This window comes from Opisthorchis viverrini (assembly GCF_000715545.1).
Source record: "Opisthorchis viverrini unplaced genomic scaffold opera_v5_250, whole genome shotgun sequence".
NCBI classification, from domain to species: Eukaryota; Metazoa; Platyhelminthes; class Trematoda; order Opisthorchiida; family Opisthorchiidae; genus Opisthorchis; species Opisthorchis viverrini.
The window spans coordinates 269,630-341,718 of NW_008751905.1; the positions used below are offsets into that span (position 1 = coordinate 269,630).

The window sequence follows — 72,089 nt, forward strand, 5'->3', positions numbered from 1 at the left end:
CATTTTCAAGCTGGCCCTGTGTCTCCCATTTTTGTAGCTGTTTGTCGTTTCGTTGGTGGTTGTCGCCTGAGCAGTGAATCGCTTGGCTAAAATTGCCTGCAATCCTTTTACGGAAGGCTGACTGTAGATTACAGTCAGTGGTATTAATTGCAGTTCTACTTCGGGATAAACCAAACTCAAATGGTGGTTCTGTATATCTACCTTGAAACTTGAAGAAAGCCCTGGGACTGAGACAATGTCCAACTGTCCAAGTCTGGGTCGGAGTAATGAGAACAGCCACGGCTTTATGTGAGGCCAGATCTTTGGTTAACAGTTTCACATCTCAACAGCTGAGTTCATTTTAAAAAAATCATTGCTAGCCCCACGCTAAGAGCGTATCCGTTTCCTTGTGGTTTTTAAGCTTCTGAGCAGTTTGCTTGTTTATCGTTTAGTTTTGTATTCTGAGCATGCGAATCCTTCCAAGTAGCTGCAAGCACAATCGTCAGCGGTGAATATGTTATGTCAGAGTGTTTACTTTGATTCCGAATGTTGATTTGGTTAGGCCCTCAGTCGGCCCGTTTGCGGAGTAAATTGAAACAAGAAAGAAACACGCAAAGGGGATTTTCAGCCTCATTCACTCGGTGAATGTAAACATTCACAGCACGAATATTGTGGTAAAAAAAGCCCGGCTAAATTAGAAATTTTATGCGTCAGTCTCTGCCAATTTCAATTTTATCCTTCGCGTTTTCTGTTTGTTGAAATCTTTCAGGCATACCGTAGCATCCAAAGAACCTGAAGTGAGCTGAAGCAATCAAAGAGTAAAATATAAATTTCCTTTGAAAGTAGCTCCATTAGATAATACGGTATTGCGTGTATCACATCCACAAAAGAGATGAAGAACACACAAGGCGTTTCAGGACAGTTTGCGGTGCCTATTTGGGCCATCGTTTTCACAAGATTAACTCAAGTATACTGGCTTAAATGTGTATAAATATGTGGTATTTTTACGGATACTGCGCAAAATGAGCTTTAATACGAACGAAACAGCATTTTTACTGTGTTCCACTACTGAGACACAACAATGTTGTGCGGTCATCAACAGCACTTATTCGCTTGTACTAAGGACTGACGGGCATTTGGTCATATTTTGACTATTGCTGAATGTTGATGAACTCACTGGTTCCAGTTAGTTTAAAACAGCGGCTAAAAACAATGAGAAAACCAAAATGGGATAACTACAAACCTGGTTTATGCAGTGAAGTATCTTGGTGTCACTGCTCATTTTAGCCGGCCTTCGGTTCATCATTCTTCGTGAATCTGCCTCATTGTAATCGCACTGTTGGATCACATAATCCTATTTGCGTTGCCAAATCCCTTCAGGAAACGACACTCATGAAACCACCATGACACGGCATCAAGATCCCGTTTGCTCTCGCAGTGCACAGGCCTTCTGATCGCATACTTTGACCGGTGGTGCCGGAATAAGTCAAGTCTAGTTTGCCCGGCGGAAAAACCATACGTTTTGTGGAAGGGTCCATCAGTTTCGTTTAAAAAATTGACTGAAACTACGGGGCTATGGCAAAAAACATATTGCATGGCTTGCGCTCCACCTGCTTAGACCTTAGAAGAACCCTTTTGAGATTTTTAGCGAGGCGATTTTCCGTGCATCGTTAATGTACTTCACGCTGACGAAGGGGCTTTCGTTCAGTTTTATCCCCTCCAGCTATTAGTCTGATCGTTTTATTCCGATGCCCTTTTGGCTAAGCAGACCATAAGAGTTAGTCAATTTGTTTCTGTCCCAGTGGTACGTTTGGCCGCTAGGGTTCGCTCAACACACCAACTAAAGTTCACACGTGGATTTTGGAAGTTCTGAACATTAAAAATCTATCAAAAACATCACACCAAAAACTCTACGTATGACAGTTCATAAAGTTCTTATTTATGGTGTCTCGCACGCAGACCTATTCTAAAATAGCCTGATGAATAACTTGAGGAAATAACGAAGTTCTCCGTCATATTTGCTCATAGGTTATGTTGATTCTTGTCTAATTTAAACCTGACCGCTGAAAGCAATTGAAATCTAACTTCGCCAAGATGCTCGAAAGAGAGTGGGACACTTTTAAACCTGTACAGTCATAAGTTAGAGACGGGTCTGGAGGTATCAGCATTAAATTTTCTAGATACCACTTCTTTGGTAAATTCATTCCTCTGCGCAATTTTTTCAGATTAGTCCCACAGTTAAAATTTGTCACTTGATGTCGTCGCTGCTATACCCTCTTTAGCCCTTTTTCGACCCGATCTAATTCGCATGGTGAACGAACACTCTTGGCTAAGTTCTGAATTGTTTACGGTCGGCATAGCCTATTAAGTACTAATCATTCAAATAGCACCTTGACTTCTGGCCGCGTGTTGTTGATATGAAATTGATAGGTTGAATTTGCCTAAAGAAGTTGATGCAGGAAACACTGTATGGCAGGACATAACTGGGCGGATACAGGCCATGATACGCTGTAGCTAGTTTTAATACCAGCGATAACTGTGCGGCCATACGTCTGAATCTGACGAGTTATAACACCACATTAGCCTATATGCAAGTACCTAGAATGGGCAGAAAATTCAGGAGAATAGCAATTCTTAGTCCACTGCATCGACACGAACGAGCAAGCCTTCAAGAGTACAAATTCTTCGAGCATAACACTGTTTCTGTTACCCAAAAGATGATACACATGACAGACCTCGGTGATTACTTATATATGCATGTATACACATAATACGCACATATGTATTTACAAATAGTAACATGCATACAAGCAAGTACATGCTCACAAAATAACTAACTATTTGAAAGGGCTATTTAGCAGCTCTCCAATTGTGAGAAATATTACCTCCATTTTTTGTGATTTCGTTATTAAATACCCTTAGGAAGCAGGAGAACCCTTGGCTACAACAGCCGGTGTAAATGATATGTAGTGTGGATATTTTTTTTACAAAAATTGACTAATGATCAATATTTCCTGAGTAGACAGAGAAAACCTCGCTGGATAACTTAACAAAAAATTACAACTTATCCGGAAGCTTTCCCAGCTGACTTTCTCTGAGCAGAAGCAATGATTGCATCTGACCTCCTTTCTACGGGTTGCACCGATTCAGTCTATTTCAACGGTGAATAAATAAACTCTGTCGCTTACAGTACACTTTTGTTTTCGAACACTTGATAAATTGTATTTATTTTGATGTCAGTGTTGCTTGAATAAATGCGGCTTAAAATCCATCCTGTATGAGCGATCTACAAAGACGTGTATACTCCCCGTTACTTGACAAGCTGATACTGAGCAGTGGTCAACTACTATAAGGTAAAATGACATGAAAGGACCTCCTACTGGTGTCAAAGCTATAAGTTTAGCTTGCTAGTACAAAGAAGTTAATCGTACAATGCAATGGACCAACCACATCTCAAACCCTCTATTACGGCAAATGTCAACATTACATAATATATGCACTCAACCGGTGAAACATATAAAAATACATAGATTTAGCGTGAAATTGACAGAGAAATCATGCGAACAACTTTTCAAACACTGTTGAGCATATTAGAACTGTTGATGGTGGAAAAAATTCAAGGTAAATTGTGAAGGGAATGTACGAGCTCTAGTCGCCAGATTTACTCGAATAATTCAGCTGTCTGAATGGACCGAACTTGCAATCGTAGCTTCTTATTTTAAACTTCATATTCTAGAAGCAAACCAGCCACGGTAGCGACAAATAAGGTGAACAAAATCCTTTAGTTCACGGCATTGCCTGTCTAGAACACCATAGCGCTACCCAAGTTTGGTAGTTAAAGCCAACGCCAAACGCTCTGCGTGCAGACTGCCTTGGATCGGCAAACCCATGTTAAAGCTTGCTAGATGAACGTATTTTGATAGTCAGGCTCTAGATTCTGAGGGGAGTGGCGCCATTAGAGAATAAGTCGGGTGATTTTGGGAGCCAGGAAGCTAAAGTCAGGACCGTCATATAAACATTCCAAAAAAGGGTACTCCAGAGTCAAATTTTAAGGAATTGTTCAGCATTTGACTTCCAAAACATTGATCTGAAAATTAAACTAATGGTGAGACTGACCTTAAGATAACTGAAACTACGTTCTTGCAGATACCTCACTCAAAATGTTCCCATATACACCCCGTATCTCTAGGGTCTCCACCTTTTCTGGCAATAACTCTCTTAACTAGTTAGTGTGGAGCAGTAGCCTATCTCAGCGGCAGATCGGCAAGAGTCAGCTGACATATACTTGTCGGTCGATAAGTCGATAAGTTCAGACAATCGTCGAGGCTAACACAGGCAAACCAGTCAATCGCAACATTCCGGGTTTCTAGTTATCCAGACTAACTTTTCCTGGTAACATGGTAACTCGATCCAATGTGACGGAATATGAACTCAGCCCGTATGAGACGAGTCTCAATGGATTGCCTCCACGGCACACAGCTCGCTTGTTTAATACACATGGTTCGGGGACAATGTCAGATCTGGTCGACTTCAAAAAACAAGCCCGAAAAGTACGTGAGTACAATGAAAAACGACGTTTGAACCCTCTGATTCCTGCTCAGGAGGAACTGCTCTCCCAACTTTATCAAGACCAAGTTGACTTCACCAGAAGATTGGGAAAGTATGTAGCCGCCCATAATCATGCGGTGCAAGCGGCTTTCGCAAAAATGCAGAATTAGAAATTGACAGAACTGTCTTTTCTGACTGATAACGCCTTAATTTCAGTAAAAAAAACATTCATTTACTGAATTTCCGAGGACGCGTTGTTATTTACATTAAAATTCAGTTGAAAAACTATCTTTTTTCCGGGGATCAAAACTGGGTTATCTTTAGCATCGCAGTATTACAAACAGACCAAAATAGAAGATAAGGAACTTCGATTTAGTTCACAATCCAAGCAGCAAGATTTACTGCGCAAGTTTGGGCTCGTAAACCTTTTCTCGTGAGGAGGCAACCATTCACAGAAATCACTTTCGGCTGAATCTTTCAATGAATCTAAGTTTAAGATCCCAGGGAGATCACCTCTTTTTCTTAAACCCATGATTACTCCGTTATGTCGATCAGTATGACCATCGGTTCTTCTTCAATATTTGCCTTACAATAAACAGGGCAAGCTTATGCTCACACGGGTAGAAAGCGGGGGCAAATTCATTTGCTAGTATGTTCAAAAACTAACCGCAGTTTGATTTTAAACGCAGTACTGCATTCTTCTTAGATGAATCTATTTTTGCTCTACAAACTGTGGGAAACATTTTCGGGAAGTTTTAAGGAGCGTTGTACGGGAATTCACATGCTTTCAATTCATCCTGCCAAAAGCTGAACGAAAAATTACAGACATGTATGAGGGCCTCATAAATCTTTCTATACTAATATAGTGGTACTTGCTCAGGTGGCCGTTGATCTGTCCGCCAATCTTGGCAACTGATTTGCAGATGTCTTCTCACCACACGAGGAGACGTTTTCGGTTCGCTGTTGGGTGTAGCTATCCACTGAAAATGGCAGGCCAACAGCACAGTATGATGAATAAGATGATGGGAAATGTAGAATCTTGCTTTCCAGGTTGTTAGTATATAAGGTAAAAATCCTTTATTAAAAAGAACCCAAACCAAAAATTTTTCGGAAGGGTTTGAACTACAGGTCCGTGTCACAGCAGAAAAGATGTTAACAACAAGATGTTCCGCGTGCTCGGGGCACTGAATTTTCGTTCATTGTGCTTGACACATTATACGCAAATCAAACTTTAAAATCATACAATTCCACTCAGTGGATACTGATGGTTTCCGCTGAATCGCAACACTATGCCTTCATTAGCGTCCTTCAAGTGCACAATTTTTTGTAGTCTAAGTTCTATCTTATATCTTTTTTTCCAGCAGAGATTACGTGGCTTCTGGTCAGTAAGGCAGTTGTGTAATAAAAAGTAGGTTGGTCCCATGTTGACTCAGGCACCTTCAAATTAAGGATGCTCGGTCGGTGGAGCAGAATGCACCCTCTTTGGTTCATAAGGTTGACTCGAAAATTATTTGGTCCAACTCTCACACTTTTTGAATTTGTGTTATACGGGTAAACTACAATAGCGAAAGTAGTCCTTCAAAAATTGTTAATCAAACTAATGTATATCATTTGAAGCTCTCATTCATGGCCTCTAAAGTCGAGAATAGGCCTATGGAGCCAGCACCCTTACCGGGATGCTGGAAGGCCAAATTCCCAGGCTAGCCATTTCTAAATGTTTATCGTAATTTGCTTGCTATATCTGCAGAATGACGACCATTTGAGTATCCGCTCATTCTTCTTAGAATTTTGTCAAGCACTAGAAGAACAATCAAGCGATTACGTTAACTTTTCTAAAAAGCTTCATGCACATTGGTCACCATTTTTGTTTTCATTAGGAAAAGGCGAAAAAATTTCCTGTAATGACTAATGGGAACACTGGGACATAGCAAGTCACCTGCATTCCCCGAACACATGTTGGTGCAATGGGTATGGGCACATCACAAGCACTTATGTTGTTCCATTGGTTCAGTCGGTGAGCTCAGTTTCACAATAAGACTTTTGAATAAATCATGGCTGTACGGCAGTGAAGCACCGGTGCTGAACACTGATGTCATGCGTTCGATGATGATGATGGTGATGATGATGATGATGATGAGATGATGATGATGACGATGGTGATGAAACATACACGTGTATACTTAGAAACATGTACAGCTGTCTTACTGTCGAAGTCTTCTGCTCCAATGGGCATTCCATAACACGTTGAAGTGCGATCAGTGAATTATCTACATGTTTTGTTGATGCGTGTTTCTCCATGACTAGGAACAAAACAAGATCATTGCATTTTGAGTAGGCAAACTGACAAAGAGCAATAAAAGCAGCTTATTCTGTCCACAGCTGCAAATTGTAAGAAGCTAACTGGGGTGACAACCCTGTGCAGTAAAGTGTCTTGCCTGTGAATACAGGAGGACGGCATTCTCTGTCTGAAGAAACCATTAGGTGATGCGAAACAAGAGTAATGCATTATGCACAATGTGGACTTTCTATCGGAACGTGCCTAACGGACCCAACAGAAAGTGACCCCTTTTGAGAACAGACCATTCGAAATGATCTGCATGTTGTTTGACGCCTCTGTTTTTTTTTCGAAAAATGTACAGGAGTCGCATGTAGACAGTCAATTTTGTCGCTATGCTTTTTAGTTTATCAGCCATCATTAAAATAGGGCAATTCGATTTCTCGAAAACGACCGAACGAAAAACTCTTTCGTGAAAAGAAAAGCGAAAGAAAAGCGAAACAAGAGCAGTTGACCCACTCTGTAGAAGAACCATTCTTGCCGTTTGTCTAGTGAAACCACTTCTCATGACTGAACCTCCCACGAAGTGCAACTTATAGCAAGAATACCAGGTTTGGTGAGTCCCTATGGCTTTTAGCCACAGCTTTTAGGCCCGTCCAAGAGGGGGGCGTATTCAAACTGATACACATTCCATAAACTGCTCATACAAAGTTTCTTGCGATTGTCACATAAAACTGAAGACGATCTCACAAATGCCTTCCAGAAAAGAACTTTCTCGCTAGCCTCGGTATACTGTAGCCAGTACGTACATAATTTTAGTGGATGTAATTCCAAGCTCAGTGATCGACTTTACGTTTGCTGTGCGGATATACATGACTTCCAGTCCTTTATTTTACCTGTAAGAATTCCAAAGCATATACCTATCAACTCACTGTTCCTACAAGGCTTCACAGTACGAGGACCTGTAACAAGATGCCTCTGTAGCGGCCACTCACTAAATCACGCGTCACAAATACTCAACTCAAGTAACAATTCCTGTCCCACTAGCCACCTCAGCCGACAACACGTACACTACTATTTTCCATCCAGTTTTCTGTTTACGTAGCTAACATCTGCGTCACGCGCCAGACTTACGACCTTCAACCACATCAGGTCGAGTTGTGTTTATGGCATGCAACTCGGCCCAACACACATACACGCGCTCGCACAGGACAGGAATTTAGCCGAGCTCCACAAGTTGCAATCGCAACTACGGAACACGTGTAGCAGCTGTTCTACAGAAAAGATACGTCCCGCGTGAGGAATTTTAATCAGGAACTCGCAAAAGTTGCCCTCGAAAGATAAGTCACTTTTTGGCTTATCCTCGTCTTGCATCGTATTTATTTTTACCAAGTGAATATAATTTTTGTAATCATCATCACTTTGGTATAACCGACATTTGTTAGTAATAATCAGCCTGAGTACTTTACAACCAGATCACTCACCCTTCCGAAATGCTCCAATTACCAGGTGGGATGTCTTTACCTCGGCAAGCAGCGGTGATGTTTTCAAAGTGATTTCCAGGCATTGAGTTTCTGCGTGAGAAACTTTCCACTACCTTTTTTTCACAAAAGAAACTACTCACAAGGTTGCTGAAAACCCTTCGCCAGCCCTCGACCGGTTTCGCCCTTTTTGGGGCCCTTCTTGAGTCTCCCGTGAAAACCAAATTGATTTGCAAATGAGTGTATTTCTCTCCACTACCTGTTTTGCAGCACATTGAAGTTTTTAACATTTCTGTTCATATCTGTTCATTAACCCTCGACATTAAACTGTTGCAGTACCGAGTGACTCCGGTAGTTTCTTTCATTTACAAACAACAGAGACTTAATTTTTGAAGGCAAGGGATTACATCCTTTTATTGTTTTCCGGACGAGCGCAAACTTCGAACTTCCAGCTGATCCCGCACCTGGTCACTCACTCCCCGATGTTAGCCAAGAGCATTTTCTGAGATTTGTGCTGCAAACTGTAGCCCACCGTGTTTCAGTTTTCAATTTTTTTTAACGTTCCCAGTTTAATTCTAAGGAGGGTATTGGATGTGAACCGTGGAAATCTGAACGCTAAAATGAAGAAACGCCTCTGGAACAAGCAGCTTGTAAGGAGTAAGCTGACTGCTTGAATCGAAAATGATAGCGACTGTTAAGAATGGGTAGCTTTGGAGGAATAGAAAACAAATCGGGGTCTGGGACCTGGGCGTATCTGTAATGGAGAGAAATAAAACCACTTGTCTCCAAAAGTGTTATGAAACTGAGCTAGACTAAGGCATTAGCTTCCATTTTGTAGAAAACAAGCAAATTGTTTGTAAACCGGGAGGATATCATGAATGAAAACTGAAGAACGGTAGACATTTTGGGGTAAGAGTTTGTCGAGATACCACAATGCCTCATCTCAATGGACGTATTCACTACATCAGAGAGAGGGAAACTTAAATCATGAACGGGTCATGGTTAGAATATTTTCCATGTTTGCGAATAAGGAGCAAGACAGTAAAACAGTTGTGAGCGCGCGGGCAAATATTGAGGGGACATATGCATGCGAGCCAGGCTAGGCACAGCAGCGCCATACCATCATTGGACTGTCGTAATTGGGTCCCTGTGTAGTCCCGTAATGGACTGCGTTTGAAGTGGTATGGCACAAGCGTTGAGGAAGGGACCAACCTAAAAAGTTAGTCAAAGGGCTGGGCACGTTGATGTTCTGGTCGATGGAGAGTCGCAGAAGTTGGAGAGAGCCGCGGAGACGAAAAGCGGGAATCGGGCAACCGACAGTTCAAGGCAAAGTCAATGACAGTGCCCCAAGATGGAGGTTGGAAGATAGCTGATTTGTACGGTTGTTGGTTTTTACAAATGGACGGGAACCCTTTTTTAAATTCCCAGAGAGAAGCAGAAGCACGGTTAGGAATCTTAAAGCATACTTTCGACAGACTGATGCTGGTGCAAAAAACCCTTCTATTTATTCGATCAATTAAGCTGCAAGCCACCATCTTCTCTGTTAGTCATGGATTTATGTCAGTTGTAAGTGCGACGTCACCTTCTCCTTTGTACGCTATTTATAAGCTCTCAGGTTCTTTTCTTTCTCTTAGCATAATTACCTCAACTGGATGAATTGGCTGTGGTTTTTTAGTGGGATTAAGCAACACTTTTTCGTTAAACGTTTGGAGGTTTTCAGACTCAGTGATGTCAGGAAGTAACCAACACAATTAACAACGCATTATAGAAGCTGTTCTAAGGCTTCTTATAGCTTTTCTTCTTCCCGTCGTTACCCGGATACTGAATTGATCTACTCATCTGAATGTATCCGCTGAAGTTCGAAAACGTCCATCATTGCGGGGCATAGCAGAAAAGAATAATTCCTTGCTACTCTGTTTAGTTTTTGGTAGAGTACAGGGCTACGATGGAAGCTGCTCTACAGCATTTCGTAGTTTATAAGTACATGCAGATGGTAGTAGGATGATTGTGCAGTCTATGTCACCTAGTTCATGCCAAACAGGCGCGGTGGCAGCATACAGCACTTTTTCCTGAAAAGTCATTTGACCGTCAGCTGATCCTTCGTAGGATACCAAGCGATCCACCAGCATGACAGCTTATACTTCGAGGAAATAAACGACTCTTCGAAGATTAGTTTCGTAAGAGAAAGCTGGGGATCATATTGAGATTACCGACCAAAACCAAGAGGTTTATCACACCCAGAATTGAGTCATGATAGGGTTAATGAAGGTTGCATGGGATTTTTTGACCATAACTATTTTATCTGCAGCGTCCCACAGACGCAACATCTGGTTTGTAGGGTTGTCATTTAAAACAACAGTGGCCAGCTTCCTCAACAGAGTATGTTCATATGGATTAGTACATCAAAGCAACAAGCGTCTACGTCTGCTGCTTTGGCTGCATCTGAGGAACAAGATTCGATCGATATCGATTTCTCGCATACAAACAAATGCGGTCGAGTCAAAAACAAATCATGCTCCTCCACTAATCATCGGAACGTTCCGCTACGGTGTACACCGAACACAGAATAGAGGTTAATTTGTTTTGCCTGCCGTGAAAAGGTTTGTCCCAGTTTCTTTATGAATCCAGCTTCATCCAAATGGCTAGATTTGGTACGACTAACTTTGACAATGAACAAATTTTCTGGTTCTGTCCTTGAGGTGGTCTCTCGGGCTTGTCGGATCTTATATGGACGTGATCCGATGACCGACACCCGTTATGCGTGATAAAGTTTCGGTAAGAAGGCTTCAAGCTAAGTCCGCTAAAAACCTGTCAAGAGGATACAGGCTTTGAAACATGTAAAGTGGAAAGGTCGATGTAGCCCAGGAGTGCAAACACATTTCATTGCATCTACTTTCATGAGTCATCTGGCGACGACGAAAAGAGACTGATGGCTGTGCTAAAGACGCTTAGATTTTTATGAATTTAGCTAAGTGATAAAACGTGGTTGAATAAAACGAGATTATAGGGCTGCGGTGCTGAATAAAGTAGTCAACGCGAACAAAAATAGAGCTCATATGGATACAAACTTTAAGTCCCCTTCAAATTTATTTCCAAAAGTTTGTGATCTCTGGAGAAAAACTAGTTGCGAAGCAACCAGTACAAAAAACAAAGTACCTTTTCGTGCAGCACTAAAAACAGGCCGCACAGTCAGTACTGTTGCACTGAGTATGACACCACAAATGACCTTCACAACTGGCAAAGAAGGCCATGTTCTTGGCCTTTGCAGTAGAACTTACCAAAAGGCAAAGGATAGCCTACTACTTCATGGGCAAAATATATTTGCTGGCCGCACTGTTTGACTCAGACAAACAATATTTAGTTGATGTTGTTTTGTCCGCACTATTCTCGCTGGCTGAACTGCGGTTCGGCACCAGTGAAGCGTGCCTGAATTTGGAAGCGGTTCTCTTGGAGGTGGCCAGTATCAAAGTTTGCATAAAAATCTTGTCTATTCTGTCGCGTGCTGTTCCACAAACTTAACTTATTAACTTTTGTGGTCAACACCGCCTAAATGCATTGGTAGCATTGTCAAAAAGCTGCATTCTTTTGAGAAATTCAAGCCTTTAGCTCAACCGCAACTTATCATCGCCGTATCCATCAGCCTGACGAACCTCAGCGGAACTCACGCTTTCGTGGCAGAAGCGGCTCTCAATTTTACCCTCCACCTTAGTGCACTAACCATGGTGTTTAAGCCTTGTAGTTCTGTCGAAAATGTAGCTGAGCTTTAAGAACACTCTTCCCTATGAAAATGCTTTCCACTCGTATTTGAAACAAGAATCTGCAAAACCTGTGTTTGAATTAAGTATCCTTGATATATCATGTTGGTACTGCACATTCCATTGGAGCGCTGCTTCATTTCTTCATATCTCGTTTCCTTTCCCCATCACTGAAAACTCCCTCATGCATACTTGCTGTTGCCTTGTTTGTGTTGGTCCATATTTTGTTCCCATTAATGAACTGCATATCGACCTGCTTGTCGATGCAACGTGCATTTGTGTCCCCACCAACTCGAGGCTCATTCTCACTTCTTTGCTTCATTTTTAGTACGGTGTTGGACATTTTTTACCGTTTTTTTTATGACGTGTTCATTGGCCGGTGATTGTAGTCACCCGGAGTGCTTGTTAATTTGAGTTTTATTGCACGAGCAGAATCAGTACTCCCATTTGTCTCCACATGAGTCATTTCAAGCCCGTCCCATGTTTATTGTAATGGCCCTTACTTACCCTCCCACACTATGCATTCGGTTCCCATTTTTGTCTCGTTCAAGGTGCATCATAGTTCTAGGCTGTGTTCAGTATCAGCACCACTCTTTGCACTCATCCAGCATAACGTCTTCCTAAAACAACGGAGAGAAGCGCGAGTTTACCACTCTTATTCCAATCTAAACATATGCCAGCTGGTTTTAAACCCGCAGTTTCGAAAAGCACTCTTATTGAACGACTTCGTAAACAATCCTTAACTCGAGCGCCTTTCCAGTAATTGTGTCAGTAACATGAGCATTACCATCGAGCTTACAGAGATTCATCCCTACTTCATCCCGCTTGATATTCTGTTTACAGTCGTGGCTGCCACAAAAAACATCGGCATCTAATTCGTCTCCTGATATTATGAGTAACAGTCACATCAGCTGCGCGAAAACACCGAGTGAAACTAAAGTTTATTGATCATACTTTGCCAGTTTAGATGTGCTATCACGTCATGAAAATTGCCTTCTGAAAACGCTATTCTCACTGACGATTTCAATGCAGACTCCTTAAATCGTCTAACAAATTCTTGAAGCTAATGACGCTCATCGTTATTCCTTAGTACAGCAGCTTTAAAATCCCAGCCTTGCCATCAAGGCTGCTTAAATGGCCCAGTGTGCGCTTTGCTCCTCAGATGACGTTCTCGAACAAAAGAAATTATTTAGAAACTCTACGGGCTCTTTATCCGGTTTTGCCTATGCATGTATCACTCATCGCCATTGGCGCTGGGTTTGATTGCTAATAATGGTTGTTTTGCGATGCGTACTTCCAGAAGGAGAAATATGCCGACAGGTATTTGAATCCGGCGTTGGAATTAAGCTGGAATGAGAGCTACTTACACACAACTGGTTGATTCAGATTTTACAACTGCGTCTCATCAGAAGCCCAGGACTCATTAGACAACCATCAAAGACTCCAACAAAGTTTTCCACAGCAAACTTTTACCCATCATTGTGTTATCTACCGGTGATTTGAAATAAGCATTTCACACAGACCACATTTTTATGTGGACATTCGAAACAAAGTTGAAAACAAACGTGTCCCCCCTCGCAACGACTTGTCATGAGTTTCTAATGAATTAGTTCTGAAACAGGAAAACCTGTTTGAATCCATCAAGATCTATTGACTGTACGGTTGAGACACTATTTCAAGGTGCAGTTTTCTAGATTTTTATCCCAAGAGTGATGTTAACGATCACACCTGATTGCTATGTATGCTTTATTCGCTCAGCGGATGTCCCACCACAAGTAATATTTGCACCCCTGTGGACATACGGTCTGATCATTCTGGTGTACGTAAGATGAATCTGCACCATTAGACTTCCTGATGATCACCAGCCAATGATGTTATCATGCTGTACACCCAGCGCCATGCAAACTTCTTGCATGTGTTACAGATCTCAGATGGAGCCGTTTAACCAGCGTCCCACAAGGCGCAGACCAAAGTTTACTCTCCAATATTCTTATTGGTGGTTGAAAACGCTCATGGCTACAGCCATAAAGTCAGGTTCAAAGTTTGTGTGATAACGTTCAATCTAACGGCATGTTGACCGAGGTCCGACCCACTTAATGACCGCAAAAATATACAAATCTATAACGCTTAATTACAGTCACAATTTGCATTCGTATCCGGCCGATGATTTCCGACAGTTTTCAAGTGAGACAGAGTTGTTCCATCAGTCAGCTCGTAAAAATAATAGGGCGTATTTTATGGACGGAACTGGGTCAGACAATGTGTGTCCAGATGAATCAATCTAACTGAAAGGTTCTATAGGACGCGAAATAATTTTCCGTATCCAAAGCTATAACTGCTTGATAAAATCGCCAGCTTAGCCTATACTTTTGCGAAACAGATGCTCCAGCCAATTTGCACCCCATCTTTGGAACAACCAAAGCAAGCTATTTGACAAAACCTGACCAGTGTGTTACGGACAAAACTTAATACTCCTGATCTCAAGGATGTAAGCTGGTCCGAAATGAAAATGCTTTTAAATTACGACTGCGTTTAGACGTACAAAATAGTTTGACGTATAGCTAGTTAAATGTCAATATGAATGCATCTAAAGCACAAGTGTAAGCTCTGACCTAACTCGATTAACATTTTGAGTAAACTTCGACCAATATTAGGACAGTTATAAGGACAAGTTCTACTGCATTCCAGGTGGCCCGGTGCTTCGAAGCATAAGTTTGGACGCTCTAGACTCCAGTTGTTTCGGATATTTAGGTGTGCTGTCATTCAGTAGTAATTAAGCGCTGCTGAAAACCTGTGACCTATAGTTCAACCGGAGCATCTACTTGACAAACAAAACACCTGTTGTAGAGCTAAATTCTACCACCCAACTTTACTCCTGAGATCTTTTCTGCTCCTCAATACTGGCTCCCATGTCCTGCGGTACCCGATGCAGTATCTGATACACACTATCTTTGCATTATACTAATACAAAAATCGCGGTCGCTTTCCCATGGAAAACAAACAAAAGAAGACAATGAACAAGAGATTCAGCTGGGTGCTGGGTGAGTCTTCCATCAAGACCAAACTGATATGAAAATGAGTGTATTTACGGAACAAAAAATAAGTTACCAACACGCCTTTGCCTACTTAATAATATCGGCTGAACTTTTGTTCAGTGAGGCTCATCCTCTGAACATTTGTTTCCACATCGGACATTCAAGTGACGAACCCATAGTGGATCAACGCCTACCCTCCCAAAACATCCAATTCTTTCGCAAATCATTCCGGAGCAGGTTCTGGGGCATTGGATAAGGCTCATTGTCATAAGGCTACAGCAGTACGCGAAGTTGTCCTTGACACGGTCATTTTGACCGCCATTATATTCTTATCCTAAACAGCGGCAGAACTCAAGTCATTCCAAACTAATTGCTTTGCACATTTAAGATTTAACTATATACTTTTAAAGTTAATCTCGTATTTCATCAGATTGCTGTACAAAAATTATCTGCCCTTGGCACTGCCATCTACCGCATAAAAAGAAATCTTATCCCGGGACTGTCACGAAGGGACTAGACCTCACCGTGGTGTGACAGTTTGCGATCCAGTTGGCTATACTGGGGACTGTCCCCATGACACTCAGAGTCTCCCATACCAGGTTTGTCAGTGGTTAGAGGTCTGACAAACACAGTCTGCTGACCCTCCAGGTTGGGTGTTCGAACATGTGGCGACTTGTTCCGTAGAAATGGTAATGCGCTTGCATTTTCTGCCAAACACTGCTGCATTTCCGTTAGGCTTTTGAGTCAAAGGCTTCGGTTGAGGACCCTAATCGTCCTCCTGTCTATGTGTGGGTTCCCTGGCAGTATCCCAGCCCTCGTACAACCATGACATTCACAACTAATACGACAGTGAAGCATCGGTGTTGAACACTGATGTCATGCTGTCGATAATGATGGTGACTTAACCCGGGATCACCATTTTGACGTGGCAGTCATGGGTAATCTGCTGAAAACACATTCCAGTACCCAGTTTGTTGCCTACGTCTTTATTCAGTTTTATGCAATCTGTTTCAAGGGCCCCAAGGACATGAACAAACTCAAAAGCCCTTTGTTGTTTTAACATAGCATTTCAAACCTTTCATTCTGTTTTAATCAAGCTGGAGGCCTCTGGAGAAACTACTGGTTGATTTACACTGTTGGTATTGCCGCAGTGACTCCACTATCAGATGTTTAAATTTTCGGAGACAAAATGAATTTACAGTTGTCATCCAGCGCTCCATTCAAGTAGTGGGACTAGTCGACCGTCAAATCCGGCTAATTTAAGCCCCCAAGCCTTCTCAAGGAGTTCAACAGACCAACTATTAGGTATTCTTTTGTCCAAAGCATATTGGTGACAAGTTCAATGTAGTTATGTGACCTATATACGAAAAAGCAACCTAAATCGCAAAACTTCCGTTGATATTTTTCGGAAGCGAAATAGTGTCACCACCCAGATAAATAGGAAGCCTGCTACTGCATGTCATCTCAAATAACTGGGTTGTCTGTCGAGATGTGTCCGCTACACAATCCTTGTCAGCCGCCGTCTATGGAGAACTACAGGAGACGTACCTAACATGTTGGAAGCATCACTGAGAGAACTACACAAAAACATTGCCAGGTGTCAACTATGGTGCGCAAATATTAAACCGGGAAAGTGAAGCCGGAATGACCGTTATTCCTCCACCGCGCACTCCACAGCATCCTACTATACACGCAAGATGCGACCCAAAACACTTCCGAATGCCCACAAATATCCGCCCTGAAAAAGATTTAACCGGGCTCTGCTGATGCAACCAAATTTTTCATATTTCCGTTTTACAATTCGAGTGATATTAAATTTATCTTTTGTTGTTGGTTTTTTCCGAAACACGTTATGTGTCCGTGGCCCACCTGATGGCTAGAGGCTACAGACACCTGTCCAACGGTAGACTACCTTCCTTACCTCAGCCTACAAGACCCCACGCTGACCTCGCCATCACAGACCAACTGAATATTGAGGAATGAAGGCTGAACTAACTCAACAAATCCAGGCCATTACTGAACGTTTCTTATGTTTACGTGTACTTTGATTTCTGCTCTGGATCTCTGGAAATTATTCCATCGGTTAGGACTTGTGCCGAGCTAAATAATTTTCGGTTTCAGTGAAATAGTTGCATAGTATGTATTAGGCTTCGGCGTCCTTCATCGTTTGCTAAATATTTTCAATGTCTCTTGGCGTTTCCATCGGCCGGCCTTTATCCGCACAAAGTGCGCCATAAAAGGTATTTGTGTAATGTAAGCTGTTCAGTCCCAGGTGAGCATTCCATATCAATAGTTAGACGATGATCTCACAGTTTTTCTCACGATAAAACGTAGTGCGAATCGTGACGTTCATTGCCACGCATTTTGTTCGAGGATGACGCCCGTTGTCTTGCGTGAATCCATCCAAGTTTGAGTGTGAGTCTGAGTAGTAAACGCCCGGGATGACATTTACACCAAAATAATGAAGAATAATTCAAGGGCTGACAACTAACACGCACAAAGCTCTTAAGCACTTATTCGTTGGATGCACTGGTTTCACAACCACTGAACCAATGGTACGGTACTGAGATGTACCAGTATGTTCCCTATAGTTGCGTTTCCCATTCTCAAAATAATATTTTGAAAACATGAACAGTCAGACGGACATGATTTTTTATTGATGAACTCTGTGTTTTTTGACACCTCCCCGCACTTGCCAGGCTCTACTGCTCTCATTCTTTTTCCGAGCACTGTAATATTCGATGTTTAGCATCAGCTGTCCCAAATACTTTTCTGGACTTCATCCATTCGGTCTGGTCCCCAAATTGCATTTACGTGAATGTTTAATCAGACCGAAATAGTATATTGAAAGCATAACCTTCACCTGAAATCTTTGCCATGATGTCTGTCGAGACTTTTATACGCCATACTCCTAAAACGTTATGTGCACCTTATCCCACCATGTATATTTCCACCTAGTCATCCCCACCCTCACTTTTTGTGACTTGGATCATTAACTCCACAGCCTTAATTCACTTATAATTATCGATCAGATCGATCAGATCGATCAGGTCAACCAGCTTCAACACGAAACTGCTCTTAATTTTTCTTGCTTTTTTGCGATTTATGATTAATCACCCTGTGTTAAGCATAACCTCTCTGTGTTGCCCCCCTTTTCCTGATGCTCTTAGTGCCACGTTCGAGGTGTAATGACCCACTCATGCTTCCAATGGTTTACTCCCCACATGTTGGGAACGGCATCACGTTTCTTTGAACACCGTAGCCCAAGAAGTTAATACCTTTAAGGAAAATGACAGGGAAATGGCACAGAACGGTTGGCTATGTCAGAAACTGGTCACTTGTGCTTTTTGCAGACGCAACGTCTCCTAACAAAGAAGGCCATTGTGTCAAACGTGTCCGAAACTTCAGATTTTGAGGGAATGGAGGACTGCAATCAAAGGCGACTACAGGACATGGAACTTAGTTAACTCTTTCATAACTTAGTTAATTCATGATATGTAAAACTTTCTGGAGGTGTGGTGAGCATAAAAAAGTTGCTTCGTTAAAATTCAGTTTATGGCAAAAGCTTGGAGGTCCCTCGAGTTGCGACCATGTCTGCATCCACAGCAGATCGTCAAGGCTATATCCCCATTCCAGAATGCTTTAGATTCAGCGCTAGCGCAACGAGTTTTTCCCTGTCTAAATTACGTACGACCGCAGTATACAAAGACCGCGCTAGGAGGATATTCCACTGTAACTTGCGATCTCTCTTGTCACAACCCTCAACCACCACATCATTCACTGGGTATCAAATATATTCATCTCGTCGTATCATGCACAGCGTCGTTTCTGTCCCCAGTTTGCCTTTTGTCCCTATATCCTTTCCTTTTCCCCACTAAGTGTATAGCAATCTTTGACCTACGCAGCGCGCGCCCGGTTCGGTACAACTAAGTAAACCCCTTCGTCATTACCTCACTCTGCAGAAGTCGATGTGCCTCAGTGACTTATGGTTGACTCGAAGTCACCACGTTATTATTGCATCCATAGTACTACATTTTTGATAAATCTCTATCTAAGCGGCTACACTATTAAGGCATTGCTCGTAATTCAGCTGAAATTAGCTGAAGGTCAAAACATCCAACGTTAAGTGATTCCGTTCAACAGACCGAAACCTGCGATTATTGCTCCTAACCGCGCAAAAGGGTACCCAAATTTTTTGTATGCCGGAAAGTCAAATGATAATTCTTTGGCTTCTAGTTTATTTTAAAGTGCACCACTTCACTCAGAACAGTCAGAAAGACTGTTTGAAGACAGTTACCTGCTTTTGAGACGCCTCCTGCTCTTTCTCGCCAAATAGCAATAGGGGTTTATGTATTTACTCGAAAGCTTTTAGGCAAAGGAGCCTGAAGATAAAACTAGAGTGTGCCTGGAACGAGAGAAAAGGTTTGTATCCATGACTTCGTAAGCCCGTAAGCTAAACATGGGATGCCCGTCAAAAGATAAAGTTGGGCGCGTAGTTAACAACACTCCTCATTTCACGTAGACAAACGCATCTATGATTGGATGTCTGTCAATGACATTTCGAGGAAATTATAAACCGTTCTAAGCCCTGAGCTTGGCTGCTTAAAGGTGCTCTATAGCACGCCAATGATAACACCATAGTTGGACCAAATCACTTGGAAGACAACGCTGTCAGGCCAGCTGAGCAAATGCTTCACTGCGCACGGCTGAAGGCCACAAAGCAGTGTTAGCAAGTCTATCCTTATTGCTCCATTGCAGTGAGCTACCTGGTCGGGGTGGGCTTCAACATTACTGGTGAGGCAAAGCCTTCTATAATCTAGAGTAGTCGGGGATATAGGCTGCAGCGATTTGACCAACTGCGCCTTAGAAATCAAGTTAGAAAATAAGAGATATTGAAGGTTCTTCTCTCTTCTTTCAAGAAGAAACTGGGTGCAATATAGCCAAATTTTTGGAAAGGGTTAAATTGAAGAGGCGTTGACTCTGGATTTCCGACTCGAAAAAAGTAGGGACCTTAGAGTTCATAGAGCACGAGTGGATCTTTGGGATGCTTTCTCCAAAAACCGAGTAGCGAGCTATCTCAATATTCCTGCTAAGAAAATTCATGCTCGGTCAGAGCGAAAATTCGAGGCTTGTCATGACATTCAATGATAGTCTGTTTTCTACATTATCCAAAGAATGTGCATACAATACGGACTAGACACCTTATTCCAACCGACATTAAATTCCCTTTTGTGCATCATTCTTATCATCGCCAGTCTGACATTCACGTTCAACACGGATGCTTCGCTGCCGCAGAACCAATATTTGTTTGCGAGCCCTAGCGTAAAAAAGCGAAAATGGATCGAGCTAAGAATTTGCGCTAACTTATTGCAACCATCTCGGGTTGCCTGCACCTGCAGACATCTACTCAGGAAGTCTGGACAGAAAGTAACAGTAGAAATGACAGTAGCATTGATTAGCGGTTTAATATTGCAAACTGCAACTGGGAGCAGTGGAGAGTAGTCGCGCCGCCAACTGGTGAGTCTTTCGCGACCCTCTCCCAGGGGTACAAATTCTATGCGCCTGTTCTAAATTGGACACAAAACCAGCACGCTTTTCGACAACCGATGATTTTGCATGCACAGTACGTAGTGCAAGCAACGCAGCTTCTGTTGTTGGACGCATTTTTTAAAAGACATTACCGTTCCACAACCAAACACTCGCTTTTTCTTTATTCTATTATGGACTTACGAATGATAACCCACACGAGCCATTGTTCTGAGACATCGGTAGCCAAAAACAATAGATGTCTCAGCTTCACCCCTCAAACAAACCAGGTCCCACAGCCATGTAACCAAACAGCCAGATAAACACGTCACCTGAGATTCAGAGATGTACACTTTTCCGCCGCAGGTGTCCTAAATCAGCAGAGTTACGCATTGACTTCATCTGTTACATTATTACCAGCTACTTCTAAGATACATAAAAGCTCCAAAACCTCGTTTGTCCCTCTCTGGATTGTAAGTGGTGCTTTCAGTGAATCCATGTCCTCTAGCACAACATTACACTTTTTGAGTAAAGGTGCGTGCCTAAGGACGGTATGACTACACATTTCCCCCAAAAAGCTACCGTCTATTCTTCCTTTTCAAAGACGAGAACGATGCCGTCTGCGTACCCGGATCGACAAGTGTTTCTTCAGAAGCTATTTGAACACCACGATTTTGTAGCCTTTTAGCGTTCGTCTTATAATCACACCGGTCGCGTAAATAAATAGGAACTGAAGGGTGTGCAACATTGACGGATGCGCTTAATGCGCTGAATATTTCCAAGAGTTAGCCATGTACTCCCACACGCCAAAAGGTCATAGGATACAAACAGCCCAATATGTTCAAAACACTTCGTGCAGTTCTTGATTGACAAGTGTTTCAGAATGAACAGCCTGGTCAATCGAGTCAAATGCGCTATAGAAATCCAGAAGTGCTTAAATTGCCAGGCATTTGTACGCATGGTGTTTTTATATCACCTGACGATATGTAAAAATTTGGTCAGCACAAAATGTACCCAACCTGAACCCTGCTTGCTGCCCTCAAATGAGCCTTTCACCGGGCACCAAAAGCCACAAAGAAAGAGTTATGACTGAGATGAAGATGAGCGCCGTGTTGCAACCACACACGTTTAAAACCCCTTTCTTGAAAATGGGCACAGTAACCGATTTTCCCCAGTTGTCTCACATATTTTCTCGTGAGTCAAGCAAACAATTAAGGAATGCGACGGATGAGGGTTTTACTCTCATCTTCGAAGAACGCGGGTGGGCTAACTTCCGTGCCGGGAGCTCTGTGGCGTCTAGTGGGCCATATACAGCCGAAAACCTGCGAGATAGTAGGAGTTTTTGGGCTTCAATCTCAGCTGTAGACTCCAAATTACTGGCAGAAGATTACCGCGAGAATCATTGTTCAAAGCATTTGATCCTCTGTTCAAGGCATGCTTCCTTATTCCAAATGTTCAAACCATTTTGGCCCTTAATAGTAACGCTCACAGGTGGTTTCCAAGGCAGGGGTCATAGACAAAATCTCCAGGTATTTTACTTTTTTTACCTCCCCGTTCATTAGCCTTCCATGTGAACCAGGTTTCACGGTCTAAAGATACGTTTGATTCTTTGTCGGGTAAAATTGTGCTCAAGACCTGCGGGTACATTTTCCCGGGCTTCAAGCAATGCCACTGTCCTGTTTGACATCCCATCCGTAGACGGGTTTGGTAGCGTAGTGCCACAGGTCAAACTCTGGGCACTGGGCACGAGTTCATATCTAATGGTGGAGTAGTTGAACGAAACTCCAGAATACAGTTCTGGCGGATCAGTCTCACACTCGCATCCGCGCTTTGCGCAACCCTGACAAATAAAGAGAGAAACTGCTCCAGATGAGCACGTCTCCGGGGTTCATAAATGTGCTCCGAAGCAGTCCGCAGTGGTTTATTGATCCGCGCCACTAATAACTAATGGTCATGTGATCAGTTTGTGTTCTTAGTTGGCACATCGTTGAATGACACAATGTAATCTGACGCATTTAGTCAAAAGTTGGTTTCAAAATTCAGCGATCCATTGAAAACACCTTTAGCGCTACTGTAACGGTTGTTTTCAAGTAAATGTTCGTATCGAGTCCAATCCATGTCAACTGCCTAATTGAGACTCGGAGACGCTAAGCCCTCTCACTTGAGCATTCGGAGTCTCGGCAACCACAGAGGTGTCTGAGCTCTTGGGTCGCCGCAAAAGGGCATTTCGGGTGTCGTAATATTTGTGTTTGATTATGTCAGGTCTACAGTCGGTTAACTGCGATCGGGCACAAAAAACAGACAACGAATAAGTACTCGTGTGTTACTATTTTACAGACGTTGATAGAAGAACTGGACAGAGGGGACTACCAACGGCTATTAAATCAAACAAATATTCTTCTTCCCGGTGACTTATGACGTTAACATAACCAGCACGCCCTGCAGCAGCGTCTTCTGAATCATCAGAGGTGCGCAGCTTCAAGCGGGATGAGAGTGTTGCGGAAGTTAGCTCAACTGCTGCATTCTCAACTTTAACTAATGTTCCCAATGCACAATACACTTCGGTGCCCAGCGAGTCCAATTTGTTTTCTTACTTGCTTCAGAATGAAAAAATGGTAGGTAGACAGAGAGACCGTACTCCAGGGTTGGATGATTTTTTTCGAGATCCTTGAATTTGTTAGGTTCGGATGACGTGCGGCTTTTTGCGAAACCGGTGCAAGACAAACTGAATCCTCATTTTCGGCTAAGAGCCATACAAATAGAGTGCAGTCACTGTTGTTTGGCAGAGTAAGGAGGCACCTGTGGAAGCCTAGTTTTGCTCACCCGCTCTGCTACTGGAATGAAGAAAAGCGACCTGTTTGATGTGGAATGAGAGTAATTGTAAATGTAAATTCATGGTTATACGTGGGTTTTGTTACTGCTGGGGCGACCGAACCTATGCAGGAAGAATATTTGTGCCTTCACCCAAAGCCTTTGGCTCAAATGGCTGGCTGCAAAGCGACTGCATCCGAAAGAACTGCAGGCGCATTTAGCCTCTCACAATACAGGTACCCGCATGTGCTCAAACCCAGAACCTGTCGGATCAGAAAGGTGCATTTCTCAGATATCCAACCGGTAGCCAAACTGTTTTGGAGAGTAAGTCTCGAATGGACACTCTTTGTATGGTTCAATGTGTTGCGGAGCCACACAACTAGTCACAACAAGGTAAGATTTATACTGTTTGCAACTGTGCACTGTGGATCAGTTAAATAAATTACCCTTACATCGCTGCTATCACAAGTGGCTATGGACCAGCGCAGAATGCAGCTCGACTGCCATGTTATTGTTGATATTTCTGTTGGTATGCCAGATGAATCTCGCTCGTAGTGGCTTTTGGTGAAAGGTTTACTTGACAATTTATGTCATCCATCCTCCATACACTCAGCTTTTCTCAGCTTATCTCTCCTCCTGTTGATAATCCACAGAACATAGTGCATCATATGCACTTCCGAGAGTAAATTCCTTCCAAGTCACAGCATTCTCTATGGATCAGCGACAACTTTCCTGACTGAACTATTGTTCAGGTGGTCGAACGAAAAAGATGAACAAACAACTAGGTACATGACTGGAGAACCGCGTCCGTCTGTTTGTCTCCCTGGTTGCTTGGCTGGACTTCCGACCGCGAATGGTACGGCCGAAGTGCAAAACTGTGAATGAATTATTTAGCTGTTTATTCTACTTATAGATTTAACAGGTGTCATTTAGTTGAATTTTTACACTAATGTAAATTAACATGAAATAGTTTCCCGTGCTGTACCCAATTATTCAAAATCAAGGGCCAGGGTATTACACCACCACACTCGGTGGACCGCATCAGGTATGGCAGAAAAGGGGCTCCATATGTGCATGCAGCTCTGCCTACCCGGCTGATCTCTTTGACACCACTCCTGCACCTTTTGTGGGTTCAGATCCCGATGCGTGTGACTGATAAGATCCTCTGAAAAAAGAATTGGTCCTCGTCAAACCACCTAAGCAGCCCTCCACAAGCCACCAAGTTACACAACCCCTGCTTCTAGGTGATTTTGTTGCCCAAAGTCCTCCTGGAAGCAATCCCAACTCATCAGATCTGGTAAACGAACAGCATCGGTGCTGACCAAGTTGTTCAACAGAGCGACTGGACTCAAAATGCTGTCGCACCAACCAGACGTCGTGCAGGCCAGCTGCCACTCTAGCTGGATGTGGTTGTCACCGAAAAAAGACACTTCGTTAATCAAGTATTAATTAAGTTTCCATTGGTTCATAGCGTCTACTGTATGTTGACAGAATTCACCTATTACAGATAAAGGCACCGGAACCTCTGAATTGGACCTGAAGCATTGGCCATGCGGACCTCTGATGAATGCGTATACTCCTTGAACAACCCAAGCTTGGACCAGCTCTAATGAAAGAGGTAAACAGGAAGAAATATTACTACGTTTCAAGAAACCGCTTCAAGTTTGGACCCATCAGAGCTCACTCATAAGACTGAGCTTCCTCTGGAAATGAGATCAAAACTATTCTTTAAATAGATAACAGCGAAAGACCAATGTGGGATGGTACTTCGTAAGAGGCGTGATAACTATGAATCAGTAATCCCCCAACATCAAATACAGTACTGGCCACCCCCCGGAAAACAAAAATGTATTTCTTAAGTACTTCTTATTGGAGGCCCCTTGAGGGACCCAACAGTGGTGTAATAAGCCTACAAGGAGCACTGTGAAGGCATATGTTCTGTTGCAGCGGCGTCTTAACATCCTAACTTGTCGAGGCGCAACCACGAACGGCTTGTAACCCATTTGATCTTCACGGAGCGGGATTCTCGCCAACTCTTGCTCAAGACAAACACCTTCAGCGCGTTGAGGACAGACGAGGCACATCTAAGGACTTCGGATGAGTAAGAATTCTTACTTGGAGTTTTGTCAGTCGCTCGTCGGAGGCAGCCTTGCCTCAGGTTGAAAGTAAGCGAGGTGGCCGCTTATCAACCGGTAGTCGCAAGCAGGTGTGTAGGGTGATGGAACATATTCTGAAGCTAGCCAACATAAATTATCTCAACACAAAAAGCGTGAGATTGACAACGCAAGACAGTTCCTCTCAAACCGTTTTTGCGTGACGAACACGCTCAATTTCAATAAACAACTTGACTCATGTCGCATTCTACAACTTTGTGCAAGCCTTCGATCGAATCCCACACGTCCGGTCGCTTCACAAGCATGAGTCTGAGGTTCAAGGAAAAATTCCATGCTGGATTTAGGTGTTCCTACCGGACAAATCATTCCTTGTGAAAACAGGCTTGATCCAGTCTTCTTAGGCACGTGTGTTCTTTGAAGCTCATCAAGGCTTCGTTTGTGCACCACTCCTGCTTCTGATCTAAGTCAACGACCTTCCAGATGCGCTTGCAAGTGCACGCCTGCCCTTTGGGGATGACTAAAATTCCCCGGGTTCCAATGCCACCGCCCTTCAAATGGAAGTAGATGCTGCAAAGAAGTGGTCGCTTGACTGGCACTTTCCTCCAAATGACGCAATACAGTGGGTGCCAAGGATGGGTGCGTGAGCTGCCTACTCAATGCACAGCACACTCTCTCGTGAACGAGTGTAGACTGTGAATCTTCGTCTCCTTCCCTCACTGCGATGATCAAGATTCATAAAATTTGCTGGCTCGAGTCAGTTGTTATTTTCACCTGATTTATCAGGCGATGTACCCAACACAGGCGAAGGACATACCGATTGTTTGAGACAAGAGCAGATGTTGGCTGATATTTTCAGGATCGATGGTCAAATGAGTATATTCTGCCATTACGCTTATAGCACAAACGTATGGAAACCGTCAGGATACTCCAGATGAAGATCTTGTGTTATTCAACAGCTAAAATCCAAGTCGCGGACATTAGGAAAAAGGCGTCACAGTGGCAAGCAAGCACGGATGTGACGGCCGTAATCGGGAAGGGCTAGTGGAAAATGAGGCACGATTTACAGCGCAGCTGCCTGCCAGACGTAATGTAAGCTAGATACTTGCTCACAAAGCATAGGCGAGTGCTACGGATTGAGGCAGGCTTTTGTGGCTAGAGCAGCGTACTTGTCCCGTTGACCTCAATCTTGGATGCGGCGGATTGCTATTTGAGATCAGGGAAATACTTGCTGGCTATGGGGAGTAGTGTGTGTCCTTTTCTTCTAATTCCCAGTTTTGCTGTTTCCGTTGTGTGCCCATACCACAATTCTTTTTTCGTCCAAACGCAAAGCGCTCTTTGACATTGTCGTCGTAAGTCTTTTTCAAACCAGTACAAGGGCTACGCCGTCTTTTGGCAACTTTGCCATGGGTCAGTGCAAACCTTGGGAAATTGTTTGGGACTAAATATTCCAAAAATGATTTACGGAAGCCACCATAGGCCCACCATATGCTGTTCGCGCCATTTTATTATTTTAACACTGTATTCACAGTACCGCATCTCTTGAACGATTTGTCTCATGGTGTTTTGCGCGTAGGCCAGTTTGGACCAAAATGACAGCTGGAAGCGATTAATGAATAGATCCTTTTCAATTCATAAAAAAATCGGTTCAAAAGGCATTCCCCTTCCCACGTACAATTCGGCGCACCTTCCCCCCATTCCTCACGTGGGCTTCCGGATATTCTAATTGGCCTTAAGACGACCTCTTTCTGAATATGGAAATCAAGGACTTAACTCTCATTGAATATGTTCAAAGAAGTGCTAGAAATGATTGCCGGCGTTGAATTTGTTGATTTTTAAACGTGGTTTGGAGTGATGAACCTTTTCTCTAGAGCATCGTCATTCCTAAAGATCTATTGCTTACCTGCGCGCTGTTAGAACAAGTTTCGTGAAATAGGTCTTTCACAGTTGAAGCAATGGGCACACAGCAAGGACAGTGCGAGAACATTTTCAGGCTCAGAGCTCACAGGTCTAGTGGGGAAAGGTTTTCCGCTTCGGGTAGTTAGTGAGTAGAATAACCTTCGTCAAACGGTTGTTCATGCTGCATCTGATGCCCAGTTCAGGGCATTTAATGTGCGTCTTAGCACTCGCAAACTTAATGTCCCTCGCTGAAAACTTTAAGGGCTGTGTTACGCCCTCTCTGCCTGTGCCTTTCATGTGGACGGAACCAGATGAACGGTAAAGCTGACCCTGATCCCGTATATTAATCAGTTAATCCGTGGTTCTCGTCTAAATTGCCATTCCGTATAGCTATTTAACACTACCTCTAACTGCTGTCCTCTGATCGGCGCGCGATTTCTCTACCAAAGTGGGTGTGGCAGACAAGTAGCTTCAAAAAATGATTAACTTCTAAAACTTTAACATCATTTTAACATCATTTTTCTGCGGTGGCTGAATATAACCGAACTGAAATATTGCAGCTAAATGACCCTGAACAAAAAGCGCCACGTAGGAATCACCATGCAGTTTTCGAGTGCGAACTGTGGTACCGATGCTAGGGTAAAGTTTGGTGGAATTGCATACGGATTCAAAAGCTTGCACTAACAACCTATCCCACCTCACACCCAAAAATAAATGCCACAGGGGCTGCGCAAAAAAATCGTTATTGTAGGAGATGGTGCGTGCGGGAAAACTTGTCTGCTGATTGTGTTCAGCAGAGGCACGTTTCCAGACTATTATGTACCCACAGTATTTGATACTTTTGTTACGGATATAACGGTCGATGGCAAGCAGGTAAAACGGAATTTCGCTCGAGCTGAATTCATTAAGGTGGAACTTTCTTTGTGGGATACTGCCGGTCAAGAAGATTATGATCGTCTGAGAACCTTATCTTACCCAGATACACATGTGGTCATCATGTGCTTCAGTATAGACTCCCCAGATAGCCTATTAAATATACGTGAAAAATGGATCAGTGAGGTACGTCCAAAGATTCTAGATTTTTACTTTCACATAAGAGACAGTTTAGAATACTCTTGGAAGTGACTTGAACATTGTTGAACCGTGGTTAGAATTAAAGCCTGTCAGTACTACCAGCTAGTTTGTTCTAGCCGCATTCTGAGGTCCCTTCACACAACAGACGTTCTACAACGTCTGTTTTTAGTTCGTGAACCTGAAGCATACCAAGTTATGTCGCCTGAATCTCACAATCTTTGATAATAATTCGGGTCGGTGTATGTTTTCTAGGTGCTACTGAGCCTTGCAGATATATTGACGGATTATCCACTCAGGTGCCCGAAATGCTGAATATGCAAATTTTATCCAGGTAAATCCCAAGACGAAAAGTTGAATATCACTAGGCTTTGGAAAAGCGATGACTTGGTACAAAGATCCTAACACAAAAACGGAGTGATTATACACCAGCACTTAGCCTGCTCCGCCGCTAGGGGTATCAATAAGTAAGGTTTCTGCACTGGAAAAACCATACGTACCTTTTTGCTTTGCGTCTTATACACAAGCTATATCACCACTTGATGGTTTTTAAAGGTGAAAAGCTCGTTTAAGAGGCACAGTGGATAGTAACGCTTCACGATGAGTTAAAGTAATGTTTGAAATTTTCCAAATTATGCACGTAGCAAGTTTTTTGTTATTTATAATTTGATTTTTCATAGCTTCACTAGGTTGCTAGTAGCGTTCAATAAAATGGTCAAACAATGTGCTTGGTAAGGTGTGCCTTCCAGTTTCAGTAAACACATGCAGTTGATCTTTATATACATTCTAAAAGGGTGCGAAAAGATCTCATTGATTGGGGTGAATGTGATAGGTTTTGTCCAAACTTACTAGTTGTTTTTTCTGTTTTAGGTGCGCTATTTTTGCGAGAGCGTCCCAATTATTCTCGTTGGGTTAAAAAAAGACTTGCGTAATGATGTTCCCACCAAGATCAGCCTGCAACGTATGAAGCAAGAACCAGTAAAATATGAGCAGGGACGCGCAATGGCTAGTGAAATTGGAGCAGAGGCCTACCTGGAATGCTCTGGTTTGTAGTGCGTTTTCTCCTCATCTGTTTGCAATTCACAGCGAAACATCAGGAGGGTGTCAAAGAGGTATTTGAGGCCGCCACACGGTCAGCACTCCGGAGAAAAAAGAAAGTGTCTGGCTGTAGTACTATGTGAAAGCTGGTTACAGAATAGGAGTAGCTCGTCTTCCTGTACCCCAAAAATACTGTATTTACTCTTATTTCTCATTTGTTTTTGCTTTGCGAGCTTATTTCTTTTATCCACCACGAACAAAATTCCCCGTATTTTCAGAAAATTTTACTGTACATATATTTGCATTTCAATAATATATTCCACTTGTCACATTGGAGAATCATAAAACCAAAATAATCGCACCGGTGTGGGTAACCTACAGTGCTAGGTGAAAATGTTAATTGTCCTGGTAGAATCATTATAAGCACCATTCAACATTCAGCATTTAGTATCCAAAGCGAGTTTTGTCGATGAATTGATGCGCCATACTTCGAACGTTGTTACAGCTAACACATAGACTTCAGAAGTTGAAGCTCAAAGAAAACATTAAATAATCCCTTTCAACGTTTTACGTATCTTGAAAATTGTACTACTTCTAGTTGTTGCTTGACAAATGGGATCAATGCACGAACTAAAAGACTAGATCTGTGTTTGCTTATTTGAGGCAACTATGGCGTCAGGACTACATATCTCTGAATCTCAAGGGATGTGTTTATAAGGCTACAATGCGGGCTGCTTTTTTATGGCTATAAGCCTTGATCTGTTGAAGCAGCGGAACTGAGACGTCTTAAGGTGGCCGGTACTTGTTATTTCAAGACCAGATTTCGTAAAGTTTGGTATCTGAAATTCCATAACGAAGAAATTAGAAAGCGAATTTTCGGTTGTGCAACGGAAACTTGCATTTTACAATGTGTCAGACACTAAAAGATGCGTTTGTTAGGCAATGTTTGCGTTTGCAGAACCAAGATATGCCAAAGAGAATGCTTTTTTGTGCTCAGTTCAGAATGGCAGAAGCAGAGAGGTGGGCAAATCTTGATCCGACAAAGGTATAGTGTAGTGATTACGAAACTTTTGTGTCCTGTTAGTGCAACTTGCCTTCCAGAATAATGATCACTTAATCCGCACTGTGCCTGGTTAAAGAAAATGCAAGATTGGGCTTTTGATCAACGTCAGTGGCACTTTTGTTGTCACTTCTATCCAGATCACCAGAATGAGTGTCTGAAGGTGTAGACACCTTGGAAGGATTCTCATAAGCTAGCACTAAGTCCCTTTCCAATCCATCTTCATTATTTCTTTCGCAATAAGTCATTCGAAGAAATCATGATTTCACGCTAAAAAAGCATCAGTGTTGAACACTGATATCATTTAATCAATGATGTTGGTGACATTTCAAACGTGACGCCAATATGGTCGTTGGGATTCAACAAAATCCCGTCAACAAAGAATTTACATTGAAAACCAATACAGCTTATAACTGCCAGGTACCTTCCAAAGCAAGCAAAGAGGCCATGAATATTTATTAATTAAAATTTGATATAAATGAAACGAAACCTCATTCGTGAAGAATAAAAATAGGAATAATAATCAGATAAATTTGGTTGAGCTATAGAGGAAGGAGGGCTTATATTAAGCTGTAATTTTCCTTATGAAACTAAGCAAAACAAGCGCGGTTGAAGACGGTAGGAGCACGTTATCGCTATGCTAGTTTTAGAACCGAAGTCTTTAAAACAGTTGAAAGATTCTATTTTTTTTAAATTCATCAGCTTCTACGAAACTGGTGTTGGGTAAACCAGAGGTCTCTACTTTCTGGTAGCCTGAACACGTGCGAAATATCCATGGACTCAGCTTACTGCAATACAATGACGCAAAAATACTTCACTTTTATAATCCTATAAAATGCATTGATCGCATGCACATCCGCTTCCTGAAAGCAACCCACAAGTATCAGATAACACCAAGATAACAGCTGCATTCCCGTTAAATTAAATTAAATCACGACGCCCATTTGCTTTCATCAGGAAAGCAAATAGCTGGCAAGCTATGTTCTTCAAATTGGATTTCGGGAGATGCAGTTTTGTGCCTAACCAATACCGTCATGGCCTAAAATTAACAGTTTCATTTCAGCGCAGTCAGTCGTGAACATTTGTTTATGCTTGATTGGCAAATAATGTTGAAATCAAGTGACCACGTAGTTATTACTCCGGACTGTCACGATTGGGAATTTCACATTAACACAATTGTCTATATCTAAGTAAACTGTATGGAATATGAATTAGTCAGGTCACCAAATTGTCACATAGGTGCCAAAATGCACGTCCTATGCAAGAAAACGTTATTATGGACAAACAAGTCTTGATGCAATGTAGGCAGTCAAGGGTAAGCGCAGCTTAGTTATAAGAAGACATCAGTTACCATGCTTTAGCCAAATAAAAGAACTCAAGAGCATCATCATCAAGAGATTCAGATCAGTTTAAGACTGGTGTGGAACTGAACGTATCATACGAAAACAAGCCTAATTGCATATATAAAGGAGTTTACGTTGACAGCTCACTAAGGGCTTACGAATTAGCTCCAGTCGGTTAGTAGCTGAATTTTAAGTCCATAAATAAAAGTGTTGTAAGGCAACCCATCATTTATAGGCATGTGTGAGAGACAGGTCAACTGTTCAATTAATTTGATTTAATTTAATTTTGTTAAAGTCCAACTGAAACCTGGAACATTTTATGTGACACACTGGTTTAGAAAATATTATACACAATGAACACAGAGATGGTTTGCTTCAGAATCTCGTTGCTCGAGAATGTGCACAACATATAGAAAAGTGCCTTCTTAAGTGCCAGTCAAGCCTCTGGAAAACGGTGACTGGACTAGGCTCCAACATCAGCCTGAAAAATAGCCAGAATCCTCGTTGAACTATCCAGGTGTCTCAAGCACTTCATCACATTAAGAGTAAAACATTACCGAAGAGTGATTTATTTCATTCATCTGCCCAAATAACTGAGAGAAGAAATTTTTCTGACGAATAATGCCAGAAAATTTTGACATTTATCAAAGTATAGTCATTACCGAGGTAGCGATTGTGAGTTCAGATCCTTACTTTACAATCCAGACAGTTAACAAGTTGCGTAGCCCACCTACAATCTTTGTTTGCACTTACTGTGTAACTTGACACATTTCCAAGCCGATTCCAAAGCCCGAAGTAAGACTAATGAAAGCTGGTTGATTACGGTCACTTTGAGAATCACAAACGTGGCCAGGACAGAGGTGAGCTTTATGATCGTTTCATCATCCTTACAAGGGTCGTTGTATCAGTGCAGTTAACTTAAGTTCCCGCTTTGAGATAAGTTACATTCTTGCGAGTCGCCACTAACAAAACTTTAAAACTTTCAGAGGTTTTAGTAGACATGGACATCACTCTGGTTAGCAGGGCACTTTCATGGAGCAAAAAATGCTTCACTGGTTTTACTAGGAATCGAGTCCATTTAGATCGATGTTCTACTTCTGTGGGCACTTTATAGTGTCACTGTTGTAGCTCTGAGTCTGACAGTCTATTTTCTGCAACTAATTTATCGCGATAATCTTACTTGGCCTACCGTTTGGCCGGCACAGTATTGCTCAGTATTGTTCAAAAATTATTTACATTCCCTTCTAATATTCTCCATTTTATCGACTACTTTATTTGACCAAACCTGTTGACCTAATTACCATAAAATCGAATTGACTTTGTGTGCGACCAAATTTAAAATAAGGTTAGCAGAGACATCCGATGAAGCAATGGATGAGCTTTAAAGAGCTTTAACAAGTTGCAATCTCTACGTGCTGTTTTGTTTGTAAGGAGTGCATGATAGCATTCTAATGATAAAACTGACTCTTTGTAAGAAGGATACAATTCAGTCTCACCGCCTTACATTAAAACATTTGCCAATTCGTATTAAAAGCCGTATTCCCAGTAGGATTCTCACCGGTTGAATAATTTTTGTCTTCACTAAGTAGACCTTCAGCAGCTTCAACTTGCTATATTGTGAAGTGCATATTTCTTGCTAATTTGCGGTTTACTTTCGCGGAAACATTCATTCAAAATGTGTTCAGGATAATAAACTTACCATGCATACACAGACAACCACTGAAAGTTTATTGTTTGCTGCACCTAAGACTTTCTTGACACCGCCACAGTCTTTTTGTTCACACTCGATTTAAAATGAGAATCGATTAGAAATCTATAAAACTTTTCATAAACATCTTGGGCCAATTCATAAGATCAAATGACCTAAGTGTAAATAAGGGAGACCAGAGCTTAGACAAATGCCACACTGGTAACAAGAGTAAATGCTCCATGACGTTTTTCCTGTAAATAAAGAGTCAATAACTCGTTCTCGAGCAGAAATTAGTATGGAAGATCAAATGAAAAAGTGATGGTGCGACCATAGAAACTTACACTGGACACAGTCTGCTTCCGGAATGTTTCTCGGGGCTACCATAAACCAGTGAATTGATAAAGGCAGGCAAAATGTGTCAACTTACATTGGGAGATCTAAAGTGATCCCCTTTATTCAACTATTCAGTATACCGACTAACTTATATCATGCAGCCTGAAATGATTCATTTTCAATTTAGACTATGAAGCTTGTTCAAAGATAGCTGCTGATTTATTCACCATTCCGAGTCAAATTTAAATTCAATAACAGCTGTGAAATTAAATTGTAGTGGCTTCTCTACTCCAGAACTATGGTAACTACCTTGCCGTTATTCGAAACCAATTGGGTTTATTTTATACCAAGGGTGCCACGCAGGATTAACTGAGGCAGTGTAGTAAGCAATGCCTGCTTCCTCTGATTTAGCACTTGATCAAGATATCGCATGTCATATATTAATAAGGGTAGGGTACACTATGACATCCACTTTGAAGTCCAATAATTTAGTGTATGTGTAGGGTGCATTTTAAGATATGTAAGGGTGATTAACTGATTGTGGACTAACATGCATACGTTTTTTAGAACGCAGGTTGGAACTGCACGGTCATAGGTGACGGCCGATCAAGCTCTACTGATGGGATTTAAATACCGTGGAGAGTTTCAACTGTTTGGAACAAGGTGACATTGTAAAAACTCTACGTCGTCACCAGCTTTTCCGATTAAGCTGTCAAATGATGCGCAACTAGAAAGAACTTATACCTTTTCAGATACATTGTAAAAGAATGCAGGTGAACAGGTGATGCTATGTTCATCTAACTACCATCTCTTGTAAGCATCACGTCAATCATGTAGAACAACGTTTCATTGAGAACTTTTCTTTGAATTCTCTTCATTGTTCGCGTTGAGCAAAGATGATGGATCAACATTAAAAGATTGAAAACTCAACTATGAGGTTATACTTCCAAAGTTTTGGTTATTGTGAGATTATATTTCCAGAAAAATTCCCCGTCAAATACGTTAGGGCGTAGCTTGTTCTGATCACCATTAGCATCTTATTCTTATTCATCGTTGATAGCATCACCAATTGAAAACGCGGGGAATCAACTGCCGTAGAACTGACAAAATAGATTTAAATAAGGCTTCACACTGCAACAGAGAGGCAAATGTGGTAGAGTGAGATATCTGACGATAGCCTAGGAAAAATTTCCAAGGTACTAAGAATCAGTCAGACAATCTGGAAAGAAAGTGAAAGTATAAATGACACTGACTTCGATTAGGTATTGTGTTGTCCGGTGTCTCCAGCGAAACACGAGAAGATCCACATGGACCCCATTTTAGAAGATGATTCTTTTTTGGATGATGATTCTCCATATTCAGTAAATTTGAAAGAAAAGTTTCCATAACTATAGATTTCGTCTTGTTGTGACTTCCGACACGGCGTGGTATTGAGGCTGTTCCGTTTTTTTTTTGAGTCATTGAGTCGCAATAAGGTCTATAACAGCGCCAAAGATTATTACACGAATGACAGTCAAAAAAGATTATCTTAGACACTTCAGTTGCCGAAATTGTAATAATAAATGCGTCCACTTGCGTTAAAGACGGGAGCCCTGGCATACTGTGTTAATGAATACATTTTTGTACACTACGCTGCAAGGCTAGATGTCATTGGCGTTGATTCGAGCGAATCCCTTTCAGCAGACAACAAACCACTAGCAACTCAAAATGTGCCATGGTTAGAAGTCATGAAAAAGACTTCCAATAGTGCATGTATTAAATATTGAGATATTTGGTTCACGGTGAATGGTACAGTATATCTCCTCCGTGTTTTTGGATTCGTCGATATTTTGAACGCGTTTCTTAAAGTCGAAGAGGTCTTGTGTGAAAAATAGTTTCCGTGCAGTCTAAGAACCGTCAGAACTACAAATTTGCATACGTTTAAACCACGCTTTAGGCCACTTTGTCGGACGACCCTAATGGAACATTGAAATGGCGCAAAACCTTTTCAGCCGATAAAGTAGCGCCTCATATCACCCTCTACAGACATAATCGTTGCAAAACAATCTGGGGGGGAATGGAAGCTTTCATTTGCGGTCACGAGGATCTTGACATGCTCCAAGATGAAGTGTTTTTTGTCGTCAACAACCACCGCCAAAATTGTATCCTTTCTCTTCCTCCGCGCTCGATTCCATCGTAGGTATTTTTTCATCTACTGTACGGTTGGAATCTTACCCGAGAGGGTTCATCTAAATGATATTCAGAACAGCATGAAGCACTGAATACCAGACAGGTGCTTACTCTTTCAAGGCCCATTATCATCCTCCGGAGTACAGGACGGGAAACATGTTCTAATAACCACCGCTTATACATCCCAAATCAACATAAAAATAAAGCTGCATTAGTGCGGAATCGCCTACACACAGCGAGACGAAATCAGTGCCCTGTGTGAACCAAGGGTTCCGACTATAATGAGTTTCTAATTTCAGAAATCATTTATCTTGTCCGTCTCTTCACAAAACAGGGTAAATGATTTTTTAGTTTCCCGCCCCATGAAAATCTGTTCCGAAATTCTGGATCCAGAAATCTGGTCAATAGCCCGGAAAATGTGAATATTGGTGTTGTCATCGATCTTCAAAGAACCTCTGTGCTATAGGATCGGTATCATTACATTCCTTAACTTCAGGCTGCTAGTCTACCAGCTTGCTGTGTTTCTTCAATGATTACTGTGTTGAATGTCAGTCCTTATTAAACCGCGTGTAATTTGAGATGTCATTAAACCGTCAGCATGCATACAAAAACCCAAATTATTAGAGAAGGCTGTGATCCAGTCATTCTATTTTTAGCAAGCTTCTCCTTTGTGCGCCAAGAAGCTAACCAAGTGAGGGATTAGTTAAGGAGACGCCACCCCTCCGGGGTTTTTTGCAGACGAAATAAAGAAGAATGGCCCCATTCGAAGTTGGCTTAGTAAAAAATCTCTTAAACTGTAAGTTTCTTCATTTTCGCCAAAAATGTAAGATCAAGGTGCCCAGCATCCTGAGTCAATGAAATCTGTACGCCACGAAAATTAATGTGATGGTCAATCAGACGCGAAGACGACCTATAGAACAAAGGCTTGGCAAGCAAGCATGACTTTGCTAATCTCCGCCCAAAAACAGATTGTCCTACCTTAAGTGTAGGCCAACTGTATTGAACGTGTCCGCCGCATCTTAGGCAACCGTATTATTACCGTAAGGATATGACAAAAGAAGCTTAAATCTGCGATGAGAGGTGGGGCTACACTACTGAAGGCCACGTTGTTGACAAAGAGATACGTGGTGACAGATATCAATCGCATCAGGCTTAGGAGTGAGTCTGCTATAAGCTAACCATATAATGTTCAAAACTATTGACAGTAGCATAACTACGGATATGCAGTTCATATTGGATCGTCAGCTCCGGTAGTGGGTTTGTTTCCTTAGGTCTCAAGATCGGTCGATTGATCAAGCCAATCATTGGGTATGCAGATCAGGGCTTAAGCTAGAAGATTCTCGACTTGATGCAAAACTGGATTCAAAACCGTGCTAGCGTTTATTTCCGTAACTCTCGTTTCAGTCACCTCCAAGTCCTGAGGATACTGAGGGCAAAATGAAATGTGCAAATGAAACCGACACCCACAGAAGAAAGCCGCTAGAGCGCACCAGCATAGTGGTCCGATCTCGAATGTACTAGAGTGTCTAATGACGTGAGATGATATTGCAGCTGGAATTATGACATAAAGTGTTTCCAAATGATAGGACCAGGGCAAATCGAGGCAATGGATAGCTAATGACATACCTTATGAAGCAGTTTCTGTATTCCGTCAGGCAGACTCACTATCAGAGTGGGTCCGGAGAGGAATTCCAAGCATCAACGAAAATTGATATTTACGATCTCAAGCCGCTAGGAGTTGTACCTCAAGCAAAAGACGACTAGAGAGTAGATATCATAGGTAATATAATCCCTCAGAACACGGCAACTCTAATCAAGCAATGTGAGCTCGGGGTATGAACTTCTATCTTTGAGAGAAATTTCGTAACATTGCATACGACGTCTTTTGTGAAGCCCATGCATGAAGTTAAGGGTGACTACACAAACTGTATATTCCAAACGTAGTCCAATAGTTTACTCAAAATAACACCCGTCTCTGCAAGCCAAACGTCGCTATTGGTGTTTTAATTGCCCTACTCACACTCGTATCGCAGATGTCGCCATAAGAAACGCCAACTGAGCCGCCTAAATTATATAATAAACGTTGTCAACAAATTTGGTAGAAGTTTCATATTCTCGTCCCACGGATGCAAAACATCCTCTAAAATCGAAAATGTTACTATATTCAGGGTGTCTAACAGGGTAGACTAACATATTGTACAATATAACAAAATACTTGAAATGATAAAGAAAACATCACAGCTGTTTTATACTACCATTTGTAATCGGTTTTATACCTGTTAGACAGCATCCTTGTTGCATTTAGGGAAAGTGACAATGGACCGAGGAAGTATTGGACGCGCTGACGCAATTTGTTAGTAATTCAAGCTATCTTTAGCAGTAAACATCCTGGAAGTTTTATTCTGCTCCCTTGTTTATGGTGGTTTGTATTGGAGTGAATTGCTTAAAAACTAAAACGCACGGCTTCTTCCTTGGAGAGTCATCACGCTTAACGTCCTCGCAGTCTTAACACCAATTTCTCTTCTTTTATGCATATGTCGTTTTTTCGTCTATCCACCCATAATGAAACCTATAACAGGCTGGTCTAGCCCATTTGCCAAGTCTGCTAACTCACCTTTCAGGAATGCATTACCCTCTCTGTTCTGAAACGGGCTGATAGAACCTAGCCGATTGCTCTTAGTGTCCTGACTCCAATTTTCTGGCTGCAGAATGTAGCATTTTAGACTCCAACACCAGCAAAGCTATATACTTTCGTGTTTCTTTATACAAGCATCTCAGTCTAATGGCGAGATCATCTAAAAGTGTTTCATCAAGGAATTGGTCTTGAAAAATTAAATTACTGCTTGCCGTTTTACACTATTGATTGTACTTTCGCGTGTGTCTGTTCGTTTGATGACGACAGTTGTTTGAAATTTTATCCTATGAACTTAGTTTAGCAAGGGAATTTATGTGCCTATCTATCTAAACATCCATTCGTTTGCTTTTTGTCCTCACAGTCCTTTCATTTATAAGTCATATTGTAGAGTATACTAAGCAAATCACAACCGCGACAAGTCGGACATTTAACTCAAGACCACGGCTGTTTTCCGCTGCGCGCTAACTTTTAAAAGACAATTCCTTCTCACAAAGAACTGGCAAGCCTTGTAGCGTGGACAGAAAACAGCTCGATCTCTTTAGAAAGCTGCTTTATTAGGGCCAGATTTGATCGACTAGAGGAAGGTGATTAGTAGGGGTTTCGTCTATATTTTCGCTAGTTGAAGATGCGCCAAATGACGTTTCCAGAAGTCAGTATGGAAACTTATAATAAGGTAAACAAACCGTCCAAATATGCCTGGTTCAGTGTAAGATTTTGTCAACGAAAGCATCTAAATTGCTCAAGAAAGCAAATCTTTTATTTTTCTTGGAAAACTTATTTGTAGGCTCAACCAGTTTAATTGCTCAGAGTTTCTCTAAGTATCATCACTTAAGATGCCTTTTAGGCACATTTTAGCACATCCTTGAGCAGGGTTTGCATCACCCTTGCTACATTCTGCGGAAAATGTGAGAGGCTTTTGTATGCCACATCCATGATCCTTTACATTACTGGTCAATATATTACAAGGTTTGGTTTAAACCAGCTGTGCGTATTCTTTTGTGTCAAATCGGAGCGATTCCTTCTCATGATGGCCATCTCAAAGTGTCTTCGGGACCTTGCGACAAAGATTTAATTCTTGGGAAAAGTTTAATATTTCTGGCCTTTCCAATAAATCAGAATCTCTTTGTTTTGCGGTTAGTATTGGAAAAGTCGTTGGGTGAATAACGACTTTGATCGCACAATCATTTGTGGCAAGTTTTGGTTGGACAAAAGTGCCGCTTAAAGCAAACTTATTAAATATGCATTTTTAATCGATCAGCGATAACGAGGTCAACACAAATGGGACACAGGGCTATTGAAACTGCTTGCGTTTTCATGGTACTCACCGCTTTGCTCGTTGACACAAAAGCTGACCCACGCGAGTCCTCAGCAGACCAACAGGAGTTTTTGTCATCAGAAATTATAATGAGAATTGATTTAGCGGCGGACGTGTGACTGTGAAAGGGTGGTGTCTATTTAAGAGACATGAATGAAAACACAGGAGATCCTGGCGGATACATGACGCTACCTGTTGCGAAGGTGCATAGGAATGGCTTGCCGAAACACCAAGAATAAATCGTTTTTGAGAGACATCGGAATACGTTTGACGGAGATTGTGAAACAACGCCGACCTACTAAGGGCTAAAGGGACCAAAATTACGGGCGAATTTTTGATGAGGTCTCACCAAGTCCATCAGAATTAACGTGCACTTACGTCTCCATAAAGACATCTGTGCTTCATTCAAAGCTACTGGAAGCTAAAGATACTAAGCTAAGCAAAATACAAAGTTATACGGTTAACTCTATGTATATACATGTAGTAATTATAAAATAAAGCAACACATTCCGATTTTGAAAAGAATCCCTTCCGTTTGTGGTGATTTCAACTAGTTATGGAAATTGGCCGTCAAACTAATCTCCAACATCGGATGGGTTTTTGCAATGGCTTGCCTACCTCATTACTCCGCTTATCACCATATCCGGAATGAATCATCCTCGAGCCCATCAGAAAATCCTTTTTTACGTGCATGCTGGGGGGGGGGTTAATTACCACCGAGTAAAAGAAAAATAATTCTGCTTACAAAATATGAAAAGGTTTTGAGTCTCAGTTCCTTACGCACGATTATTCTCAAAATTCATGGAATCCGAATGGGCGTCGCTTGGGTAGATTGTTCAGCCAGACAGGTCGAATGTTTGCATATAAAATGTGATAAAAATCGAAGCTCAGGCGGCAGGGAAAGTAAAACTCAACTCAAACGGAGCTTTTTAGCTGATATTTGTCGCCCAAGTGCCTGGTCAACCCGTCTAGCTCGGGGAGCAAATTAGCGACGAGCTCTACAACCTGCGTTGCCGACATCCTTTGTGGCTAAAATCAAAATCTTTGCTGGACAGCAAATCTACGCAATGAGCGGTATCCCAATGTGGTTTTAACCCCCACTACCCAAGTTGCTGTGTCGTGGAAACGTTAAATATTTATTACCAGCGCAATTCCCTCTCCTAACAACGGAGATGTAGTACACAGTCCACGAGGAAAATTGTAGGCGAAGTTATTACCTTAAAAAGATGCCAATCAAACAGCACTTTGTTTCAGATCCCTTGTCCAAATGTGCTCAGAGTGACAGTGAACACCATACCGTATTGTACAGCCAAGCTAAGAAGGCCTTCACCGAAAGCGCAGCCTAACTTTTACAGTCATTAGCTCATAGAACCTGAGTGATTCATTTGAGAGCGATTAATACACCTGCCTTATTCTTGTGAAATCATTGAGCCCACGCATCCATATCACTTGGCTACTGTTGAGACCATTGGTCATGCATTCATCATCATCGACGTCAATACACCAGTAATACATACTAGTGCTTAACTGCCACGTCACGCGTTACGTTGGTGATAACGACAACAGTTTTACCAGCACTGTCACTGAAGAGATCACCCAATCAAAGTTGGATCAATGGCTTTTCGTTTGTCAGACTAGTTGGAATCAGAAAATAACGTGTTTTTCAAATCTCCCCACAAAAGATTTCACATCTAGTAACGTGCTTTCACCTTGCCTGAGATAAGCGATAAGTATGGTGCAAAGAACTTAACGTGTTGCTGCTGCTTGCGTAATCTTTGGCCGTTTTTGAGACAACAAAAATAGAAGCTGAATTTCCACAATCAATCACATCAGGACACGCAAAAGACAAAAGGTGAGCGTTCATGATTCGGAATTACTTTAATCAACGACAGGCCTAATTACAGGTTGGGAACACGCTAGTTGTATCAAAGATGCATTCTAAAAGAGAGTGGATTAAGTTTCTAATTGGCCGGGTACCATGGATCAATAATTTATCCGCACATAATATGGGATATGCGCCCTTAGCAACAATGTCCCACAGGAGGGTGTTATTTTTGAGGTTCGATTGTTCAACAGTATGGTGGAAGCAGGTGGCTCGTCTCAGAGGTGATTCGCAAACAATAACCACCAGTTCAATCTGGCCACCAACGTGGTCAACTAACTGTGTTGGGAGGACCGTGGCAACTGATGTGAAATATGCTCTGAGAGTGACATGGATCAGTTCCGCGGACACGTGACCTTCTACTTCTTAGGTGTAGTGGTTAGAGATGTTGGTGAAGAAATCTGCTTTACTGAGTAGTCACTGGATAACACTGGATGAGAAATTCTCACTTTGCGGTTGACAGATTATTCCAGTCCTGTGAAGAAGCGTTTCTAGTCAGCTTCACTCGCACCTTTACTGAAGAAAAGTTACTCCAACACAAATATAAACCACTCCTTTATGCCTTGTAGTTGCCAACCTGTATGTTAAGAAAAGCTAAACTGATTTGTAACATTATTATTCCACAACTTACGTCTATTGTGTGCTCCGGTGAAGACGTGTGATGGAGTCCCAAGGAATATTGACATTCGATTTCCAAACACCCTCTGTAACGTCAAGTGTTATTTCGTACAAATTGAGTTACATTCATTGTTAGTTAAGTCTTTTCTCTTTTCCGAAAAGCGATTGTCCGCCAAAAGTGATTAACAACGTACAGACACCCTGTGCCTCATAAGATTAACAATACTAGTGATAACACGGAAATAATGTGGCCCCTACTGACGCAGAGAAACCGGGCAACCAAAGTTTTAACGGTAAGCCCACGGACGCAGCTTCGTAAGGCGTCTGGTCTGGCCAAAACCAGGTGTTTCAAGTTAGAATTGCAAAACCATGAACAGGAGTTACATATATTTGAAAGGCAGCTAAAAGACAATGTAGATTGCATGAAAGAAGACAAGCTTTTTTTGTTGTTGTGGATAACGAAGGGTGTCGGAGTTTCGGTTGGAAAAACAAGACACAAACCAGATCTAAAATGTTGTTAGTTTACTCCTAACAAATTGTAGTGATGGTTAACCAACCAACGTAACCTATCGGAGTGATCCTATGCCTGCATTCGAACTTGGTCAACTCTGTAACAACATATCGCTTTTTGTCGCACACACACAGGCTACACAACAGCAGTGAATCCATCGGATTTTTAAACTCTTACAAAACAACACAGTTGCACAATGAGCTTGTGGCTTACTAAACCTGGCTTTTGCTTTGGGACCCGGATAATAAGAGCAACCAGGTAAGCTGAATCAGAAATCAATCGTACGTCTTGCGCAAGTGACATCCAACAATGGATAATTACGGAAAGACCATTAGACCCTTTAGAAACTAGTGGCCATCTTCGCTTCGCATCTGCTGGAAATAGTTTGTTCGAGAAATCGAGCGTAGTAGAGCGAATATTGGAGGATCTGAGATAGTTCTCAACTTCAGTTATTGATCAATCCATATCCGGCCTTTCGAAGTTACCAGACTACGTTTAAAGTACACCGGAAACGATACCGGTGTGATAATTCCTCAGACAATTCCTCCGAATCTCAGTGAGACAAGGCTTTTGACCAAAACTAAAGTAGCTTAACAATGGTCAATAAACACACATATGGCAAACTTGAGGTTAGATACCTAACAATATTGATATACTAGCTATTAACATTCTAGCTAGTACCGCGTAGATATAGGGACGGACTCACCACAGGTAACTAATAATGATCTCTTTGGTGGTTTAGAGTGAGTATTGTGGCAGTCGGCTGGGTAATCGTCTCAACCCAGCCACCTGAATGCACAAGCTGAAGTGTTTTCCGTAACTGTACAACACGGGCAGTCCGAATAGCACTCCGACACTCCCACCGTAAGATGCCGAATGCCGAAAATCTCTTCAAGCCTGAGTTGATAGCAGTCAATCAGACCACAATGTTAGGTGTCAGACTCTTCCAATAAATAAAATCATGAAGGAAACTACTCACAAGGTCGCTGAAAACCCCTCGAGAGTCCACGACAGGTTTCGCTTCTCTTAGTGCCCATCAGGTAAGCGCAGTCCCCAAGTTTCCGTCAACCTTGTGTTCCACATGAACCCAAATCGGACTGATTTTGACAAATACAGTCATTTGAAAATCAATTTAGTTTTCGCGGGAGGCTCAACCAAATCTCTCGTTTGTGATAATCCAAAACACGAAACAGCCTTTTTTCAGCACATTCAGTTGTGGAATAGCATAAACGAGAGATTCATTTGAGTCTCTCGTGGAAACGAACCTAATTTGCAAATGGGTGTATGTGTTGACATCAAATTTAGATTTTCGAGATTATCAGGATGTTATCGCATCCGTGGGATCTTGGCCATTCTCAGGTTTTAGATTTCATATTCAACTGACCGTAAATGAGCTTTTTCGGATCGCAGTAAATAGCCGTTCGTTTTAAGCGAGCTCTGAGCGTTGCTATACATCAAAGTGCACTCATTTCAGTCGACCTTGGATCGTCTGAAGCTTCACTTTTCGGGTTCGATCTGACCGTCAAATCGGAAGAAACTTCGCGCAAATGTAATTTTGATCTAATTCTAGTGCACCGCAGTTAAGGTGCTCGTGTTTCGTCGGCAAGCTGTTTTGCAAACGATAAACCAGCAGTAGATTCACATGCAACGAGTGGCTGTTTTGAGTTCGTATATGTGGATAGGGAAATTTAAGCCGTCCTTACAATCGTATTATTATTTATTCAGCAAAGGGATGATTACACGACTGAGGACTGGATTCATCAAAACGTTTGCTGATAGTCAAATTGACACACGAAGACGCCTAGACAAGAATGTCTTACATCATGCCACGAAGCATCGACCACAACATATTGATTTTCCTGCATTGTGTGTGCATAACAAACAAAATGTCAAAACGAAATGATTTGTCACCTCAGCAATGTTTCTACTCGGACTTTGCATTGGATTTGCTGTAAAAACAATATTTATCGATCGGATGAACAAACTTTCTCGCCTTTTTATCGATCTGTCTTGACGTTTTATTCCATTAAAATTTTATGGACTTGAGTTAACGAGTTGCTGACTAGTTGTTTACTATGGTTTCTTTTGACAAGGTCTCAGGATATACTCGGTGATATCATTTACTAGTGAGAAAAATTGTTAACGTGGCCGCATAAGTGTACAGATAATTAATTATGCGTCCTTTCTGCATGACGAGCTTTACTATTGGATGCAAAAACCATTTCCTCGGATGACTGCATCTCTAATTTCAAGCTTGTCTGGAGCTTACAATTCCTGTCTAACTGAGAGAGCATTTAACTTCTACTGTGTTAGTCCAACAGATAAATTAAACAATTCGAACAGTGCGCCCTCCACAATCATTTCTAGTTTGAGCTTGTTCTCTCTAATTTCCTATCGTTGGACATTTTTGTTTCAGTAACGTGCACCTTACCAGACATAATTCAATACACATCGTTTTTCGTAAGTTAATCCGTCTCTGCACCGGAAGTTTGTCTTCTATCCTGGCTTTTAGCGTAGTTCAGAGTAAACTTTCACCACACAAACCCACTCTGGATCCCTCTGAGGAGAATGTTTTTTTTTTCAGGACCTGACGTTACACGTAGGCTGCTTCCATTGTCTTTGAGCTTAAAATGCATTCGTAAAATGCAAAATGTAGGCGTTTCATCATCATTTCTTTGCAAACGTCACTTTTATTAGCAAGCTTTTTCATTATGGGTTTTATTATGCTTTTCAAAGCACACATTGCTTGGGGTATAAATGTATTGCAAACTATTTTAAAACCCTAAAAGGCTCAAGGAAACCATCAGGAACTGCTTTTACGTCGAAACAAAAGCGCTATCATCTGTTATAGACGTCCGATTTCTTGGCGGAGTGGCTGGGAGAACCCAGTATTCTTCCACGTGTATCCATTAACTTCTGAGGATTTTACAGTACAGAAGAAACTCTGTCAAGGCCGAAGCGTTGGCTTCTAGCTGGGTTTCGTGGAAGCAGTAGACTTCTAGTATATTGCTGGCAGTGAACCTCTAGAAGCACTTGTTACAATAAAATTTGTAACCTTCCCTTGGCTGAAAGTGAGTATCGACAAGACCTTGTCATGTGCAAATCCAAAAACCCCACTTTCAATCGCTGGTGAATTTCTAAAACCTATGACTGTATTCAGCTACTACAGAAGAATCTTCCGGAAGGCAAATTAACTGTTTGTATGGACACTAGTGAACGGCTTCATTCAAATTTCAAAACTGCTGCACGTTAAGCTTGCGTTTAGCCCACCCACAGATGTGAGCCATGTGAGTTGAGCGGTCCTTTCTATTTTGTTAGCTTCCACTTGAATGGGAGCTTTTTGTCGGGATTTTATGAACAGATTTTCTGTGAGAATTGCACAAAAGAGTTAGGATATGCAAGAATATTATGCAGCTACTCTAAATGGGAGTAGCAATGAACTCCAAAGAACCACACACCGATTTCCATAAAAATAAGAACACTTCCGTTAGTGTGTTTGAGTCCAAAACCAATGCCCTCTGTGCTTGTTGGTTCTTTGTTTTTTACGAAAATATCGGGTGTGGACGTTTTGTCTTTTGGGGTTTCACTTCTATGATATGTCTATGAATGGGTCCCGCGCCAAGAAGCTAAATTGTTTCCACTTTCTAAGTTTCTTCGAGCAAGAAGCGGGAAATGTGCTGACTGTTTTGATTGGTGTGAACTGTCCTTAACACTCACTCATTTGCATACCAGTTTGATTTTCTCTAGGGACACCAATCATAAAGATTTGAGCAAACTTGCGACTAGTGTGTTACGCCTTTAGCACCGTGGTAGAGCTCAAAACGACCCTTCGGAGGTTCGTTTCGAGCTCAATTTTGAACATAACATTTGAGCTTCAAGAATTTAATGACTTAACTACCGCCAGTTTCATATGTTTTTCCGAGGCCGCTATAACAAGATGTTGAAATAATCAACACACCCAGGGTTTAGTAACCTAATCCTGAGGTGCTCACGTAAGAGGTCCACTTAGCGTGAAAAAGGTGCAGTTTTCTTGCGTTTACGATTGTTCAGTGGTGGACGCCAATGCGCAAAACTTTTTCCGGATAACTACTGGTTGTGAGAGTCAGAAATCTTGGTCGTTGAAGCCCACTTAACCTCCCAATACGGATGGATATTACAAAGTAACGGATGTCTCCTTTACTAAGCTACCGGGATATCTATAATTTAATATACCCTGTTCACATAAGCTTTAAGAGGAACGGTCGATATCACTGAAATACGTTCATACCAGTGTTCCTTGAAATTTTAATGACCAGTAAACTCTTATGAGTTTCCTCATTGGAAGCGCCGTCCAGGTAAGCATGATATGTAGGTAGCCAAAAGTTGTCCAATAATGTGTTTGACTTACAACCTGTGTGAAACAGGATCTTTGCAGTTGGATACTATGTGGTTTCACGTTCCTTGGTGTCAGTAGTTACTGTATGGTTCCAACATGCCTGACAGGTGTGCATACGTTTCTGTGTGCGAAACACACCGGTGTATCCAACCGATCGAATGAGTGTGAAACAGTAGAACAGTACAGCTAGCTATGCTCTGTCAGGATGAGTCATCTTCCAGACAACAACTCTGTGACGCAACTGGTGAATAATGTCTTTGAACAATGCCATTACTGATAGAAACAAGGTCTTATTGTGTAAATGATTTTGAGGCCCTTGGTCACGTTCACCATTCTTCAAAAGCTTGTTCTTTACTTCATCCTTGATTTAAATTACTGGATGAATAGGAGAGCAAATCTAAAAGCATATAAGCACGTCAGCCCTGAAGCTAAGAGATATCGGCTTGCACACACCCGCAAATTACTAAATCAGAATTCCGAGTTCACGAACTACAAGAGAAAAAACTTGCGGATAGTATCTTTCTGGAAATTCCACGCAAATCTGAATACCTCCGTTTTAGAACTGAAATGTCTCCCCCATGAACAGACTGGACAGACTGTGGCAGTTTCTGCACCCCCACAACCCAATGAGCTATACTGGGGAGCGAACGCATAACACTCACAGGGCTTTTGAAACCTGGTTACTCAGTGGATGGTGGCCTGACTGACACAGTCTCCTAGTCCTCATGGTTGAAAGCTGGAACATGTGTAGTAACCAGCTCCTTGAACATCTGGGCTTCTCTTATGGTTCCAAGACAACCGCTGCTGTCTTGCCATTAAGATTTTGAGCCCAGAATTCAGCCGAGGTAGCTATTCATTCTTTTGTCTAGGTTTGATCGACGTGGCACTATCCCAGCCCCCGTACAAATATGATTTTGACGTCTACAAATAATCTGAAGGTTAGTCGATATTGGTGCCCATTTTCAGAAAGGATACCCACATTGTGTGGCAGTCACAGAGGGGTCGGCTTGAACCCCACCGTAACTGCGTCGGTTGTTTTAATTTTTCTTATGTGAACGCATGAAGACAAGACTTGGGAACGGCAAGCAGGCTTCTAGTTCAGTGTGGACCACGCGTTTACACTTCATTAATTTATACGATAATGGTATGAGTATTGGCGTTCTACAATTTTGGCCTTCCTTGGTCTTAAGAATGCGTTCGATTTTGTCAATTGCGTTCAACCTGTTGAACATGCTTGCACAAGAGAGTGTGCTCTCGAAGTTCGTAAATATCACGTGCTATAAGCATTCGCACAATTTTTTCGCTTGATTATGCATGCAGAACTCTCCAAAAGCTCTTCTTCAAGCTGTGGTGTCCAAGGAGATTAACCACTATCCTCATTTCTGCTTCATTTCATCATCGATGAGGTAATGGGTCAAACCCCAGAATGCATCTAAACCTTGTCTACATGGAATATAAAGGCTACTTTGTTCCTATTTTCGAAGAAGAGATGAAGCTCAAGCACTACCAGAAAAGCCGTACAAGGTCGTTTAGTTCTTCGGAGCTTGAGCTGCGCCTACCAAGTAAGGTCATGCTGTTCATTGAACTGTCAGCAATACGATTCTGTAACCTTAGTGAATATGTTCACGCGTTAAATTGTCATACCCAGCTACTTCATATGAACAACTTCATCTTTTGTCAAATTTTACTTAAATCACAAAAAATTACTTGTGATTTGATGCCCAATCAACCATATTGCACTGATAACTAGCCGGTTGTAGAGAAAACCCTTGGGACTATTGAAGTCGAGGTATTTGAAAAACTAAGTAGACGTGAGTAGACGAAACCACCAGACTCATATTCAAAGGCTGATCAATATAGCTTCTCTGAGGCCAGCCAAGTGATCGCGAAAGAATGTGCAGATACTGTCTGGAAGCTACACGAGGAAAAAACAAGGAGGGGAATTAACGCCCAGTCTCGCAATCGTGATGTCTCCATGATTGGTGGCAAAACTATGAAGCCCAAATACCAGGTATGGTGAAAAGGCTAGCCATGGTATTTAGTGATTATTTATTTTAAAGACGTCAAGTTCTTAGCGAAAGTTTCAGCAATTTTTATACAACTCTCCGATTTGTGACCTTGACTTTTCTTATTGATTTAGAACATCAAACATTACCCGGTATTAGTTTCAACAATTTCAACATTAACTCGTCAATGCCTACGGGTCAAAATTCCACTGACTTTCTAGCATGGAACGCCCGGTGAGCCAAATGACGTACTTCTTCAATGATTTCACATTCAGTTTTACGAATCTGTTGTAGAGACACCAAAGTAAGCGCCACTTTCTACACATAATCACTGGTCGTAAAAGTTTGGTGATCGCTGATCACCCATTCAGTTACATGGCACCACAATGAAACACATGCCTTTGGTAAGAATCTCTTTACAAACATATAGAGAAAACCGCTGGGAAGACTTTTAGCCCTGAACAGAATGTCTGTGTTCAAAAAGCAACGAGATTTATATTGTACTTACCTGTCAGACGAGAATAAAAGTGCCTGTCCTTGTTATAGGAACTTCATATGTTTTATTTATCCTTTCAATTTACAGAAGGTTACGGCCCCTAAACTTCTGAACAAAAAAACAGTGGCTGTCAATTTTTCATCTATTACTGTCCGACAGGACAAATATCATCCACATCACTATAACTTATGCGTCGAACCATCCAACGAAACCTTTATGCTAGCGAGGGCTCACAGGAAGAACCAAACCTGAACACCGCAAACACTTTTGGCTCCTACAGTTGGTATGTCACGGCAACTCATTATGATGGACCCGAAAACTTGTTTCCACAGACGTTTTGCAAGCAGCTTGCAGCTTTAGTTTTTTTCAATTCCAATGATTCTTATTATATGCATAATAGTTGCGAAGAAATTTAACCTTGAGTGCCTCACGGTCTGTAGTTGCCAGCGACGAAATCAATATTGAACCCATTGTTTTCTTCAATGTGTGTTCAGTTAATCCAAAGGATAGAATATTTCAAATAACACACACATTCAAGGGACCAAAGTAAGTCATTCTTCTTTCTGCGCTATGATTCAACCTGACTGTCCCGTTTAGCCTAACTACAGCATTCTGGTAGTCAAATGTGTGCCCATTTAGTTGTAGATTCCGGTGATCGATAGTATCTCTTAACTTTGTGATTTATCTGTCCTACACTGTCGTTATCGTCTCTAAAACAAACGCAACAGGGAGGAGTTAATTACTTTAACGATATTTCTATTCAGGGTCAATAAAAAACAGGGAAACATTTCGTACTACTGTTAGCCCACTTTTGTCCTTAGTTACACTCTTGTCGCAGTCATGAAATCGTGTGAAAGCTTGGTCCATTTTTGCTGACGGCGACTTGATTAGTACGTAAAGGTTAAATGTAGCTGGTACAACGGATTTATATCAGCGTTCGCTCACGTCATTGGGATGTGACCCATCAGGTGAAAAAAAATTGAAAAAGTCCACATTTCCTCAGAGAGCGGTCATCGATACAACCTAAAGGAATGCGTTCATTCTATCGTGTATTATCACTAGTGGACATTGCTTATTTTTAAAAGGACTCTCTATATATACTGTCCCCGCTTCAGAGGCTTAAAATTTGGTAGGAAGCTCATAGATTACTTTTGAAGACGACTCAATCAATTCATGCCACATTGTGACAGCTGACCTACAAAACTTCCCATAAAGTGTTAAATCAAACTAGATATGGAGCGTGGAGATGGTTCAGTACGACAAAAAACTTGTTTTATATTCTGTCAAGGGGTCTCAGCAACAAATTATAACACCTTATATGAAAGTCCCCGCGGCGACTGCGTCACATCAAGTTTGTTCAAACCAAGTTTTTATTGTAACTAGTCACGGTTCCAAAGTTCTGTTTTTGAGATTCGTTTGCCGCCAGACCACGATCTCAGTGGTATGCATCTTCTTGAGAAAAACGTTGGTCATAAGCCCGCATAACAATTCCAGACTATCATGTTGCGGTAAAACTGTGTAACCTATCCTTTTATCCATGACTATGCGAGTCAGGAATGAACACTACACGTTTGTTATCAAGCCTTTTATCGTCAAATTTGGAACACACTGTGTTTGAAATCAAAAGGTGAAGAAAACACTAACATCGCACAGCGCATGGCTTCAGACTGGCAAAAGGTTAACCCTCTCCATTAATAATATAGGATAGATTCCTGGACCGGAAGCACAAGATGTTTTCTCACCTGTTTGGGATCTTGCGACACCTGTGTGCAATTCAATGAAGGACTGGAGTAAAGTTACGAGTTGATCTACATAAGGGTGACTAGTTAAGGTTAATTGGACTGTGCGCCATAGAAAATAGTGAGTGAAAATTGAACATCGACAACTTAGAAGACTAGAATTTGTGTTTTCAGATTCGCCGTCCGAAGAGCATAAAATCTTTGATTTTCAATACGTGAAAGAAGTTTGCATTAGTTAACAAATGCTGGTGAGGCCAATACACTAGGTGGTTGTCTTGTTTCTCCACTTCAAGATATTTTACCAACACGGCTCTTGAGAAGGATCTCAAAAGCGTGTCAACTGTTTTTATACCGTCCCCCAATTCGAGTTCCCGCAAGTAAACCGGTTTCCTACAGGTAGGTTCGTTGTGACTTTAGTAAGATTGATATGCCACGCTGTGCTCTTCCAGAATGTAATGGTGACATGCTTGTGTTTATTTTATTGATTCATAACAGTGAATTATAAAATGGCATTTTGATTGATTCCGGCCAGAAGAATTCAACACACAAGTATACTTTCCTAGCTTTTCCGAGTCTCTACTGCAAACCGCAACTGGGCGATTTATACTAAAGTCAGCCATACGCTACCAGCGTTCACTCGCGCATTTTCATTACCTTGATTTTTTTTCACCTGGACGCGCAAACTTATCATTATGACAACCTGAATCACTTCGAACAAGCTGTACCACCAGTCGTGACTCAACCATGCGTACATTTTTTCAACCCAGAACGTGATAGATAAATCACACGCTCATGCAAACAAGTGTGCGTGCCAACGCGCACAACACATCGATCGATAAAAGGCGTAACTTTGGCGGCAGTGAGTACATAGTCAGGAATTTATTATCGTGAAACTCGTCACCCTGGTTTTCTCATCCGGCTTGGAAATACAGGCGAGGATGAAGCGCGTGCATAAATGCGATTGATTGTGCTCAGAATTAAACGGGTGTACTTGTCTTGTGTCCCAAAAAAGAACAAAATAATGGCAATCTGCCTCTTGCTAAGATCCACATGGAATGTTCAGCATTCTCGTTCTATTCCAGAACATTTAACGCACGAAACACTTTCTGAAGGATGAAAGTTCCCCACTTCTCGAAAGCCTTTCTACTTCCGACAGTAAAATGTTTCATATGCCGGGTGATTCTTAAATCGTTTGTTACAAGCGATGTGTCTGATTAGCGTGATGATTGGAAATCAAATCGTCAAAAAAAAACACCGCTGTCGCTATTACTCATTGATGACTGTATGACATTTGAACACCCATCATTATCGCTTGTGCACTGTGACCAATGATGATTAACTCTTAAGCTCACACTTGACACTTTGAGCAGGCAAACTTACGAATGGTTCTTTCATTGACCTGATTAGTCTTTATTCCAGGGGAAAAGCGCGTAGCTAGAAGAGGGACTTCTCACAAGGCGTCACAAGTCTTTTGCGTACCACCACAATTTAAAATCAACTGGTGAGTGTCTTTCTAGATGGCTGTAACTATGCAGCGAACGCTCTATGCACCACGTGTAGAGCACACATGGATGAAGGAGAGCCTTTGAATGAGAGAAAAAGTACCAAATTCGCTAGCAGTGACATGAATGGGGCTCCAACCTCAATGATGTGACATTCGGTGGTGAAAAATTCATTTTGGATAGCCTTGACGTAATAATTTACCGGAAGACTGCAGTCGTTGAGTTTCCGGTAGTGTTTATGTGAAAGCTTGGCTATGCCTTCCACATACAGCCTGTAATTCTGAAGGGGAAGCATATGGTCGAACACCTAATTACTGTAAACTTCCTGCTCGTCAGGAGATTACCTAAGACACCTTGGCGTGTACAACAATTGTGCTTTAAACGTAACTAACGACGGTTACTTTCTACCAGCAGTTCGGACGTTTGTTTCAGTTATAGTTGATCTAAATGTGTCAGATTTCGAATCCGGTTGTGCTCATTATATGGAAATTCTTCAGTAACCGCAATGGAAAATTTGTTGCACCACAGTATCCCTGAGGTTCAAAAACAAGGTATTTCTGCTGGCGTATTGGGAACTGTGAAGTTATTGTGTCAGGGATATGACGGTAGTTTCCGAAGTCACAAATCGGAACTATGAACTTTACCTCATTAGTCGCTCAAGGAGTGACGATGGCACATCAGCACTATCACGTGACCTTCATTTTTATAATGTGACGGGGGAAACATCTTATTACCGCTTTCAAAGACTGTGACTGAGCATAGAAATCGAGTTGTGAAAAAAACCCTTGTTGTCTTAACCAACGTCCAACTTCCATTTGCTGGTAGCCAAAACGTCTGCAGTGTCCGCAGAAGTAACACAAAATGCACACAGAATGATCACATGAACCTTGAAGACATTTTATCACTCAACACGTTCTCAGGGATATGAATTGGAATTAGATGTGGTGTTTTGCGCAAAAAGACATGGATATCATCAGAAAGTAGAGCATTCGAAGATTATTTCGTGCCTCGTGAGTAAATGAGCAGTCCAACTTACCTTGAATGTTGTCGGCTTCATCCCTCGGATTTTCTGTTATCGTTTGATGACCTTTAAACAGTGGATTTTTGCGAAATCCACTGATCACCGGGTCTTCAATTCTTATCATCAACATACAAGGACACTTGCATGCAAACTTTGCACCTATATTCTTAATTACTCGGGAAACCCAATGATCTTTGTGAATAGTCTTGGAAGATTCAGATCTTTCAAATGGGATTTTCTCCTGTAAGTAAAGTCATTCTATGCCAAAACTCTATTTTACGCTCAATGGGATTCGTCATTAGTGCATATCTAACTGCCCGAATCCTCGGGCAGAGGTCTTTTCTAACGTCTGACCACACCGGCGTTTGGATTTGTCGATTAAACTGAACGCCCCCTCACTATGCCTAGTCGCCCAAGACCTTGCAGCTTGATCCAAAATAGTAACAGGCTGGATGGATGCACATAGCCGAAGTGATGGATGAAGACAGATAGAAACGAATGTTGATTACATATCGGCGTTGACTGTTTTCTGTTCTAAATGCTACCACCAAATTACTGATATCCGGCAAACTGCTTTTGGGCTGAAATCGATAAAGGGTTTAAAGATCACATAAGCAAAACCGGAGACTCCAGGCTTCCAGAGCAGTGTTCTGTAGCGGTCACTCACTAGATCACGCGTCACAAACACTCAAACCACGTGACATTTCCTGCCTCACTTGCAACCTGAGTCGATAACGTGTACGCTATTACTTCCTATCCATTTGTGTTTACGTGTCTATCACCTGTGCTACCCACCAGGCTTACGAATTCAACATATCAGGTTAAGTTGCAGTTATGTTCGTGCAAGTATCAAACACAAAGGATCATCCCTCTCTTCACACTGCACACAGTATACATGCATACAACTCGGCCCAACTCACACACACACACACACACACACACACACAGGACAGGAAGTCAGCCAAGCTCCACACATCTCCACAGATAGCTACGGAACACGGGTAGCAGTTCTACTGCAGAAAAGACCCGTCCCGCATCCGAACTTTCACTCAGGAACTCTCAACGGTTGTCCTCGAACGATAAGTCACTTTTTGGCTTATTTCACCTTTCGCATTTTATCTATATTTATCAAAGTGCACCTAACTATTGTATTCATCATCATTCTGGTAGAACAGACATTTGTTAGTGCTTGTCATCTTCCGATAATCGACTCAATTACGTTACACCCAGAGCATTAACAGTTCCAATCAGCCTTTCCGAAGGAATCGATCAATTTTCAACTCCTACTTTCGAACTTCTCTGGTTAGCAGCGAAGTAGCTAAATAAGTAGGCTTCTGTGCACTAAAAGTATAAAGGATGTCAGCTTCATGTGTGCACTTTGGTCTTTTTGTTTCATTAAAATAGATTACTGAGTGTTGTCTTTAATATATGACAAGTTTTTAGTTGTTTGACCAATCCGGCCGTACCCAGTATAACGATGGATACTACTGATGAGGGATGCGAGTAACATGTTTTCTCGTAACCCCGCTTCACGTCTATTGGAAAGTGGGATTTATTGCGGAATTGCTTTGTAGAACTTGTGTACATTTGAGTGATTGTCAATGAATATTCAGGAAGATTCCAGAAGACGCGTCCAAGAAAAAGCCGGATATTCAGTTTTTAGAAACAAGATGCAAATGACAGTTTTGATTTCCTGTCCAATGGTCTGTAACTGTTCAGTTGGTGTGTTCCAGTGAATAACTTCGAAGTGAAGGCTCTCCTTTCACAAGCACCTTAGTTTTACAACATGATGTTAAAATAAAGCACTTCATCAGTTTGTCACAGTCGTGTACTACCCAGAAATGAGCTTCCAGCCCTCCTATTTGTTTCAGATCCCTATTCAACGAAAGTAAACCGCCAATGTCGTGCAGCCCACAAACCTAGGCCAAAAACCGTCAGAAGATACCAGCAGACAGTGTTTTCACATAGATTTAATACCAGGTTTACTATTTATTTAGCTTCATCTCTAAGGCAGCCTACCCCTGCTGTATGGATCGGAAGTCTTTCAAGTAAGTTTTTAAATTTCCTGAATCCACTTTCACGTTTTATTTATACTTGCACTTGGCCGGCTATAAAAGCCGCTGTCGCTTCGGGATGATAGATTTAAATAGCATGCAGCAGCACATTCTTAAGCAGACGATTAGGGAACCAGCCAATACCTCTTGGCTTCTGTGATTCAGGGACGATGTGTAACATTAAAGATCACCAAACCGCAATTAGCTTTGTTTCAATGGCTTGAGGTCTAATTACTTATACTGAGTGGGCTGCACTCTCACCTGGACACAGCGATCAGAAGGTGATGTCGGTCATTTGAAGCGGAAAAGAAGAGAGGCGTGTTCACGAGTACATTTTCAGATGAAAACAGCATTTTCTCTCTTTCGTTAACGAATAGGTGTTGTGTTATTTCAAATACATTTCAGCGACCAACATTATACGTAAAGTTTTCGAAGTTACACATGAGCGTGGAACTAGAAATCCTAGGTAAAATCAACGCATGGAGCTAGGCGTTGCTTGAGTCCGCGTGCAACCGCTATTCGACGCAGAACCGGAAGATGCTGTGATGGAGACAATGCCGTTGGAAAGTAAAAGGAAAACTAATGAATCTGTCTGTTGGGTACTATGTCAAGCGTAACGTCGGATTCTGTGACTCAAATTAAGAGTAAAATCACACTGCGAATCCATACGGCACACGGCCGATGAAAACAAAACATTTTTCGCTTCACCCTACTCTCAAATTTCAAGTAGCATGTCTTTTGAAAAGAAACTGCTGATTTTCGTCTCCAGTGCGTATATGAATTTCGACATTTGGCTATGCAGTAATTGGCGGTTGAAAGAAAGAAACCGCCTCTAGACGGCTTGTTAAAGGCAGGGGAGGGAATAGTATTTGGCATATGGTTCATGAATCCAGTTGAGTAGAATTATGAGTGGTGATATATAGTGATATAATTCACGCAAGTTGAGTAGTTGGGAACACACAGCTTTCCAAACAGTACAAGATCAAATTTGAAGTCCTGAACTCTGTTACACCTGAGATGTTTAGCTATAATATCTCATTCTGTTGCACTGTTATTTTCTCCAAACTTTCCATAACATCTCATTCTGTTCGTTATTTTGTTACGGTTGAAGGACGCTAACTCTGCACAATAAATGCTTCACAATATATTATACACATCTGTGGATATCCTAAAAATCAAACGTTCTCCAAAGATGACTTTCTTTTAGGAAATTGACAAAATCAAATATTCAAAGGTGACACAAGCTGACATGTTTCGGTTGCTTCTCCCAAATGCACTCCTCCTGATGGACTCGCTGTGCACGACACATGTGAACATTAGCAGGCAACACTCCGCAGGCTACGATGGTTAAAAAATGCGCTTAGTATACCAGAAGACCGTCAGCCTCGTACAGCCCGCTCTGCCCAGTCTTGATTATGATGGTGATAACCCATAGACGGTCATTCAATGGCCTGGAAACGAAAAATGAAATCCTTTACCACTGAACTTGGTCTTGTTTGCAAAAGCCGCCTTCCTGGACGGGGACGTTGGGACGTGACAAACCGGCAGTTACTGACCCTAACATCAATTAAAGGCCTTGCACCGCTGTGTAGCTTCTAGTCCCTGCCACATTAGATAGACAGAACTGATTGGCTGTCCATCTGTTGGCCCTTATTTTCTAATCCTCCTTGACGTTTGTGAGAAAAACTTCAGCAGTGGAGATATACACGTGACCCTCGGGTTAAAAATTTTACCCATCAATTTGGCGGAAGAATTCTGAATGTCTGCTGCTGCATCTACCAAGAATCACATCTTGTTTGTCAATTGTTTGGTCCTTTGAGCATCTTATCGCCATTCGGGTGAAATCATATAGAGCCAGCTTAAGAAATCGAACATTTTAGCAAAATATTTCTGTGTTAAGCTTACTACCGTCAGCTCCCATCACCCCACCAAAATAGCATGAGAGAAAAAACCTTATGGAGTCAGTGCGTTTTATTGGTAATCTCACGTGATTCTTAATAGCCTCAGACAACATGGCACACATGGTCCAAACCGATATCGATCTTGATCATACCCAACTATAACAACACGTGAGTTAGTGAAGTTCCCGCATATTGCGAGCATTTTTTGCTGCGTGTTGTGTTAACACGAGAAAAGGGTTTCGAAATCAGTCAGCCGATCGATAAAACACATGCTTGCCTCAGGTGGTAGTAAACTCTTTGTTCATTTGGTACTTTGTCTCCATAAAGTTACACTGAAATATCATTTTGTGTTTAGTACAGAGCGACGGGACTCTATGCAAAACTGGGAGAGGTTGATCGGTCGCGATCATTTCATGAGGAGGCTCAAAATCGAAAAAGTGACATTTCCTCGTTTCTGGAATTGCTCGCTTACTGCCTAGGTAGGGACGCAACGATGGAAATCCCATATCTCATCAATCCAGGTTTATTAGTTGCTTACAACTGAAGATATGTAAATGGTAAATGCCACCTGTATATTCACCCGCCGATTAATCCACTCTTCGTGACTCAAGTTGATTTCTCCCGTCTTCTATTTTAACCATGCCTACGCATACATGGTAATTCACTGGAACGTTCCGCAGTAGGAGGTCAACTGGAGGTTACATACCTGAAGGATAAAATGATGCAATGCGTCATAACTTAGTGTTTCCGGATTAATCGATAATTATCATTGTTTCTGTTCGGCCACACTACTTTCTCGAGACAATATTTTGCATCTCATTGTTCTTATTTTTCTTTGACGAGCCGGTGACAAATACCATGAGGTTCATGACTGTTGGACTAATTTATCATGTCTCACTCTCAGATGTGTTGTTCACATGTATCTCGATAGCCGGTCATCACGGAAAGTTTCAAGGACATTCGGATTTAGATGAAACTGTGTAACCTTAGCGCGCTTGAGGCATGCTGCTATTAATCGGTATCCTATGGGGATACACCGTTGTCGAAGGAGTAGTCTGGAGTTTCTTCAACCATTCTGCGCAAAGCTCACAACGAATGCAACTTCAGTCTACTTAGCACATCCTGTGATTTCCATTGTGCACCCGGAAACTAAAACTACGCTCACAAAATCGGATTAAACCGCGAGAGTTTAGTGAGCTGTATCGGTCGAAAAATTGACGTTATTTAGGGGATCCTACCACCGTTGAGCAAGTTTAAAATCGCCACAACTAGAAATGATTGTAGTGTTGTGCATCGTGCAACTAGTGGTGACATATTGGATGAGGATAAAATTATATCGTCGCTGCGTTTCCAGAATACTAACAGAATTGAGCTTCCGAATAGTTTGCATTTTTGTACGGGGAAGCCATTCCTATTTCTGAATTTGTGTTGCATATTACAGTCCTGGGAGCCGACAAACACTTCTAACTATTCCAGACGAGCAGGCGGTGACTTTGCGGAACTTCAACGAGATTTTCTAAGGTCTTCTCAAGAAAAAAACGGAAAATAAATCAAATATGATGGTTGCCTGCTAGTTTTTACAGCAGACTTCTAGTTAACTTATACACTTCCAAAGGGTCTTCGGCTGAGTGTGCTTGAGGGCATATGGAGTGGCCTGGCCAATACGTGGTCATGTGGTCTCCCATATATTGTGCCTGCCAATTCCTCGGAAAAATGCACAGAAAGCTACTACTTTTTTTCTAGAGAAGTATCTAATATTTTTTCGGTATGGATTATTATTTCAGGAAACTGCAGGGAATAATTACCTTAATCAAAGCACGCTGGACACCAGCATTGCAAACCTGTCCACTCAGATTTTGTGAATTTTTGCCTCAGTGTATACTGAGAAGTAAGCTAGTTAACTGGTTTGGGACCTGATTGTCATAGAAATTTCATTGAAAGTGGAGCGCAAGGTCAGAGAAAAATACAGGGCTATCAAAAGAACTGTGACCCGTGGTATTGTGCTAGGTGTCATAAACCACTTGGTAGTACACGGTTTATAAAATGGAGCTACGCCGCCTGGCATGTCGCGTCGAGTGATAAGATATAAAAGAGCTTCTCTGCTGTGATGCCCATTGGTCGAAACAATTGCGTTAGGAATAGAGAACGTTACCAGAGAAGTAACAAAGCACGAGTTAAAAACTAAGCGGGTTTGGGGACGACAAGCTAAAGAGCAAAAAATCCAACCAGATCCGCTAGTACGTGTTTCAAAAAATGCTTCTCATGCGGTACGGCTATGAACTATATCACCAGTTTTTTTCATAAGGGAAATTACTCACAAGGTTGCTGGGAGCTCTTCCACAGCCCACGACTGGTTTCGCCCTTCTTGGGGCTAATCAGGCAGGCGCAGTCCCCGAGTTTCCGTCAACCTTATGTTCTACTTGAAACCAAACTGGATAGATTTCGACAACAGGTGATTCAAAATTACTTACATCATTAATCCCCTCGTGACAGTGTGCTAGACAAGACACGTAGAAAAAACTAGCTGGTGGATGATCATAAACGATTCAGTTGAGTCTCTCGTGAAAACCAAATTGATTTGCAAATGAGAGTATATCACCGGTTGTTTAAAATAAGTTACGGCTTTTTGTTTAAGATTATGTTTCTTTAGACAACTCAAGTAGGTAATGGACTGGTTACATCAGGCATTTCATACAACCGTTATTTCAGGCATGCAACATAGCAGCAAACCAGTGCATTCTTCAACGACTTCTAAGACGGTGTCATATCCAGTGTGGAACGTGAAATGCTGCATCAGGGTCACCGACTGTCATTTTTTGCTAAAGCGACCAAGACCCTAGACAGTACCACCTAAATTCACTCAATAAATTTAGCATTTAACACAAGTTGTTTGCTATTTAGAGACAGTCTGTTTCGAAATATAGGTATTTTTCACCGTGTATTTTTCACCTCATGTACAAATATACCTAGAAAAATTTCCTCGACCATATGTTCAAAAGGCATTTCACTCGGCCGTAAAACACTTCACGCAACTAATATTTTGACACTGTATGTGCGTACGAAGCCGGTACACCTGAATTTTAATGCAGAAAAGTGCATAATCTGGTAGGATGCGTGCCAACTGCATGTACGGTAGTGCAAGCATGAGATCCCCAGTCACTCACATGATACACACCCGATTTGAGGTTCCAAACGAGTACCACAAAACGAGTCTTGCTGTAAATTAGAGTGCTCTCATAGTTTTCGGAAGAGTTTTGTAAATAAAAAATTGTCAGCTGTAACAATTTTCGGTGCCGAGCTGCCATGCTGCCAGGTTGCTAAAGCCTGGACATGGGGAGTCAAGAGAAAGGGGCCGGTTTGAAACCACGGACCTTTCGATCAATAAGTTTGTGTTCTAGCCATTATGCCATCTCGCCCCAACGGTTTCGCATAATTTAGGATAAGAGTAGTTCAAATCAATGCAGTTAATTTATGGCTTGGGGCACAACGTTAATTACTGCTAGTCCTCGGCTAATCAATAACAGGCCCATGGCAACTTCAGGATGGGTACACTTACGTACGTAGGACTGATTACAACTGAAATAATTGAATGCAGCCTGATTTCCATTTTACCCGTCCCAATAATTAACTGCTAATTATTCAGCTGGTTAGCGACATTAACACAATTTATTGGTCTTCTAAATAGACAAAAGTCTTGTTAAAACACGCCTGAAAATCATACTACAAAGTTTATTCTGAATGATCGCGTTTTCATAGGGAAATTCTTTCGTACTGTTGCAGCATCGTTTGCGCTGTTTTACAGTAAAATAAGCTACGATGCTCCCGCTAGGCACGGTTCCTCCGTTTTAGTGGATTTTTACTCACTCCCCGCCATAAACACTTCATTAGTGTGTTCAATAGGACTGTACTCTTGCTCTTTGGCGGTTATAACTTTTGTACCTTTTTTGATGTGGATTTTCTATTCGAAGAAATGTTAGTCCAAAAAAAGATAATTCAATAATTTTAGCTTCCAATATTTTGGGTCCTGTGGAGTACTTGGGTGAATAAAAGTCCGCTAACAATTGCTACTTTGCGTGTGAGAATCAGATTTGAAAAAACAACCGAAATATTTCCTGCTGTCACCTCTTTCCAACCAAGTTTTGTATCATGAGTAACTCACGTAACTTCAATGCATTAAAATAAAAGATCGCCATCCACCGAATGTCTTTTGTAGTGGAAAGACAACGTCTTTTTTCGTATTAACTAAAAGCTTTTTGTCTAACAGAACACAAATGCTCCATTTTATAAATTTATAACTAAAGCCTCACGATACAACCAGCCGTAGAGTGAACGTCACTTAGACGTTTATCAACCGTCAGGTATGGTATTCATGTGGTCTGTTAGAAAAAAAATAGCTAGATCTTGTTGATGTAGTTAAGTTGTCCGTGGAAGCAAATGTCGAATTCAAGGCGCTTTTGAGAATCCCATAATAAGAATCATAGAGTCGGGCACAAAGACAGGCACAAGAGCTGTCACGATTGATTTTCCTGACTTACCTAGGGTCGAAGAAATATTCATTGAAAATGCAAGGATCTTTGCAACCAACAATCTTTTGCCATCTTTCGGTTGACAAAATTATAAATAAATATTTGGTGATTAGAGAAAGGATTGATATTCACAAGAGGGTACACGTGGTACATGTCGTTCCTTTTCGTAGTGTCACACGCGCAGCAGCTTCGAATACTTCGGTCACGCCGTCATGATACTTGGCTGTCAATCACATCCATAAGCAATCCATCATCAACGCAACTTACCAGAGCATTCGAGGTAGCAAGCAGCTTTGATGTCTTTCGCCATTGCACGACCAGCTTCCGTTTTCACGGGCTGCTGCCTCCTCTGTCTGAGTGTGCGCACTACAGATGGATCAGCTCGGAGATCCTTTTTTAATCCAACAAGAATTATGGGAGTGTCGGGACAGAACTCTTTTATCTGTAAAGGGTGAATAATACAAAAATAACTTGATCAGCACGAATTAGAGAAATAAACTCATTTGTATGCAATTTTGACTTCCACGAGAAGCTCATCTGAATCACTTATGATATTCACTGGCTGAAATCGCTACACTGGGCTGCCTCATGTTTCAGGTAATTTGATACACCAGTATTGGAATACATCCTATAGACATAACACACTACTCTCGGTGTTGTTGAAGACACTTCGAAGGGTTTTCAATTCTGTTGAGTGACCATCGTTTTTGATTATTTCATTATATTAGTCTAAAAATGGGTGGAAAAACTAAATCTAATCGTTCTTTCCAATACGTCAGCCTTGATTAATAACGAAAGCCAGGTCGTTCTGTCCAAGAATAAAAAGCATCACTTGGATCGGTAAAAACTGACTGGTTTGAGGTGATCTGTAGCCCGGCCAAACTCAATCAACTAAGTGTACATTTGCAAGTTGGAGTCCACGAGAGGGCTTTTCGGCAGTCTGCCGGTTTTCGACGGCTCCAGGGATAAATTACAAGACCAATTCAGGATTTTTCGCCAGGCCTATTATTTTGACACACAAGAAGACAGCGCGCTACAACCTAGGCATCGTTGTAGTCTGGCAGTCAGGAAGTTAGTGTTGGAGGAAGGAGTATATGCTAGCCAGTATTAAGAATCCTTCAATAACCTCTACCTCTGTCATATCTGAATGTCGTATGACGTGTGGGCTGTGGAGAAAAATGAACTAATCCATCAACTGGGCGAATCATTCTTAAAACAACTGAGTAGCGCTCACAAACTTGGGACTGCGACATGGCCACTCTTCAAAAAGATTCGGGGGGTTAGTGGTCAAAGATTTCCGCTATTCTGGAAAACTTTGTTTTGCCAGCCAGATATTGACTCGCCTGTCACAAGGTATAAAACCGTATATTTCACCGAATGAGTACTTATCAATCTCATCGGAGAATCATCATATCAACAGTTTGAGTAATGCTTGAAACGCAGAAATGGTGTCAGTCAAACAACTAGTTCTCCAGGTAAAATACGTTTTTCTCGTTGAAGTGCCCGTGTTTCTGCCGATTGATAATAAAACATCTGAGGAAAATCCCGAAAGTTTACCAGAAAAATCTACCTACCCAAAAGGTAAGCTGCAGGTACTTCATAACGGAACACTCTTGTTGTCTGGCGCCGTGTAAAGCTTTTCGCCCTTGTCTAAAAATAGAACCCTCCATTTAGACGCTTTCAAATCTTTGCTACTTGACCAACTCTGTGTTTGGTACCATCCATCCTTATTTTCAGGTACACATTTAGCACTAAATTTGTACCCTTACTATACCCCTTGCAGGTACACCCAGTCTCTCCTGTTCCCTTATGGGCTCTTGCCCATTGTCTCCTTCCGTTTCCGCTACTGACCATACTCTATCCACTTGCATTCGCCAATAGGATGACTTGAGCTAGTCAGCTCGGGGGGTGTTGTAGTTGTGTGTTCAGCACACGGTACATGTGTGAGGGGAGGTGAGTTGGACCATGGTAAGTACAACACACGAACAAAGCGTTTTTGCCGACAAAGGATCGGGTCGCGATGTCGTATGGCGATAGGTTCAGCCACTGCGATTGCGCGCTGCTGTACTGATCTGGGTTGGTTAGCCGGCGCCTTGTGAACAACGCGGAAACTTTGGTTGGGTATCACGTTGTGTGCAGTGTCAGCTAAATGTTGCACTACGGAGCTGGTTATCATCCTCCGGCCGGAAAACTCCGAGCCTGGTTCACCAGCAATCGTTTGTGCCCCTTTAATCCCAAGGATAGAGTGCCTGTCCACGCCCAAAACATGTTAGTACACTCATTCTCTTGCTGCTGTGCAGCGAAATACATACAACGCACGACTAGGCAACTCGGCCAAAGAACGAAAGTAAACAATCCACCCTGGCTAGCTACTGGAACTAGGAGGACGATAACCAGCTCCGTAGTACAACATTTAGCTGACACTGCACACAACGTGATACCCAACCAAAGTTTCCGCGTTGTTCACAAGGCGCCGGCTAACCAACCCAGATCAGTACAGCAGCGCGCAATCGCAGTGGCTGAACCTATCGCCATACGACATCGCGACCCGATCCTTTGTCGGCAAAAACGCTTTGTTCGTGTGTCGTACTTACCATGGTCCAACTCACCTCCCCTCACACATGTACCGTGTGCTGAACACACAACTACAACACCCCCCGAGCTGACTAGCTCAAGTCAGACCTAAACTCAATACCATTAACTACGAAATATGGTTGTTCGAAGCGAAAACTTCCCCTCAGAGATGGGAGGTATACCATCAAAAGCGAAAATGCATGAACACGTACCTCACTTATCCATTTGTCGCGGACGTTCTCGAAACTGTCAGGATAAGCAATACTAAAGCACAAAATGATAACATCGGTATCCGGATAGGATAAGGTTCTCAGCCGATCGTAATTTTCTTGGCCGGCACTGTCCCACAGGGTCATTTCCATCTGGTAAATAAGTTAGTTATCAGACACGGCTGATCGCAGTGATACCCTTTTGTTGTCTATCACTATATCCTTGACAAACGTGTCAAAAACGGTTGGAACGTATTGTTGCGGAAACACACCTTTACTGAACACGATCAGCAGACTAGTTTTTCCACATTCCCCATCACCAACAACCAATAATTTTTTTCTGAATTCCACCGCCATCCTGGTTCCAAAAAGGATGAATTCGATGAGAAAGTCTGGAAAAAAACACAAAACACTGACAGAATTAGATAGAAAGAGTGTTACCGCGTATGGTACTTTATTCGTTCTCTCTTATGTCACGGGTCTGTCTCTTCTGTCTGTTATTTTTCATTCTGAACTGCATCAAATGATTTCAGAATAGCACCAGGAGTAAGAAAAATCATATTTGACTAGTTTCCATTCCCCCTATGAAAACGTTTCATATTTCAAACACAAACATTCCTATAGCTCCATTGATTGATCGCACGGAAGATTTCAATCGATTGTGTGCAGAAAATGTCTAGCCTTATCGTAATGGACAATCATCAGACTGATGGGCCGATGGCGTTGCAGTTGGGAGTCTACTGATCTGACTTCCTTGTCCGGATTTTCCTTTTACATCGACCTATTTTCAAATTGAGACTTCGTCTTGTAAGCGGAACCATCTACGCTGAAACGCCGTGAAAACGTTTACACCCGCTCCACCTTATTGAGAATTATAAGCAGGGCGTATATCATGTAACTGGAAGATTTTGGAACCCACCATCTCTCGGCTAGTAGGTTGCCTTCTGAAGGTTCAACTGCGAGTGGCTGACCAACAATGTGTTTGGTTTGTACGTACACTGCAGTGCTTTTCGGCTTCTCGGTAGAAACTGGCTTCACTTACAAGACCAAGTTTCCATCGAAGAATTCTCAAAGCTGCTAATAATCACTAAACTACAATGAAACGTTCCGCATAGGATGGGCTTCCATACGCCGTTTGCGCTGAACCGTGTGAACGACCAGGTGACAGTTTTCCTACCCGATGTAACCACATCTCCTAACGTTAGCCGAACTTTTTCAGGCACGTATTTTTTTTACAAAACGGACTCATGATTATGCGATTTACAAACCATGGAACAAATTGATGTTCAGTTGGAAAAAGGCGTGTTTACATACAGCTTTCATTCATTGGTGACTGGGTTGCTGAACTAGTTACTACTGATGAGGCACGCGAGTAGTATGTGGCTTTCTCGTATCTCCGCCTCGCGTCTAACTGAAGGTGGGGTTTACTAAGGAACCTGAGAGACCGCTTTGCAGCGTTTGTTTAAAATTGAGTGATAGTCAATGAATATCCACGAAAGTTCCAGAAGAGGCTTGAGGATGTTCAGTTTTTAAAAACAAGGTGCATTTGAGATGTCTACTTTCATGTCCAATAGTTTGTAACTGCTTTTCTGGTGTTTGAGAATAACATACTTCGCGGCAAAGGGCTTTATTCACTACACCAGAAGATTCAGATATGTAGGGCCATCAATGTGCGCTTAAATCTCAGGTCCAGTGCAACTATCACCACCAAATTCTAACACCAGCCTTTGCATGCATTGATTCGTTTGCTTGCGACGGGCATAACATACTGACTGTTTGTCAAGGCTCTTCTGAGAAAATACAAGAATATAACCTTAACGGTTAACCAAAGTCTTGGCCAGGTAGGATGACTTAACACTCGGCCAAAACTAGTCACACAAAGCGCGCACCTTCGTGGTCGAATACGATATAGCTCTAAGCCGATCGACCTTTCTACAATCCACACTATTATTGAGCACAAGTTTCTCACTTCACAAACCACGACTCTGTGCCAAAAATAGTAATGCACGACGTAGAAACTTGATATGCTCTCCGAATAATTTAGCTCTACGAGCATGTCTCATACGGACGTCCCCTAAATGACTGCATGACCTACTGACCCTTGCCCCTTTTATGAAGAGAATGTGCCCGTGTTTTTATATAAAATTTGCACATGAATTCCGGCACAATAGATTTGTGTGGGATTAGCCAGAAGAAGTAATCACAGAGAATATGCCTTCGTTACTAACCACGTTCTTTTAATGCCTCTTTCCATAGGGGGTCACAAAGCCCATTACATAACCAATACGCTGTAAGTTTTGCGATTACCGCTGAAAAATTTGACATTTCCCAAACATTCCTATCGAAGAGAAACACTCCTCAGGAATGTCTAAACTACCCAAGATACTAATCTTTCTGAGTCGATGTTGAAACAAGAAGACACATGTAGTCTGAACGACAAGACCCAACTGTAGCCACCTCCAGGTCTATACAATGTAAATCTTTTGTTTTCGGCCTAACATATAGATCCTGAAGGCGTTCTCTGTACTAATAACACTACCAATGTACAAGTTTTACCTGAGCAGTTGTGCTTTCGATCTTAACACGTAAACTTTGCGCCTAAGTACCTTGCAGTTATGTTGATTTGTCTGCATTTGATCGCGCGGTCACGTTGGTCGAATAGCAAATGGGGTATGAAGGCGCGTGATTTCTGCGACTAATCGGCGTCCTGGAATTATGATTTATTTTCATTCACCGCCATTCTTCCAACGGCATCTTAGTGAATCTAGTGACTTGGCGAATAGGGTTTTTTTGTTTAGCTACGTAATTTCGTAGATAGAGTTTTCCTACCTTATCTACCCGTATCTGCCAAGAATGTAACCTCACCAACGCTATCTGTCAAATACCATTGACAACTGTTAGGTTGTTTCTGAGCAAATTTTATTCACACACCATTGATGTAGCTACCACGTGCGTCAGCATCACCTCCAATTTCTCTAACCACTCTTCTCACGTGACATAAGGTTTCGAATTTCTTAGTCAACCCTGTCACTTAGTCCTTTGTATAAAGTCTCTAGAATAAATATTGCACTACAATTGAAATATTTATGTGCAATATACTCGGCACCTAGACTTTGGATCTTTTGGACTGAAACGTAAAAACAATGGAACCACTTTGAGTGGGTGGAACGTCAAACCAGCTTCTGAACATTTCTTTCTGAAATTCGCAAAATGGGTCATCAAATTTGTTTCTTTTTGCCATGATCATTGGAACCAAAAAATGCCCATCAGCGGAGACCTGGTAATCTGTCGCTGAGTTATGAAGGAATGCGCTTTGCTGTTATGCCCTTATTAACAAGATAGTTCCATTTTTTTCTGCGCACACTTTTCCGTTTACCTTTCGTACACAATTCTTATATTCTTGGCTCAGGAGGATACAGTTATTCTTAGCGTCCCAGAACATACGTCTTCAACCTATTGTAATGTGACGACTGAGTGGGAACCTCTGTTTTGCTGCTTTTATGAAGCTTAAAATCCTTATGAGCTTGTGATTGTGGTTGTCCGTACAGCGCTCAATAAGCTATGTCAATTTAGAAAACGGCGGCAGTTTTACGTTTTTAAACTCATCCCATTCGGATGCTCAAAACATCGCAACATCAACATTCTGCTTTAGAGTCTCGCATATCTGTAGTTTTCAAAGCGCCCTCATTTTGGTTCATATAAACTGTCGTGATCATTAATGAAACTCAAGTTTTCAATTTCATTTAGAGATGAAGGAAGAATTCCAACCCATTTACTGCATTTTTAGTGACTAGTGTCGTTTTCGTTCTAATGACTTTATTTACCTTAGTAAATTCCAGCTGCTACGCTAATTTCCAGTTTGATCAAATAATGCACTTTGCTCAGAGTTAGGTCTAAAAACTACGGTTTCCAGCAATCCCCTTTTCTCTGTTATTTTTTGCTTTTAAGGTATAAGCGTCCGTTTTTTGCGTCTCTTGCTTGAAGCGTATTCGAAAGAATGAATCAAAAGGGTGAAGAACCGTTTTGTGGCTGCGTGCCCCTGTCTAAACCCAAATCTCTGCCACTCTTAAATCAGGTGCTCATTGGCGGAGGCTTTCTTGCGGACTGGCGGATTTCACTTATCCAACCCTCTTATTCCATGTGAGCACATTGGATAAAAACTCATCAGCGTATCTACTTTTCCAGGCCAAAAGTCGATACTGGACCTAGTTATTTGTCTTTGTACTACAGAAGAATTCGTTTCAGACGGTTATCACCTTCTCTAAAATTTATAAAAACTCTCCGGTAGTAACCAGCCAGGTTACCAAAATGTTACTATGAATTTTCAGGTATGATTAACCGCGCCGTGACATAGGCTACGGCCAACTGAAAAGCGAGGTAGTAATGATACACTGGCGCATGATGATTTTTCATGTCTGAACGGGTGCATAGGTTTAGATGTAACACAACACCGAGAGCTCTTCAACAGCTCATGAACGGTTTCGCCCTTTTTGGTGCTCGTCGAATTGGAGCATTCCCAGAGCTTCCGTTAGCCTTGCATTTACAGGCCTTTCCTTGAGTCAGGTATGATTAGCGAAATGGATCAACCAACGTTTTACATACCAACTCGTCTACGTCGATCGAGTTGCTCAGGTAAAAACATAGTGCCTGTTCATAAATGATAATTTAGCTGCATCCAGCATGCGCTGTTGTGGTAGTTGTAGTGCTTTACTTCAAATTTTGAAATCATTCTGAAGAGATTAACATCGGATTATTGGTCTTTAACCCGCCACTGTTTCAGGCCACCAGGCAAACTAATCTGTACGATTAACTTTGAAGACAAGGGTCAAGTCATTTTGAGGACATCGCTACGTGCACAGGTTCCATTCCACCCGCCAGAGTAAGGGCAAGTTAACCGAATCTGTAGGACACTTAATTCATTGATTTTAGATCAAGTGGGTGTTAATCTGTTCACCGAGTTTGACAGTTTGCTTGCACACGTTTCGTCATCAATCCTGAAGGAACCATCAAAGCGCGGTTGCTTGTGTTTAGTGAAAGTACCTAACAATGTGATGCCTATTGCACACAGAGTGAGTAAAGATAGTTAACGTATCAACACAGGGGTCAATTAACTTATTAAAATAAGCAAGAATCGTACCTTCTCAACTTATTGCAGTATTCACCGACAATTATGACACCAGGATACATAACAATTAAGTGACCTTCTACAGTTTTTTTTTGAAATTGCATGGACTATCGTTTTCTTGGCTCAGTAATGGGAAAAGACTGATACGTTCTACTCGCCATGCATTTATCATACGTTGGTGTTAAGAATATTAGAGACGAAAACTTCGAGTATACTAGGAAGATCCCCGAACCACCGTGTGACTCTACATTAAGTAGCTTAATTAATATGGGGAAGACATAACGTGCCACAGAAGTAAGAAGTTTAAATGTTTCCAGTAAGCGGTAATCCCTTAAAAATAGAAAATAAGTTTTTACTCCAATCGTAGTGCAACACGATTTTGACCTATTCTTGTGCACAGCGCGGAATTTGGTGGCACACTGTGCGCGTTTTTTGCGCTTAGTTAATCTTAGGGCCTTGTACGCATACTTTGTCTACGTTTCTGTGATAAATCTCTCACAATATTAACAAAAATACTTTCACATGGTGCAAGGTACGCACCTGTTTTGTTTTAATAAATTTGCTGAGTAGTTGCGAATCAAGTTGGCTTTGATGACAGACTAAACCGAATCTCCTCCTGATCCCATATTTGTCCTGTTTTCTAACTAAATGTGCCACACAAAGACCACCTCTTGTTTCCATGAGAACAATACTCATGATATCGAAGCATGTTTTACTACTCATAAGGCCGATAATATCTCTGAAGATCCCGCCACAAGCTTTGCCCTCCCTGTGCATACATAATGGGCTTTAGAAAGAAAAGGACTTGTATTGGGTTGTTCAGATATTTCATTGGCCTTATAAGTAGTACTGGAATATTAGATAGGCTCTGTTTACAGGCAATACTTTCCCATCCATTCAATAGTCCTGGAATCTTGCCAGATGATATGATTTCATGCGAATCTCTCAGCAATGTACTTTTGTCCATTGGCACCGCAAATAACACCTGACACCAGATATCAAAGAAAACTGTGAAGTATGAAAAGGTGGATATCCTTGGGTACGATCCATTTGTTCCATCTTCTATAAATGTTCGATTAACCTAGTATAAGCTAGTAAGTTTTATACCAACTGCATAACGCAATAGTATTACACAGCATGAATTTGCTTTTTTACAGGTATTCAATCGTTTAATCGGGACCAGACATGCAAAGTAATGTGATAGATCAGATCAATCCGCCACAGCAGCTGCATAACCACTCAGATTTTGTCGTTAATGGTACCTAGACGGAGGTAATGTCGTATTTTAACCACGTTCTTTAGATTCTGCAACCGATTTTCAGATATAGACCTGGCAATAATCGATAAAGCATTTGCAGAAAGCCTAACATAGTTTTACTGCTTCTATGGTAAAAACTGCACTAAATACCTAGCTTAAACTTGGGACAAAAAGCAATGGATGTAAGCAATTACATCTACTGTAGTGTTTTAGTGCCT

General features: G+C 41.8%; 3 protein-coding genes across 3 annotated transcripts; 2 read left to right on the forward strand and 1 right to left on the reverse strand.

Moving 5' to 3' along the window:
• Nucleotides 1-4,376: 4,376 nt before the first annotated feature.
• Nucleotides 4,377-4,697, forward strand: T265_08990 (hypothetical protein; the record flags this gene model as incomplete). Its single annotated transcript, XM_009174940.1, has 1 exon — nucleotides 4,377-4,697. The coding sequence occupies one exon, from the start codon at nucleotides 4,377-4,379 to the stop codon at nucleotides 4,695-4,697; it is 321 nt and encodes a 106-aa protein (XP_009173204.1).
• A 23,350-nt stretch (nucleotides 4,698-28,047) lies between these two features.
• T265_08991 (hypothetical protein) lies at nucleotides 28,048-29,860 on the forward strand (the record flags this gene model as incomplete). The annotated part of the gene is made up of 2 exons (XM_009174941.1): nucleotides 28,048-28,479; nucleotides 29,362-29,860. 2 exons carry the CDS (start codon nucleotides 28,135-28,137, stop codon nucleotides 29,542-29,544), a joined length of 528 nt encoding a protein of 175 aa, XP_009173205.1.
• A 32,973-nt stretch (nucleotides 29,861-62,833) lies between these two features.
• T265_14719 (hypothetical protein) lies at nucleotides 62,834-65,818 on the reverse strand (the record flags this gene model as incomplete). The annotated part of the gene is made up of 4 exons (XM_009174952.1): nucleotides 62,834-62,928; nucleotides 62,973-63,147; nucleotides 65,492-65,641; nucleotides 65,687-65,818. Coding segments are annotated over 4 exons (552 nt in total), but the record flags the coding sequence as incomplete, so codon positions are not given.
• Between the last annotated feature and the right edge of the window lie 6,271 nt (nucleotides 65,819-72,089).